This window comes from Myzus persicae, unplaced genomic scaffold, assembly GCF_001856785.1.
Source record: "Myzus persicae strain clone G006 unplaced genomic scaffold, MPER_G0061.0, whole genome shotgun sequence".
NCBI lineage: Eukaryota > Metazoa > Arthropoda > Insecta > Hemiptera > Aphididae > Myzus > Myzus persicae.
Genome location: NW_019103384.1, coordinates 1 through 61,325, shown reverse-complemented (window position 1 = coordinate 61,325; position 61,325 = coordinate 1). Strand labels below are relative to the sequence as shown.

The 61,325-nt window shown below is 28.7% G+C and overlaps 6 protein-coding genes across 8 annotated transcripts; 3 read left to right on the top strand and 3 right to left on the bottom strand.

Annotated features, from left to right (window-relative positions):
* Positions 1–8,076: 8,076 nt before the first annotated feature.
* Positions 8,077–11,262, bottom strand: LOC111034397. The gene is made up of 4 exons (XM_022315615.1): positions 11,179–11,262; positions 10,893–11,057; positions 8,930–8,992; positions 8,077–8,256 (listed from the first exon to the last, which is right to left on the bottom strand). Exons 1-4 carry the CDS (start codon positions 11,260–11,262, stop codon positions 8,077–8,079), a joined length of 492 nt encoding a protein of 163 aa, XP_022171307.1.
* A 12,282-nt stretch (positions 11,263–23,544) lies between these two features.
* LOC111034400 (long-chain-fatty-acid--CoA ligase 1) lies at positions 23,545–31,760 on the top strand. Of its 2 annotated transcripts, XM_022315620.1 has the most exons (12): positions 23,554–23,614; positions 23,708–23,818; positions 27,625–27,748; positions 27,833–28,102; positions 28,235–28,434; positions 28,755–28,955; positions 29,025–29,242; positions 29,318–29,468; positions 29,552–29,824; positions 29,968–30,111; positions 31,027–31,200; positions 31,359–31,760. In XM_022315620.1, the coding sequence occupies exons 2-12, from the start codon at positions 23,735–23,737 to the stop codon at positions 31,494–31,496; spliced, it is 1,977 nt and encodes a 658-aa protein (XP_022171312.1). In that variant the 5' UTR covers positions 23,554–23,614; positions 23,708–23,734; the 3' UTR covers positions 31,497–31,760. The 2 variants fall into 2 exon arrangements, with proteins under 2 accessions (XP_022171311.1, XP_022171312.1); XM_022315619.1 differs by having other exon boundaries at positions 23,545–23,818.
* A 320-nt stretch (positions 31,761–32,080) lies between these two features.
* On the bottom strand, positions 32,081–36,363 carry LOC111034401 (probable tubulin polyglutamylase TTLL1). The gene is made up of 5 exons (XM_022315621.1): positions 36,131–36,363; positions 34,949–35,248; positions 34,641–34,840; positions 33,255–33,587; positions 32,081–32,201 (listed from the first exon to the last, which is right to left on the bottom strand). The coding sequence occupies exons 1-5, from the start codon at positions 36,361–36,363 to the stop codon at positions 32,119–32,121; spliced, it is 1,149 nt and encodes a 382-aa protein (XP_022171313.1). The 3' UTR covers positions 32,081–32,118.
* A 7,218-nt stretch (positions 36,364–43,581) lies between these two features.
* Positions 43,582–46,439, top strand: LOC111034403. The gene is made up of 3 exons (XM_022315624.1): positions 43,582–43,954; positions 44,052–44,249; positions 46,213–46,439. Exons 2-3 carry the CDS (start codon positions 44,097–44,099, stop codon positions 46,426–46,428), a joined length of 369 nt encoding a protein of 122 aa, XP_022171316.1. The 5' UTR covers positions 43,582–43,954; positions 44,052–44,096; the 3' UTR covers positions 46,429–46,439.
* LOC111034402 (protein ANTAGONIST OF LIKE HETEROCHROMATIN PROTEIN 1-like) lies at positions 44,931–47,439 on the bottom strand. Its single transcript, XM_022315623.1, has 3 exons — positions 47,110–47,439; positions 46,481–46,793; positions 44,931–45,844 (listed from the first exon to the last, which is right to left on the bottom strand). The coding sequence occupies exons 1-3, from the start codon at positions 47,136–47,138 to the stop codon at positions 45,023–45,025; spliced, it is 1,164 nt and encodes a 387-aa protein (XP_022171315.1). The 5' UTR covers positions 47,139–47,439; the 3' UTR covers positions 44,931–45,022.
* Positions 47,440–49,860: 2,421 nt separating this feature from the next.
* Positions 49,861–54,391, top strand: LOC111034398 (WD repeat domain phosphoinositide-interacting protein 4-like). Of its 2 annotated transcripts, XM_022315616.1 has the most exons (8): positions 49,861–51,537; positions 52,561–52,734; positions 52,844–52,918; positions 53,010–53,193; positions 53,265–53,454; positions 53,517–53,734; positions 53,837–54,063; positions 54,226–54,391. In XM_022315616.1, the coding sequence occupies exons 2-8, from the start codon at positions 52,689–52,691 to the stop codon at positions 54,309–54,311; spliced, it is 1,026 nt and encodes a 341-aa protein (XP_022171308.1). In that variant the 5' UTR covers positions 49,861–51,537; positions 52,561–52,688; the 3' UTR covers positions 54,312–54,391. The 2 variants fall into 2 exon arrangements, with proteins under 2 accessions (XP_022171308.1, XP_022171309.1); XM_022315617.1 differs by lacking the exon at positions 49,861–51,537 and having other exon boundaries at positions 52,296–52,734.
* Positions 54,392–61,325: the final 6,934 nt, after the last annotated feature.

Below are 61,325 nucleotides of genomic sequence, written 5' to 3'. Positions count from 1 at the left end.
GGGGACGAGGTGACCGAGTGGTCTGACTCTTCCGCTGCGACGCAGCCGGTCGCGGTTCGATCCTCGGCCACCGGGCGGCATTTTTCTCCGGACAAGTCGCGGTGACCGGAGAGCAAGTGCTGCCATCCCCCACCCCCGGGGCATGGCAGAAACCTACGGGTGCCCCATTCGAAATTCTGCCAAAACAAACACACACGTGTTCCCCCTACCGTTCCAAAAACCTACAAAAACCATCAATACAAAAACCTACAGTACCTACTAATAGCTAATGGCCACAGTTGCCGGGCTCAGGATCAATTAAAAAAAAAAAAAATATAATAATTAGTCTTTAAGTTATCAAAAAAATAATAATACCAAGATCGTGATCTTCATAAATTTCTTCTACACGAATAATAACAATATGGTCAGGCCACATTCACGTTCAGATTTATGCAAGTCTATCAACTAGTCTTAGAAACAAATCCTGCTAAACAAAACTTAATGATGTACATTTTATATGCACTTTTTAAAAATATGGTTGTCAAAAATTATTAAATTATTTAAATGAATCCACAGTTAAATGTGATCCGTCAGATAAATATTTCTAAAGATATTCTGTTTGCTGTTAGTATTTATTTTTAACAAAAACAATTATTATTATAATATGATATTCCTGTTGTTAACATATAATAATAGTTAATACCAAAATGCAATTTTTAAATAGTTACAATACTGATAGGTATAAAATGGGGTCACCAGTCATTAAAATTTCTCTTATTGAAAAAAAGAATGACAAACATATTATTTCATTATAATAGAGTCTTTTATTTCCAATTTTTTTTTTACACTGATTTTATTTTAAAATGATACAAATAAAATCATCCCTCACACCACTGATATTTTTAAAATTAGGTACTTATTTTAATATGTAAACTTCAAATCATAGGTGATTCCCATGGCCGTGCAATGATGAACTCAGTAACTAAGCAACAAATTAGTTTATTATTTTTGGTTTTTAATTTACCTACAAATTTATATTTTCCATAAAAATATACTTTAGGAAAATTGTTGTCATTAAAAAGTGTTGTATCCAATCCCGATGATTTATAGACACCCTGTGAATATAAAATGATAATTATTATTTATTACCCATTTATTAATATTACAACAGCCACGCATGTAAATTATTTAATTATGTAAGTATATTGTATGTATTATTAATTATTATTACAGCTAAACAGAAGATTAATTTCTCTTTTTCGTATAAAAGTATAAGAATAATAGAGCTTGATTTTGGTTTCAAAGAAAGTTTTAATAATATAATATATTTTTCCATAGTTGTACCACTTCCGTATTAGTTATCTTTGATTAGATGATTCTACTACAACATTTTAAAATGCCTTATAGAAACGTATTAGAAAACATATGTCTACACACTTTGATACTTCCTTGTTCAAAATCGTGTTGTTAGAGATTATTAGTAAAATAATTATTCTTTGTCATGCAATAGACAATATTTTAGGAAATCTTTTATTGGAAAATGTCTAGTAGTTCTACTCGATTCCATCGAATTTTTATTTCGGAGGTCCGCCCACTATGCCACTAACTCACTTTTTTTTCTGAACGGATTTCTCGTTACAATACATTGTATGATTAAGTTTTACTTTTTAGAGTCTTGTTCATACTACTGTAATAAAGAAGTCACAATAAATTACTTTGTATTTAATCTGTAAAAATAAAATCGTTTTGATTTTTGTAGTTATGAACTCGATCCTGAACGCCACAAACGTATAAAACATACCTATTATCTATGAATCATTATTTTTCCACGCGTTAGAAAAAATATGTAACATGTTACATTCCCGTCTTGTTATGAAGTGGATTTTGTCTATTTAACTTGCCCCTATCATTTTTCATCAGACCAACGAAATTTATTTTTCATTAATATCATGAAAGTTATAATTGTGTCAGTGCATGACATTTTAACTGCTCCTAGTTTTTCGCTTAATATTTCTTTCTATTCTATCAGAAAATAGCTACCTACATCTGATTACTGCAGTACATAGGTAGCGTTCAATTGGGTTAATTTCAATTCATATTATTCAATTTATAATTTCATATAATTCAAATTGATCAGTGATCACGTCAGTCAAATAAAAACGTATTACATACAATTATATAGATACAATATATAAATATTAACTATTACCGCTGGTGCTGGGCAGCCTGTAGTTGGAAAATGGAATGCCTTTGCTAATGTTATCCATGCATTTCCAAGAACATCTTTCGATTTGGAACAGGCATTATTAGTTAAGTAAACAATAGAACTTGGTTTCCAACCACCAGTTAAGCCCCAAGAAGCGATGTTTACATCAAGCTAAGTACACAAAAAATTACTATTATATAAATGCGATAGCAAAAAGTTTCAAATTCCTGTTACGATTAATATTTTAGAATTACAACATAATCATTAAAATTGTAATTTATATTCTTTTAAATATTCATTTTCTTCAAATGTCTATGAAATAAAAGGTGCCTTGTATTTTAGATATTTTTATTATTCTCTCGTTAGACCAATTTATGTAAAACCTTGATTTACATTTTAAAGCTTTAACTATTAAATTTAAAATGCGGTTGTTGCATATTCAGCATTTATATTGTTCACTAATATACTATATAGTATATACGTTATGTTTATATCAACAACAACAATAATAATATCACATTACGATTATGATTATTAGTATTGATAATCGGTCATTAACGAGTAGGTATAGACAATTTTAATGTACTTCATCACGATTTACACAGTTCATAATAAAGGACAATAAACTAAGTTTATGTTATTAATACTTATTATTCATATTAATAATTCACAACAGCAGTGATACTTAATAAATATCATATATTTTGAAAAAAACACTTCCATTGCAAACTTAAATTTCATATTATTTTAAATATACTATTACTATATATGAATCGTCGAAAGGTGTGTTAAGTGTGAAATTCCCTCTCATTTCGCTAATATTGGATGACCTTTTACTCAAATATATATTGGAACTGATTGGTAGATCACTTATATTCTTACATTGATACATTGCTGTGATTATCAATCGATATTCTCCCTGTAATAATACAATTTACGTAACTGTTGATAGTTATGAAACAAATAATTAATAATTTAAAACATAAAACAGGTATGTCTTTTTTTAATAATTAGGTACATGAATTAATATACTTACCAAAGGCAAGTTAGGCATAAATTTTAATTGTGCTTTAAATACAGATAAGAAACTAACAAGCACGTATACTTTAAATAGAATCATGTTGATGGTATTCTATGATTTACTAACATAAAATTAACAACTGAAATACATTTTAATGATTGAAAATGAAAGCAAGGTTACCTATGGAAACATGACAAATTGCAGCTGCGTTTTAAATTTATATTTAGTATTGTATACATTTACATTGAAATTTGCTTTGTATGTAAAGTAAAATAATACAATAAGATTTTATACAATAATATGATAACTATAAACATTTTTTATTTAACTGTTGAAAATATATAATACAACATTTGTAACAGGAAACATTAACAAACAACATTTATATAATACGACAAGTGAATTATATTATGATACTGGATCATCATCAATTTGTTCTCTGTATTAAACTATGTATATATATAAATACATAGTACATATATGTATGTGGTATGTCATGTGTATATCTATATGTATCTATAATATGTATATCATAGTTGTTGTTATTTAAATGTATACCATATTATTCTAAACTTACATTTGTTTTGTACATTGTATATAGTTTTACAGGAACGACTTGTATTGAAATATTACACAATTTAGTGATTTAAATTAGTGATAAGTTAGAAATATTATACTTGTTTGAACTTGGATCCGGTTTGCTGCCACTACTTTTACCTAAAGGCGAAAACATGATATCTTCCCTCCCTATCATCTAGACCGACGTTTCTATCTTGCCGCAAAGTCGTGTCGCCGCCCGCCGGCTGTCTCTTGCTTTTTCGGCAGTTGAACGAAGCGTACGTCCGCGACCGTTCCCGCCGCCCTGTCGTGCATCAAGTGCCGATTCAGTGATTAAGGTGTTTTTTTTTGGTTTATATACCAAGCTCCCTTATTTATTGTCTATCGCCCACCAACTGGTTTGGCGTAATAATTCAAAATTGTGATAGTTGATTGACATCGCGACTGTGTTGCATCCGCAATCCGTCACCATACCGGACGGGCCGCCCTACAGTTTACACGTGGTTCCCGGAGATCCAGCTGGACCGCCGTTTTCACTTTGCCGAGCTTCAGTCTCTCCCGAATTCGGTTTTCACTCCTATTTCCGAGATTTGTCCGCCGTCGTAGTTCCGGCGAAGTACCGCTATCCGTAAGGACGTCATGGATACTGCCATACAGGTCGACATTTATACATACTTTTGTTAGTTGGTCAGTGGGTCAAACACACTATTTTCAGTGGGTTTGCTATATTATGTAATTATTTAGTCATTTGCAATGTATATGGTTTTCGTATGTCAATTATTATATTTTTAAGTTTTATAGTTTATTATTGTTGTAATTTCTACGCACTTATTGGCTATTTCCCCCCTATCCTCGACACAACGCGAGTCGGTGCAGCAAACTGCAAACATGCAAAAAAACGTAAGTGCTGCTTCGGCGTACAATACTAATAGCTGTAAAATGAACTGTCTTGGTCAATATCGTTCCACTTAGAATCTAAAAGCGATGACAAAATATTTTTTCAACTTGTGCAGTTGTGGCAAATAAAATTTTAAATTTTGAGGTGCTCAAATATTTCAATGTTACATTGACAAATAATTAAAATTATTAACACATTCAACGTAAGTAATGCGTCCACGCAACCTTTCTACAAGCTAGTTTCCTACTTTGTGCCGGTGACGTGTTTACGTGTCATGTACCATTGTACCAACCGACCACCGACGAGTTTACGCATTAATTTCTATCATATTTCGGTGTCATTCTGATTCTGAAATTTTAGGTAGACATTATAAATACACTTAAAATTAATATTGCATGCTTAATTACTGGAATTAATACATTTAATGTGTGTGTGTGAATCAAAATATGATACCTATACTTGATAGTCGACAGAATAATATGTATTCCGATTTATGATAGACATGATGAAATGGGCGTAATACGTTTCCACCAAAGATGGACCTTTCCCTTTTTCACTAATACCCGTTTCTACCAAATTAAATTCACCTAATTTAACCACATTTTTAGCAAAATATTTAGCTGATATTAAAACTTTTAATACAGTAATAAGTTTATTTAACATACTAATGCTGAGTTTAAAGAGTGATAAATAGTTATTGACTTATTGTATACTTTAGCTATGTATATTGTACTCATATATTATATAATTGGTTGTTTTTTTTTTTTAATTGTATAATACGGTAATAAATAATAATACCTATACTTTTTGAGTTTTTCGAATTGATGTAAAATGTATATGTATACAAATATAAACATATAATCAATGTATATTGTACCTTTATCGTATTTGATTATATGACATATTATGTTAAACCGTTATCGCAATTACCTTAAAAAAGTATTAATAAAAGTATTTCGAATAACCAAGATAATATCAAACAGAATAATATTTTATGAACAAGTGAAAATGTTTGCACAGTTTGGAGTGTGCATTATAACTGGATGTTTTAAATAAAACGTAATTTTAGATTCTGATTTATGTATTGATTTTACAATGATGTGCGTTTTTATATTTATTTATTTTTTATTTTTTTATTGTCTATCATCATGATTTCTCGCAGTAAAAGTGCTTCGATTTTCTTCAACATCAACTTTTCTGGTATGAAAGTAAATCTAGTTGGTGCATTCGGGAGGTCAACATTTAAAATTCCCAAAAGTTTTCAAAAAGCGAAAGAACCGCTCTAGTAACAGAAATTCAGACAGACGTGTACATCAAATTAAAAAGTTCTAACACATCAAATAATAAACAAGATCATCAAGAATTCACCAAAAGAAAAATGACCAAAGTATAACGAACTACAAAAATGAAAAGAAAATATCTGGTACGATTTTGTGAAAAGTATATCCTACAATTTAAAAAAAAAACATCAACTAATTATATAGGTATATATAGATACAATTTCCATAACTAAAATATACCCACCATAATAAATCGTTTTTTTCACATTTTTATATTTGACAATCTTTTTAAATAAAATTTAACATTTTCTAACACATGAAGTATATTAATATTATATAATACCTTTTCATTTATTGAATTAACAGTGAGCTAATGGAAATCCCATTATGCATGTAATCCAGCATGAGTGGTGAATATCTAATTTAGTGGAAGCAGATATTGGTGGATAGGGTAAAGGTACACTATTTTTGGAAAAGAGAAAGGTCCACTTTTGGTGGAAATGGGCATCGCCCGATGAAATATTGAGTGATTATAATCTCGACCTATTTTAATGACCTCAATACCCTCTTGATAGTAACTATTCAGGGTTCTTTCAGTACTACCTGAAGGGGATATTATGTAAGTTCTTACGAGATTTAACAACTTCGTTTTTACATTATGTTGATATCGTTATATCAACGACCACGATTCGGGAGAACACAACCGACAAATGATCTGGATCCGATCTCAGGTGGCCAACGGCTTAGCAGCTTTGCTAGGGCCTTCAACGTATATACTATTATCGCTATACTTTTATTTTGTATCAAAAATATAGTGTAATAATCATTCAAAATATATCTTCTTATTTCAACCGTACCTACAAATACATTGGCGCAGTCAGGAAAAAATGCAATCCATAGAGTACTAATTTTAATAAAAGTATTGTTACGTAAATTAAAGTAAATTAGCACATATTGGGGTAATGAACATACAATACCCTATTTTTTTAGAGTATGAAACATGATCGACCAACATGGCAAATAACTAGTACCTAATAACTTTTAATTATTAGTTTCCAATTTGTCATAAATTGTTATCATTTATTAAATATCTTGGTTTTAAATTAAAGGTTTTATTTAAATTTAAAGTAATACTTCGGCTTGTTCTCACCTGGCGTAGCCATGCCATATACCATGCAGTTTCAAGATATTTTACTAATTATTGTTATTATCGAGTATCAATGTTATTTTTATTTTTTTAAGATTTTGTACTTCCATGATATAAAACACAAAAATAAGATACTTAGATCATGTGCCTATTATCATAATATTATTATATTATATTATCTATGTATAAGATGCAACCTAGTAATGCATACAAATTCTAGGTCCACCTCCCCCCTCCTGTGTGCAAATGCCTAGTGACAACAATAAATCTTTTTTTTTATAAAGGTATACCGTAATTGGGCCACCACAATTTTACATTTATACCAGACCGTTGAGTGAGCCACTATATTAAACTATTTTTATTATTGATATTATTGACTTATGGTGTTGGATTGCCGATTTTATTTTTTCAGAAGGTATATTTGAAGGTTTGGTTGTTATATTTTTCTGTGAGTTTTTAGCAGGTGCATTTTTGTTTGTAGGTTTTATTTCCTCCCTTTAGAGGAGTTGGTGTTCATATTAGAACGTTTAACGGTCAAATAGTATTTATATTACCTGTAAAACGGAGGCCATACGAAGATGCTATCGGAAGCTTAATAAAAGCGCATTCGCGATACACACGTGTTAGACGTTCGAATTCTGAACACGTACTGTATAGATATTTTATTATATACTTGTACTACTAAAAGTATTTATTTTCGACAAAACCAAATTATTATTATATTATATTATTCCATATAATATAACTTGATGTTAATAGGTAACAACATACCGCTTTTTAATAGTTGTAATACCGTTAGATGACTATACAACTGGGATTATAATGATTAGGTATAATAATTTTAATATTTTGTTAAAAAACATATACCATCAAACTATAGTCATTTAAATTAATTTATTTTTGATTTACACCGTTTTTATTTTAAAATTATAAAATTACATATTTACTTAACTAAATAAAATCCTTCTTTATTTTAGTATAGAAGTTTCAATCCATGAGTGATTCCCATGGCCGTATAGCACTCATCTCAGCAACTATGCAGGCAAGTTGTTTATATTTTTTATCTTTTATCTTACCTATAAATTTATATTTTCCATAAAAATACTCTTTAGGAAAATTGTTGTCATTATAAAGTGATTTGTCAAATTCCGATGATTCATATGTACCCTGTAAATATCCAATAATAATTAATAATAAGTACATCATTATCACATTTAAGTTATTTAACTAGATATGTAACTTTTATCAAAAAAGATCGAGCAGAGTGACATCCACTTACCCCCTTTTTGTTTTTATAAGGATCACGAAAGTTATAATTGTGTCAATGTATGATATTATAACTGCTCCCAGTATATCTTTCTATTCTACTAGAAAAAATAGCTACCCAAATTTGATTACTGCAGCAGTACATGATATGTATGTTACCTACCTAATTAATATTTATACTATTATGTAATCGGTATCGACGACCGCGCGATACTGCGATAGCCGTTTCATATTATAATAAACAGTCTTAATTAAATCGTACCCGCTGTAAGTTGTCTTGTCGTCCGCTGCTCCCCGCGTGTCTGTCTAAATATGTGCAAACATAATAGTACATAGGCGATCAATTGGGTTCATTTCAATCGTGTTAATTTTATAATTTCATATAATTCAAAATGATCAGTGATCACATCAGTTATATCAAAACCTTATAAACAATATTATAAAGATATAAGTAAATATTAACTATGACCACGGGTAGTGGACAGTTTGTAGTTGAAAAATGGAAATCCTTTAGAATCGAATATCATGCATTTCCAAGGATATTTTTCAATTTAGTACAGGCATTATTAGTTACGTTAACAATAGAATTAGGTTTCCAACCACCAATTAAGCTCCAAGAAGCAAAGTTTGCATCAAGCTACAAAATAAAATCATATCCAATATTATAGTAAATAGTTTCAACTTTATTCAAGTCTGGGTAAGAAGATGATAATTTTTTAAATAAGTCGATTAAAAGATTATTAAGAGTTTAAAGTTCATAGTTATCCTAACTCAGTTAAGTTAAAATGTATATGAAAACTTACAATCAACTTTTTTTAAATGTATAAATAGCTAGTAATAATATTGTTTAAATAATAAAATGTAAATATTTATGTAATGTGCATCATCAATAATAATTGTATTATATTTATTATTTAATTGTTTGTTTAAACGTAACTTGGATTTGATCAAAAGTAACTCGTTATTTAAAAGTTTACATTAATAATATTCAGTTAAGTTAAAAATAGATTAAGATTTAAGTTAATTTGAAAATTAAAAAGATTAGCTAAAAAGTTAAAGTTAAAACTTTAACTAAAATAGTTCAACATTAATTTTCATTCGGAAATTCTTATTATAGATGGTTGCAGTGTTGTGAGTTATCTTGATAATTTAAAAAAAATACAGTTAAATGTGAAATACCTTTTATTATTATAAGACGATAAAAATTTGTATTTTGTAGCGAGATACGTAGATACTTCGAGTAATAAAATATATTACTATATTACTATATATATTTTATATCTACACAAGATAACATTTGCCATATACAACTGAATAATTAAAATTAACTTATATACGTATAAAAATTCTAATTGGTGGAATTTAGTAGTGTGCTTAACTACAAAACTTAATTAATTGTATTTTATATTAACTTTGTATTGAACAATTTTAAAAAACTTAATAATGATGTTATTAATATTATATATTTATAAACCTCCGTGGTATTACCTACCTATATTTGTATATTATTTTCATTTATAAGTTATAACTTGTTTACATGATTTTTATCTTTAATGATGAGGTTTATATTTTACAAAATCCTATATATATAATAAAGTACTTATTTTATATTTATATATAACTATGTGTTTTTTTAAAAATTTATTTAACTAACAATCGATTAAAAAATTATTGGCAATTATCAAAAACTTCACGTGTTTCATAGTAGGGGGTTACAAAAATAAAAAAACTGAAATTTGTGATAGCGGAAAAGGGAAATACCTATATGTTATTATTGCACTAACGGTAAAGAGAAAGGTTAATTTTTTCAGAAAAGAGGATCAACAATTATACAGCAGAGTGGTACCCAATTGCCTACTTTTGTCTTTTATTGAAGGAGGAAGAAATTTCTACCTTGTGGAGGAATGAGGTATTTTGTTTTTGTAGAAAAATTGAATCGCTCTTTATTAGTTTTATTGCGTTATAAAGCATATTTCCAATACATTTTTTTTTAGTTTTCTCTGATTATTTTTAAATTCCTATACAAATTAAAGCATTCAACTTTCTGAATTGTCTACTAGATCCAATTTGCTACCTGGGATCTATTGTTTTCCTCAAAAACATGATTTTTAAGAAAATTGTTTGTAGTTAAATATATATATATTTTTATTGTGATTAAACCACTGTTCCGTTTTAAGTTAGTATAAATATTTTGAAAATATCATTAGGTATGCATAAAGTAGTATAAGTAATGGCTAAATGTTTTTGATTAATACTTTTTGAATTATAGCATAATATCTAAAATCATTAGCAATTTTCATCCAAATAATCAATTTCGGCAAAATAAGGAATTCAAATATCTATAAAAAAAAAATGTATCCTAGGTATTTTATTTATTCTTATAGTTCTGTTAGATTAGCTTATACAGAACCTTGATTAAAATGTTCAAGCCTTAACGATTAAAGTAAAAACTGTCGATGAATTTTATGAAGGTATCCAAACATCATTAATTTTCTAATAATACCGACGTCCATTGTAAATTTAAATTACATACCTACTATTTTAAATATACTTCCTGTATATGAATCTTCAAAAGGTATATCCAATGAGAAATTCCCTCTCATTTCGGTACTATTAATTGATTTTTTACTCAAATATTCATTAATCTTGAACGGTAAATCTTTTGTTCGATAAATTGCCCTGAATATTATTCGATATTCACCCTGTAATAAATATAATACAATTTATGTTTAACAGTTGAAACTTATTTAACGAATTGGTAATAATGTAAAATATATAATAGGTATGTATTTTTTGAAATGAAATAAGCGTTTTATAATTTACCAAAGGCAAGTTGGGCATCAATTGTATTTGTGCCTTTAAGACGGATAAAAAACCAACAAAGACGTATACTTTAAATAGAATCATTTTGATGCTATTAAACTATTATATGATCTACGTACAAAAATATATAAAAAAAATAAATCAATATATTATACTATTGCTATAGACTATATTTTTAATAATCTGACGTAACCTATTTTTATTTAGTCACACATTTACATTGAAATTCGCATTGTACATTTTAAAAAATAATATAATTATTAGATTTTTTACTATGATAACTGTATTATTATTTTTATCACTCTGCTACGAAACACCATTCAGTATTTTTAGGAAGTACAGAACTATGTATAATACCTTTAATAAGTATTAATATTTATATTATTAATGATACAATCTGAAACTGGCTCTAATCATCACCCTTCCTTTCTCTACATATAAAAATGATTTTATTATAGTTATCATTATGTTAAAAGTAAACCAAATTTTAATATAATTGCAATTGGTCTGTACACTGTTTGTATATTTACAAGGCAACTTATAACTATTGAAATATTAAGTGATTTTATCACTGTGTAATAACTAATAACTAATAAATTACTGTACCAATAGGTTAATTATGACGCATTTATCTGAATTGTTTGACTTGTAGACAAATAATTGTATGTATTAAAAATGTCAAAAAGTAAGAATAAATATAAATTACGAATTATATCATTGACTCAATTACCTATATCAATGATCATTAATACGCGGTTGTGTTTTTAAAAAATGTTAGCCTCAAATAAGTATGATTTGTTGTACTGTTCATAATCATAAATAATATATCAAATTTACCGATATCAAAATAAAGAAAACTATATAGTTATTTATTAATTTTATTAATTTATTAGATTTTGACGCCACAAGGGTACATGAGACATGAGTACAGTATTAAATAAATATGTAAACAATGTATAAGAAAAGTAAATGGTACAGTAGCAGAAATTACATTAATTGAAAACATTATTAGTGAAATATGATAAAGAATAAAAAAAATATATCTGCATGAGGCTGTTATTTATAATACAAAAAATGGGATATTATATAATATTATAATGCCTAATTTAGTTATTATTGTTAAACTGTAGTTTTCAAGTCTTTGTATACAGCTTTGTGTAGTCTTAGGTTTAATTAAGTTAGTTAAAATTTGCTTTAAAATATTTTATATTACCAACACCTATAGCGAGATCATGTAAGATAAAATATTATAAAATAAAAATAATAGGTACCTACTATTGCATGCACCTATTATAATGATAGAACAATATTCATCGTTTTATGACCTTAAATTACAGGTAGACAGATTTAGTCATTTAGGTGCATATTAATATATTAAATATATATTTTATTATAATATACATATTTATTATAGGTACCTTGAAGTTCAATTTTTTACGAAGTTATCGATGTTTACCTGCAAATTAACTATTTCTTTTTAATATTTTGCTATAATTTTGCAAATTGCAGAGTTGTAACTATAGTTGAACCTAGTTTAATTATTCTTTTGTGCAGTACTCGTTAAGCATCACTAGATCGCCAAAAGGAGAACCTAAATAAACTCTTACGGAAAATACTTGTTTAAAGGTTTGGGTATCGGAAACCGAAAAACTATACGTCACACACGCCAAAACTTTGGGTAGTGTATACAACAATTCATAATATAAAACAATACGAAGAAGATAAACAACTAATTGTTTTTTAAGTTTATTACAACCATGAATATTTTATTCTAAGTAAAGTTATATTCATAAAAGAGTAAAATTTTGGAGAATAATATATATATATGATGTTACAGATAATAAAAGAATATTGGGATATATATATGTATAATCTAGATTAACGATTTTAATTATTTGCAGGTTGTATGTATGTTGAAGTATATTATTATATTATATACATACGATGAACATTTTCAAATGCAAAGTTTTCTGCAAAAATTAATTCAACCCTAGGTGTGTTGGTCGTTAAGGTAGAAGACTCTGTCGCCTTACCAGCATGGAACCAACGCCGCGACGTCCTTCGGAGCTTGCAAACCAGGTCCATAATTTATTATTTAAGTTGATTTATGTGGACAAACTCATATGTTGGCAGTTGTCATTATTAATTCATATTATTATTATATTATAATTGTAGCGCGTATATGGGAGCATACTACTTGCGTCCGAAATTATTATCAGTAGGCGAGTTGCGTCCCGCAAAAAAAAGATTCAAAAAGGTCATAGTGTATTTGCGTCCCGGTATACCTATGACCTAATTGCGTCCCGAAAATATCGATATAATCGATATAAAAACGTACATTGATGATACAAATTTAATTTATAATAATAACAACATAAAAATGGTTATAATAAATTATCAGTTCAATTCAATTGCAATATTACTAATAATAATAATAATATAAAAATTCATGTTATACATTTTGTCATCAAAATAATAATAATTGCAATAATAATAATATAAAAATTCGTGTTAAACATTTTGTCATAATAAATCATTACCGAATCATACTGAATTTACAATTTATGAACTTTCGGTTTTAGTGACACGATACTATCGATTTAAATGATTTCTGAAGATAATATCGATAATAATAATATGGCTGACTTGCGTCCCCCCAAACGGGACGCAACTTACCGGTCAAATTTACTACCTGAAAAATATATTTTTTTTTGGGACGCAAGTAACATGCAGACGCGTATATTGCCCGGGCATTTTATAATAATACTTATTATTGTCTTATTGTAAAATATATAAATTGCGCGCTGTACCCATTGAAAGTGCATATTATGTAAATTTGTATCAGGCCTTATATATAGCTGGGTAACCTCTTCCCGTCCCCAACATTCCGCAAGATTTAATCGCGATTCCAAAGCATTAAGCAGGAGCGGCTTTTACGCAGACAATAATAGTTATCTGTTATCTACACGAAGAAAAATAATCTAGAAGTTTTATCTTATTAATAAATAATATATTAATTTAACTTAATTTTCTAAAATGAAGTGGAAAAACCAACACACCTAGATATTAAAACAATTGTGTAATTGATCTTACTTAACTTATAAGCTAAATAAATATCATTTATACATTACATTATTTCTAAATAAATATATTATTTGCTATTTAAAAAGTCAGATTTTGATAATGCTTACAAAAAAATGTTTCATGGTTTTTTTTAACTCTAACTCAAACATTGAGCTTAAGTGCAAATTTTGAAAATACTATTAAAGTGGACATCATAATAACATGAAAATTAAAAATGGTTTATCAATTAGTAATTATCCATGCACATAACAACTTAATTAATATTATCGAGTGTATTTTGTTTGAATAAAATTACAAAATAGTGAGTGGAAATCAACTGAACAGTTTTTATAAATTATAATTAAATAAAGATGCTATACATCAATGCAATAAATATTTTCAAAACGCTGTAACAAACTAAAAATAAAAATAAAAATTTAACTTCAATAATAATAATTAATAATACAATAGCAACACAGTTTTCAATTGCTGGACTCCTTCATTCTTTTCGCGTAAGGCAGCTACCTAATACAACAAAAATATTATATTGTCAATATCAATTATAATTAAAATTCACCACCATTCGCACGCAGTACATTTCAATATAACGATATTAATAATACAAAGTTTATTTTATGAATGCAATTTAATTTACAATAATATGTAAATGTTAATCTAAAGGCCGGAGTGTTGATAATATTTGAAATATAACCATTAACCACGGTATGCAAATTCATATATCATACATACAAAAACAGGTATGTATAGGTAATATAGCTGCGGTGGAGTATTATGATTGTTTGACTTGGTACTCACAAAATGTTTCTGGTCGGATTCGTTCATTTTTCGTTTATCATCTACAGTGACAAATCGTTGAAAATTGCCACAATGAGGTCAATGTGATCCACCTAATCATTATATTGTAATATTGAGTTTAATTTTAAGTCGTAGTCATACTAATTCCTATTTTTTCTAAGTTATCTATCAATTGGTTGTTCTTAAAATTATAAACTTATTATATTATATTGCTCGGTTCATGATAAAATGATCATCATTTCCTAAATATTAGACACCTAATGATACTGGCTTAATAAAAATAAACAGTAAAACGATTGTACATCGCAGTCCACAAGTACCTTTTTAATTGCTTTGCGTTTCGGGTTGGTTATTACTTATTTCTATGTCAACAATTGGAATAATAATATGCTCTATGCCAATCATTTCATTCATCGGCCGCAAACTGTTAAATTCGACGGCGAAGATGTATTCGGTTCCAAATCTTTAGCAGTCTCCAAACTTTCCATCAGTTGGCATATCGTTGACGCGTTTGCGTTACTGCTTACTGACAACTTACTTGGAGATGGACATTTTCCCGAGGCGGCGACTGTCGGACCGTGGCCCATGTCAAACATTTCACTAACCGCCCAAAAACTGTTGACGGCGTCTTCGCACTCGGTTTCAAATCTCCAGTAGTCCCCAGCTTTTCCATCTGTCGGTGTACCGTTGGTGCATTAATCGCGGTGGAAATGGTAACTGATGGCTTACACGGCTGTGGATTTTTCCGAGCCAACTGCAGTCGAGTTATATACGGGCACTACGATGACAAGCCGTGCCGGCCAAACCACACTAAATATGTATTGCTCTTCTGGCTCTTTAGGTAGTATCTTCGTTAGTTCTTTCTTATTCGGTCAATTTAAGCTAATCCAGTGAAATGGCGAAACTCCACTTCCCTTTAATCTTTTATAGGTACATGGATATAACCACCGCGACTGGTCGTTTTGTGTTCGTCCGACGTTTAGACAGTGAAACCAATCTTTGTTGAAGGACTGGAGGTCTTGGTTTTCCATCTTCCATTTCGAGATATAAAACACATATTTTATTATGGTATAATAAACTCGAGAAAAAAAAATATTGAAAAGAAGTCACACTATTCTATGTTTTTTTGTAAAATTATTAACACCAAATATATTTTTTATGTACGTTTACGACACATTGTTTATTTTTGGTTTCTATGTTAGTCCGTTCAAAGGTAATAGATTTAATTTCAGCCGACGAACATAATTCTGTATTTTACAGTTAAAATATGCTTAAATTTATATTAATATAACGAGCTCGGAAATCACTGCACATATACATCGGTAGTTGTACAAAAAAATGTTAAGAGAAGCAAAACTGTATGGTTAAGATGACGTGATATTATTCTCGTTCAACATAGCAAATTTGATTTCAACATAATTAATTTTGTGTCGTTAGTTTTAATACTGAAGTATATTGACTTATTATCAAATATTTTAAAGGTAATGGATATTAACGGTATTCTCTGGTCGGGTTTTTAAGTTTTTTTATCTTAATTTAATTAAGTCATGCATTTCCAAAGTAATAAAAAAGCTTTTATATTTTTATCACTTATTTGTTTATGTGTGTAGATATTTAAATCTCAATAATTCAAATTAAAAGCTGATTGTTTAAAAAAAACCTTACTTCTATTTAGAAGTATAAAAGCAAATTTAAGAACAATTATATATTATTATTTGACAATTAATATGAAGAAAATTGTGTTATAATTATTTAAAAAGATACTTGCGAAGAGTTTGTGGTTTGATTTAAAAGTACCTATTCCTAATAATATTACGTCGATATGATCCTCATATTTTATGCGTAAGTATTTTATCTCAGGTTACAATTTGCAAAAGATTTATCAATAAAAGCATTAAGAAATTGTAGTTTTATCAAATAAACGTAACATCCAACATTTTATTAACCTTGGTGAATTAATGTAGTGATTTTATATAAGTACTTTATTTTAGTGCACAATGTTGTTTATCAGGTACTGTACTATACATTTCTGTTTAAGCGCGTATGTAATTAACTGTAATAATATACCAAAAATATATTAGTTAAAAAGTAATCTTATGTTTTTTTTTATTAAGCCGGTAGATATTGATCTTTATATATTAGATAGTATTAAAACCATACATAAAAGTAACAAATTAAAAAAATTAAATCAAAGTTTTTTAATAATATTTTCTTGGAAAATATTATTATAGTTGAATACTTGAATACTCAAACCTAATCATTACTACATAGTATTATTTATGAAACCTATGTTATAATATTCATTGGAAGGCTTTACTCAGTATTGGTTAAGTTTGAGTTTGTTTGATAAACAAAAAGTAATTTGTTTGGACACTGCCCAACTTAACGCAGAATAATTGATCATTATTATTTTTTTAATTTAAACAATGCAATTTTTTTTGAAACTAGTAAGGTTTCAGTGAAGTATGGTTTTATAATATTATATCTACCAAACATTTTCAATAAATCTATTAGGATGTAATAGTCATATTTTAAATACTCAAGATAACCAATAATATACCGATTTATGAATTACAAATTACATAGTTAATTACCATTTTTTTAAAAATTATTTGTACGATGTTATGTATTTGTTTGTTCAATTATTTATCATTTATTACTGAAGCAATTTTGACGACCTGTACATAATCAGTAGCTACCTAACTACAATATTATTATTTATGATTATAAATAAAAACTAAAAGCAACTGAGTCATTAATTAAATTATATGAAATCGTAAATCATAAATATAAAATATGTTGTTGGAATTAGAACAAATATCCCGATCGATAAGATCCAATGCAACGTGTGGTGCCAAGAGAATATTAACCAAGAGTGATTTAAAACTATTTACGTTTAATTGAATCTTTTCCAAATAGTCTTCAGAGGTATTTTTATAATCATTTATTTGCTTTTATTTGTATAAAAAAAAAATTATTAAAAAAAATTAAAAATTATTAAAAGTATATCATTTAAATGCGTCTCGGCAATTTTGGAAATTTCTTTAACATTTTACTAAAGTTTAAAAAAATGTTTAAAATAATTCATGATACCAATATTCAGTATTTGGTAAAATTATAATATGCATAATATATTCTGGACCCTTGAAGAAAACTGGGTGCCATTGTTTATTTGTAACTACTATTTCTACATCAAGGTTATGTAATATCTTTTATCGTAGGTAAGCACAACATAAATGATAAACATATATAAAATAAAGTTTCCCTAAATGACTAATGAGAATAGATATTAAAATGTTAAATTTCATTTTGAGTATCATAATGCTTAATCTAATAAGACTCCAATTATTGTGCAAATCGACATAATTATTAACGGTAGAATATGTATTAAAATATGGTACACAAACACAACATTAGTTATTCTAATAGCTTTTACCTATACGAAAAGACAAGCTAAAACAAGCTTAACATTTATATGAACAGTTTTTTATAGATCAATAATTTTAATTGCGTCAACATAATAATGATTGATGAGTTGAGAATGATTGACGATTATAATGTGCTACGTTTGACGTAATAAAACACGAATGCATTAAGGATTGCATTATTATTCTTAAAATAAAACTTTTTTTCAACTTTGCACCATTTGCCAGACCACATTAATCATGGAAATCCAAGCCAAACAAAAATATATTACAAGTTTCACTTTTTCCCCTACAATAATTGTCAAAAATTAGATAAGACAAAACGATCAGCAACTTCTAAACATGTAAACCGTTATAAGAATGAATTACTGTCGTCTGTGGAATTGTTAAGACTATTATGCAGTCTAGTCTTGATAATTTGAAAACATAATTATCTTGAATCTTTTTCTTGTCCTTTAAAAATGCCCATAGGATATAGGTATACTAAAAGCTGCAGTACAACTCAATGTAATATAACTTGAATTATGCATAAGTCGAATTTGTTTTGAAATTTGACTGTCGATACTTGACTGCTTATACTTTTATAGTTTTATATGTACGTTATGCATTTTGAGATTGATTAATAGATTGAAGTATAATTGTGTAAATATCGTTTATAATTAAAATGTTAAAAGCAATAGATAATAGGCATTTTTAGTTAATGTAGAGTTGTTAGGGTACTTACTAGGTGTACATTGCATAAAAATGTTTTTGGATGGAAACTAAATGATTGAAGACTGTTATATATTTAAGCTGGAACAAGCGAGTGTATAGCCACGTAGATTATATATTTTTGGAAATTGAAATATTTTAAATGCAAATAAAATATATACTAAAAGTATACTAGAAAATAAACAACTTTATTTTTATGGAAATTAAATCCACTCGCATGGAAATATTTATGATCTACAGTCCCGAAAGTACCACACTCCGTATACACAACAGTATAAAATATAAAATCTATAATTTATTTAATATATTTTATAAAAAATAAAAATAATAATAATAACAACTTCGAAGTTCCAAAAGTTTTTTTGTATTTTAAGATAGGTTAATAAAAACTTTTTAAGTCTTAGTTTGGTATTTAGTTTTCTGACAAATAAAAAAAAAACAATTGCATCAATTCATTATGGCATAAAAATATATAATATAGTTATCAATTATAATTTAAATAAATAAAAATATACAATTATTATATACTCATTCGAGGTAAGTATTTATTTTACTTATACTTAGGTAAGAATTTATTTTATGCCATACATAGTATATGAATGAAAGGATGAATATAGCCAAATGCATTTATTTTGATTACCAACTCTAAATCAAATTAAGGAAGTACCTACTTATCCTATAATTATTGACTAATATTTAATTTGGCATACATAAAATGTAAATCAAACGAAATATAATGTCATGTTATTGAAAAACAAAATTCATATTTTCAATCTAAATCACATAATACAGAAGATTCAAAACTAGTAATAATATATTCTTATGATAATATTGCAAATCGACAATATTTTCAGTTCTTAGCAATCTCGATCAATTTTCATTTTAACAAATGACTATAATTTCTCTACGACATTATTGTTTTTCATCAATAGACCTCCTATTTTGATAGGTCACACTATTTTCTATTTTTATTCTTTATAACAGCTTGGCGAACAATTGAAAAAAATCACCCACTACCTACTTATTTTGAGGGTTTTAAAAGTAAAAATACATTTCTCGCTTCTCTCAGATTATACAACGATGTACACCATAAAATCTATGTCTTCTTATATGCTACATATTATTTAAGTTACATCATAAACAGTAAATACTAAAACGTCTAAAACTCAGTTAGAGATTTATAATTCATTATCTAATAAAATGTTTAGTTTAATTTACAATAAGGCAGACCAGATATTTACATCGACTTTTTCATACAAAAATAAAAAAATTTACGTATATAATGGCGTTTGTCTTAGTTTTGTTCATCCAAATTATACCAGATGGGCAATACTGCTGTAATTTATAGTTCTCGTTTAGTGAAATAATAATAATTTTTAGTGCTTTAACTAAAATACTTTAATTACCTATATACCATCTAACAACTATACCTTGCCATAAATCTCATATAGTAAAAAGCTATTTATATAATAGTAATAACTTAAATTGGTAAATACTAAATCTGTCGACTAAGTGAAATATTTACATCATATTATACTTCACTTGGATCATCGATAGACAGAGGCGTATATACGTGTGTCCCGCTTGTAGGTCTGTGGAATTTTTCGACCTAAATAACCAAAACTCACTTAATTACCTACTGTTAAATATAATTGAATTATAATGTAGGTATGCCAAACAAATTATATTTAAATACTGCAACATAATTTCTTAAGAGTTAAAAAAAATATATATTAATAATTAATAACAAAATATTGGTATACATTGCAATACTTGCTAATTATTAATTCGGTAATAGTTAGAATATTAGGTGATTGGATACGTCGACATTTGGTCCTTTTAAATGAGTAATGACGAGTAAATTAAAAGGTCGATGCCAAATTGTTCAACTTTTCATCAGTTTGGCATTTGGCTTGGAATATTTGGAAGTATAGAAATACTTAAAGATTTTTTTCTCAAATACTTGCATAATATTGTGATTGGAGTAAAAGTATCTATGTCAATATTGCTATTCACTATTCAGTAAATATGATTGAGAATGTAAACATTATGACGAAAAAGTATTGTCCAAATCAATTGGGAAATTTTTTGTAATTTCTCTTTCTTGTGGTCAAAAAATTAAAAATAGATATTTTATTGGCTGTCCTACCACTCTACCAGCTATTGTATATTAAAATAAACATAACATATTTTGCAATAAAAGAAGACCCGAAAATGTGTATGATAAGTATAACTTCGTGTCCGAGTCAATACGCAAACCTACCCCTACCATCAATATTGAAGAACAAATGATTCCCTTAAACATTTTCCGTTGTTGGTAAGTATCTATTAAAGTGGCTGCATATAAATAAGTCACTACTGTAGACAGGTTAGTACTTAAGTATTTACCTACTGGCTACTATTGATATTGATTCGATTTGTTTCATTGTGATTATAAATCTCTGTTAAATCGGAAATGAATGTGTGCAGAGAAGAAAAAGTTAAAATATAATTTTCAGATGGTACGTGAGTATGATGTACACAATATATTTAAATATTATGTACCTACGATGTATCATTATCTGATCTGTAAATAAATAAAATAAAATATATTATTAAATTAATCGCTATAATAACAGTATTTAAAAACATTAAGTTTATAGAACATACCTAGTATAATCTAGCATGAAATAAAAATGGATTCTAATGTTTCCTATCGATGGTAGGTAAATTTCTGATCTGATTTTTACCGTAGATACTCTTACATGTGTACGAAATAAAAAAACCTGCAACACTTAAAGATTTTCTATACAATTATTTCGATAACAGACTTTTTGATAAGATACATTTTTAATTAATGTAGGTGGAGTAATATGAACACAATAGCCAATAGGCACAATTCGGGGGGAACTCGGAGGACTTAGTCGCTATGATACTAAAATTAGCCCCTCCAAAAATTTGTATTTTTATTGAAGTATTAAATCCTCCATTAGTTATGTAATCTATATACATCATAATTCAATCAACGTGGCTTGAAGAAATTATTTTTTAATTTCTAATTTTAGATCCACCCACAGAACATAATATAGTTTTAATAATAACATGACAAAATAGTAACTCCATACATATTACTGATCAGTGATAAGGATAACATTTCAATTTATTTAGAATATTGTCGATACTCAATACCATAGTATTTTTTTTTATAAATTTGCGATTTCGAATCAACAGTTAAAGTTATTATCAATTATAATATACAAGTAAGTAGGTACCTAAATAATTATGTGATTTGTTTTGATGAAAATATTTTTCATTTTAGTTATAGGTTGATGTATTATAATGTGTACCTACGTTAAATGTATTAAAGAGGGTTAAAAAAAATGATAAATATATTATGTTGTACATAAAGTAGTATATTATTTTAAAGGTATTTGAACACGACAGCAGAGCCCCCCCCTCTACGAGTCTTTTATATGTAAAGCCCCTCCAAGTCAAAAAATAAAATTGCACCTAATATATAATAGACACGTTATATAGTATAATATACCTATACATGACGAATACATACAAATTGGGCGGAAACTAAATTATTGAATACTATAATAATATATTTAAGCCAGAACAAGTGAATTCACAGTCGTGGTGTGGATGAAATATTTTTTTTTTTTAATTGGAATATTTTAATATTTTATATACTAATATTATACAAATCAATAAACAAATTTGATATTTATTTTTAAAATTTTGTTTTTTATATAAAACAAAATCCACTCCACGTGAAAATGAATACGGTCAGCGAATCCCAAAAGTAGGTTCCACACTACGTATACACAACAGTTTAAGAGTATAAATCCTTTGGAGTTAGTTTATATTTTAAAAAAAATCAATAATAATGACAACTTTGAAGTTTTGACGCGTAAATAAGCATATTATTTTAAGCCCGTCGATCCGCACAGACGTATTTATATCAAACAGCAGTGGCACATGCGTATTATATTTATTATTATTATTATTATTATTATTATTATCTTATACCTACATATAAATATGTATATATACAGGTGACGACGTTTCAATGAAAAATGTCCTATGCCTACAGCACATATATGCTTGCTACGCCACGGCCGCACGTCGATACGCATCCTCCGTGTGAGATTATTAAGACAAGTGTTGTACCTAACTATCTATATGTTATAATATTATCTTCTGTATTTTGGCATCGAACGGTGTTCGCCGATGAGTGTGTAACGTAATGGGCGATTCGTACGGTACACACACGAAGTTTGCCCGAGGGCTGGTTTTAAAAATAATTTATAACGTTCTTGAAGTCACGTTGTCATCTTTCGTTTCTCGGCCGCGGTCGCTTTTTTGGCAGTTCAATAACAGCCGCTGCCGCCGTCGCACTGCGCACTCGTCGTCGTGTCGCAGCCGTCAGCCGCCGCGTACGTTGTCATCATTGTTTTTGTTCCGATTTTTTTTTTTTTTTTTGTCATTTGTCCTACAACATTATGTTCTGATTTTGGATACGATGATAGTGCGCTGGTGTTTGTAGAACTCCAACGATGTCGTGTTACTGTCCGAACTGGATGAACGAGAGCCCGTTGCAAGTGCCCATCAACCTCGATCATCAATCGGATCTACTTAAGGTCCGTAATAAAAATAGCACGGACTTATAATTATATAGTAAAGTAGGTAGTGATAAGGTTTCGTAGCACGCTGAAGAACGAACCTATGAACACAATTTTACTAATAAATACCAATTACCTACACCCGAGAGGAAGACAAATTATTTGTCTGAGTAATCACGATAATAAAAATTGGCTTGTATATATTACTATATATCTTTATAAAATGATTAATATAATATAATAATTAACTAATGGCCATAGAAGGCGAGCTTAAAGATCAATAAGATAAAAAATAAATATTATAATTACTATACTGTATATGGTCAGTACCGACCATTACCACACTATACCACTGCATAAGTAAGAATTTATAAAAATTCCAATCCTAATAATGTTTTTGAAAATGTTTTTTTTTTTTTTATATTATGTTTTCGATTATGGTTAATTTTCATATTCAGGTCGTGAGTTTAAAAATACATCTAGACATTATGTGGACTTAATGACTACTAATAGTCGACAATATTGAGATCGAGATGGCTATTTCGGGAGAACGAGGAGCTTCTAGTCACCACGCGCTCGTTAAATTATGTTTACTTGTACACCTATGCCAAACAATAATTTTTTGATTCAACGTATACTACGTAGGTACTTACTGTGTGTATGAACACATCCTTCATCATCCACTGTAAAATAAATTCGTTATGTGGTTTAGACGGTTTAGCTTTATAATGCATAAAGGGTAATATAGTATTCGTTTAAGATGAAATATAATCGATCAAAATATGGTTTTGTAGATTTATAGATAGGTATTTTAATTAGTCTTTAAGTGATAATATAGTAAGAGTAGAGTAATAATATTGTGAAAACGTAAAAGTTTTGATAAATATTAAAATAGTATAAATGTTTAATTAGGCAATTGTACTTGTTTTAGTAGGTACTTTAAGTTAGGTACCTACCAAATAATTTATACACTTATTTTAGATAAAGAACAAATACAAATTCTTCAAAGTATTTAAATACAAATACTTATCTAAATTTTAAATACATTTTTTTCAATTTACTATCAATACTTTATTTTTTCAGTGGCTTAGCTAAGTCTCTACTATTACGATACAGTGTTAGCGACAGTGTACAAAGTACAAATTGTACATCGAAAAAATATCGTACCTATTATCTGGGTACTTACTACTTACCTAGGTACTTGTATATATTTGCAGAATTAAGTCTACCCCATTGCCGCTGTGTCCATGTAAAATATTATCATTAATTCATTTTTATATATCTTCCCCAAAATAGTATATAATATATATTTGACACATGAACTTACACACGCTATGTACACAAAACCTGTATTTATAAGTCGTGTTTTGTAATTTAAAATTCTGATCAAAATTTAGTTTATTATATAGACACTAATATAGGCTTTGACTAAAATAACCAACACCATTGATTCCCTTTCGCTTTTACTTTAGGAGGCTATGTCAAATATAAAATTACAAAATTTCAAAGATTTTACTTCTGACTTAGAAAAAAGTAATATTGATGATTTATTGAAACATATAGACAATAAAGTATTTAATTTTTAGATGCAAATGTATACAAGGTAGTATTTAAAATACCTACTTTAAAAATAACCCATATAAATACATTTATTAAAATACTTTATAAGACTGCATCTATGACTTTATCTCGAAAATATCTGAGTAAAAATATTATACATAAGCACAGGTATATTTTTTTAATGAAGTAAATAAATAAAACTTGGTTCTTGTTTTCTCTTAAAATGTTCAATAATTATTACAGTTATAACTATGAAAAAACAAACAAAAAAGATCACCTTTTTTTTAATAATTACTTTATGTAGACATCGCTATTATCTTCAAAGGTACATTAATTGTCCCTGCAGCTTCAGACTGTGGAACAGCACGATGTTTATATGCCACGACTATGTCTCGGACAGATGTTAACTCATGACGTCGCGTCTAGAAGCTACAGGGAAAACGTACCTCTGCATATGACATTATATGATTAATATATACAACAATTATTTATTACCTCCAACGAATAAGGAAATTTTTTTTAAAATTCAATCCGATTTTACCTAATAGTTAATACGAACACTGCAAGGATAACCAAAAATTAGTGATGATATAATAATAAAGTATGTACCAACTAACTATTAATATAAAACAATAAAAAGATTTTGAAACTTTTCCCCGAGGTGAACTGTGAACACAAATGTCTGGAAATATTTTTATATTTTTAAATGTACCTACTTTTAACGTGCACTACGAATCAAACACAATTTAATTAAAATGAGTCTGAATATCTCAAATTATTTTATTGAACAAACAAACAAATTATTATGCACATTATATTTAGGTATAACAAAAAATATAGGAATAGCTATTATTAAGGTGTTTACAAATGTAATAATTATTATCTATTTGTCAATATAAAACATTTTAAATACTCTTGTATTATATCATAAGTAGTAGGTAATAAAGAAAACAATCACTGATAGTTAATAAGTAATGATAAATGTTCGTAAGAATAATGTATTTTTTAAAAAACCTATTTCTAATTAAAAAAAAAATTATTTTATAATAGTTTAAAAATTGCATAGATACTTCATGAAATTTTCAAACACTCATTATAGCTACCTATAACTTTTGTTTAGTTCTGCCTTACAATTATATATTTTTTTATAGATATTTATCAGTTATAACAATTTTAAAATTAATTTGTCGAATAAAACATTTTGATCATGCTAATCTTATGTCAATTTAACAGTTGATTGATTTATTAAGTAGGTATACCTATATCTTGTTATTTATAACAGCGATTAAAACAAAAGTTTACATTTTACATTTTTAAAAATCACTAAGATATTATAATTTACAATCCCATAATTTATACTGTCCATTCTTTCGGTCAAAACTCTTAATTCTTATAATAATTAAGTACGTTTAGGGACTTCTTGCATTTGCATATTTTTCAGAGGAGGTCATATACAATATTTTCATATACAATATTTTAGCTAATATATACATTTACCTATTTTATGAAATTATATAGGTATACCGTTTTATTAAACATACTTGGTTATATTAAATAAATAAAATGCATGTTTAACGAATTAAACAATTTTCACAATAATTATCAATATAATATTATTGGGGCACGTTTCATATGCATATTGTTTTCATCAGTTTTTTTCTGAATTTAAGCTATGTATTTAAGAGCATTTTTTAGTACTTAATGTTAATTGTTTATTCTGAACAACTCTAATGCAATGAATCCTATAGAACACTAATTAAAATTAACCTGTACATACATTAACATTTTGTAATAATATTATTTCTACATTTTCAAAAAAACCATTTTTTCTACATCTTGAAACTAAAATCGTTTAAAATTTAACAAATATTAGAGGAGAATACAATTTATAAATGTTAAAATAATTTAAAACTCATATGGGATTGTAAATTTTAAGTGGTTAAAAAATATCTAAATAAATTTTGATATAAACAATAATAGTTTATAGATTACGTCAAAAATAAACTAAATTTGACAGTAATGTTGTAATGTTATTAATCAAAAAGTTTGCCAAGAAATCATAAACAAGTCTTAATAGGGCAATCGAATTAAAAATGGACACTCACAGGCTATTCACAGCGCCATATCCTACTTATTTTTTTTATTTTTTTAAGTTTTTGTAGCAAAATAATCAGCCTTTTAGCTATTATTGATTCGAATATTTACCAAATACCAACTCTCAACCAATTGTGTAACCTTATAAATATATATACATTTATTTTTAGGGCCCAGAAATTGTGCATGTTTCAAAGTTTTATAAAGAAGGCATAGAAGGAAAATTTCTAAGCAATATAGCACCAGATGCTAGGACCTTGTACGAGACGTTTCGGAAAGGCGCAAAAGTTTCGAGTAATATATTATAATTTTGTCCATATTTCGCAATGTATTATGAACTACACCTAATACAATTAATGATTTCTCATATATTTTTAGACAATGGGAAGTGCCTAGGTTGGCGTGAAAATATCAGTAAACCATTTCAATGGATTCATTATAATGAGACATTACTTCGCGCTCGAAATTTCGGTTCAGGTCTATTAGGTCTTGGTTTTCCGAAAGCTAACCAGATTTTCATCGGAATTTTTAGTCAAAACTGTCCCGAATGGATTTTAACAGAGCAAGCGGCTTATTGCTTTTCCATGGTGGTTGTACCACTTTACGATACATTGGGTCCAGAAGCTTGTTCGTTCATTATAAACCAAGGTATTGTTAGTATTATTATGTATTTCGTGTGGAATAAATTATGTGAACACAGTGAGTCAATTACCGTTAAGATGGATATCAGGGGGAGGGGTGCTTATGGTTAATCGTCTGACGTGGTATGTGATAACTTAGCGGAAATATCAGCGGTGGTGGTCGACACGGACGAGAAATGCAACCAGCTATTGGACAGATCACCCAAGTGTCTTCGACGGATAATTGTCATCCGCGGTGCTCGACCATCGACTAGTCAGAAAGCTAAGAACCGTGGTGTAGAATTATTGACTTTCGAAGAAGTGGAGAAAGCTGGAGCATCTAAAACGTATCCAGAACAGGTAGTCATTTAAATTTATTTAACTTAAACACACGACCACTCATGACCAGTTTTTTTTATTTATCTGTGGATTCGAATTTAAAATCAAGAATATATTTGTTGTTCATTTTTTTCAAATTAAAAATATTATATTTATAAAAAAACACTAACGTACACGTATTGGTCATCAACTCAATAGTCAATAACACGTATTTAAAATCTATTTTATCTGCAATTATAAATTATAACAACGGCGTTTAATCATAAATCATAATTAATATATTGGAACTGATATTTTGACCCGAATAAGTCTGAACTCATAATTTACTTGTCTGTAAACAGCCCCCAAAACCTACTGATTTGTGCACGATATGCTACACTTCGGGCACCACGGGATTACCCAAAGGAGTGATGCTGACCCACGGCAACGTAGTGGCAGCTGTTAGTGCCGTTCTAGTGCAACTTTCCCAATACAGGCCGAGCGTGGGTGACGTGATGATCTCGTACTTGCCTTTAGCACACATGTTGGAAAGGTGTTGTGAAGTAGGTATACAATGAATACTTGAACGACTCGCACGTTCCATCTAACGTCGATAATGTCCGTGCCCACAGAACGGCATGTATTTGGTCGGCGGTTCGGTCGGTTTTTACAGTGGAAACATCAAATTTCTGTTTGAAGACATGAAGGTGCTGAAGCCGACGATTATGCCCAGTGTCCCTCGTCTGCTCAACAGAATCTACGAGACGGAAATGGCGAACATTGTTCCACAGTTTTTCAAACGCGTCATGTTCAACATGGCGCTCCGGTCGAAAGAAAACGAAATTAAAAAGTTTGGTTTGTCTCCTAATTTTATTATCGTTCAAATGACTTAGTCGCTTTACTCTGTGCTTGTTTTTTTATTTAGAGGCATCGTCCGGAAGAACAGCATCTGGGACCGGTTAGTGTTCGGCACTTTGCAGAAAAACATGGGCGGACGCCTGAGGCTGATGATCACGGGCTCAGCCCCGTTGGCCGGTAACGTTTTGACTTTCATGAGATGTGCCCTCGGATGTATAGTGAGTTAAGCCGACTAAAAAATATATTCATGAGGCACATGTTGTATTAGCGATTAGCGAACCTACATTATTGTGTTCATCAGGTGGTAGAAGGATACGGCCAAACCGAGTGTACGGCGCCGATTACGCTTTCGATCCAAGGAGATATGCATACAGAGCACGTAGGACCACCAATAGCTTGTAACTTGGTTAAACTGGCCGACGTACCGGAAATGGAATACTACGCGACGTCTAACCAAGGAGAAATTTGCGTAAAAGGGTCTAACATTTTTCAAGGGTACTTTAAAGATCCCGATGCTGTTTCGTTCGATGATCACGGGTGGCATCATACCGGAGACATTGGAATGTGGCTTTCAGTGAGTATCAAAAACACATTAAGTTCATACATTATTTATCTTTCCATTGTACATGTATTTATTTATGCAAATTTTGTAATAACAAATAATTATAATATCTATTATTTATTTAAAAGTAAAAAGTAGTATTTTTTTGTTTTTAGAACGGCACACTTAAAATAATTGATCGCAAGAGACATATATTTAAACTCTCTCAAGGTGAATATATTGTTCCAGAAAAAATAGAAACAATTTATCATAAAAGCCAATATGTGAAACAAGTATTTGTCCACGGAGAATCGTTAAAGGTAATGTATATTAGATGTTATCATGTTAACCATTATTTAAATGTTTCTCGAGAGCAAATTAGAACTTACAACCAAAATAAAATTCACTTTTGATATTAACTAAAGATATTTTCTTGTATAGCTTATTTTTCAATTATAAGAAACATACCTATACAATATACATATACTATTTACAGAAGCTGTAAAATTAAATTGAATCTGTTTTTATTACTTCATTTTAACTATGTCTTGGGCGCCACAGTAGCAATCTTAATAGATTTTTAAAAGTTGAATTATTCGTATGAATAGGTGACCTAAAATTATTATGTTTATTATGTAGTACAAATTATATGTTAAAATACAAATATTTAGGTTTAATTCATCATATAGTTGGCCATCTTCCAACTCGGTAAAATGTAAATCTTTATACATACAACATACTATAGTGTTTAAGTCTTAAGACTATTTAAACTTTTAAGTGTAAATAATAACATAATAATTGTCTTTCATGAAGCTTAGATATCTTTCAAGAATTAAAACATTGCTAAGTCTATATGAGTTCAACTAACTGACATTTTATCAAATAGCTGTTTAAATTAATTAAAAATATGAAATGTTTAAAGACAAAAATTGAAATTAACTATAAAAAAGTGGGCAGTAATTCAAAAATAATCGTCTGGATATTTTTAGGTCTTTTTTAAATTATTATTTATTTTTACATTTCAGTCATTTTAATTAGGTGGCCAATATTTTTACACGATGTTAATTAATGAGTTTATCCTTCACAATATTGTATAACAGTATATATTTATAGTAATAACACAACTTTCTATAGGTATTAATGAAAAATGTCTCGTCCAAGAGTAAGACATTGAAATAATTTTATATCTGAGTGTACGGATACTTTACGTTATTTTTATGTTTTTACTGTTGTAGTCGTGTATCATAGCCATCGTGGTTCCCATGGTGGACGTCATTAAATCTTGGGCGCAAGAGAATGGCATATCCGGTACGCTGTCAGTGTTGTGCGCGAACCCCGAGGTCAAAAAGCTCATTATGGATGACATGACGGCTTGGGGAAAAGATGGTGGTCTTAAGTCATTCGAACAAGTACTAACCTACTATTTTATTCGTTATCATTATGAGTAATATCAATGAATTATTTTATTTATTATTCTTAAAACGTTTGATTATTAGTGTGTAATGTGTACCTAGACGTAAATTAGTCTAAGCAACCTATTAATCGTACACGCATTATTTTATTGAAGGTGAAAGACATCTATCTGCATCCGGATCCTTTTTCTGTGCAAAACGGACTGTTGACGCCTACGTTCAAAATGAAACGTCCCCAGGTTAGGTCGTACTTTGCGCCGCAGATCGAAGATATGTACATGAAGTTGAAATGAAAGTATACATAATATAATTTATACATTATACATACAATATGAATGACGATGTCAAATGCAATAATATGTACTTGCCTGTTATATTGGATGCAATATTCTTATCTATATCTGTTGTACGCGTATTTAATGATAATATCAGTATTATAATAGGTATATAATAATAATATAGGTATTGATTATACGATTTCTTTTGGCAATAATAATAATTTGTTAAACATTATAATTCTGTAAAACGTGTAATAAAAACTTTGCTGAAGACCAAAACGTATTGTTATTTTCTATCATAGACACTTTAAAATGTAGGTACAGACGTACTTATTATATTATATTTAATTTGTACACCAATTTTATTTCGCAATTTATTCCGCATTAACTCTTTGTAAGATAATTATATTTTCGTCCGATCATATATAGCATAGTAATAATTATTTTTATCATTCAGTAAAAACTCAAAATAAATTTATTATATATACGAGTATGTACAAATATAATAAAATAAAAAAAACTTACACTATCAGTTTATTTATGTAGAATAATGATTATAGATTTGTATTTAGGTAGGTAGATACTTATTTATGGTTTATATACAATATAAATACACAAAAGACTTTTAATTTACTATTTACAGCTTTTCCTCGATCAAAACGTCAAAGTTTATTAGTGATTCTGGTGATGGACTTTTATTCCATCGACAGTTTGGGATTCCTATAAAAATTATTATTACATTATAATATCACTAGATTAATAGGTAGTTATGGCTTAAAATCGAACGATTGTAAACTAGGCCCGTGTTTTTTTCAGGTAAAAATTATTTAGGTGTTAACTCGGCCCGGATAAAATGTTTTTATATAATTTTCTTATAATATTTTTAAGAACCATTTAGCATTACCCAGAAGACAATAGGAAGAGGCGATTCTCATTATCCTCCAAAAATTATTTTCATTTTCGTATTATTATTCATAGTATGAAAATCGTTACATAACTGTAAAATGTATTTATGTAAATTTGTAATTGTAAAAAGTGTAAAAATATAATGTATAAATCTATTTTTTAAGTAAAAAGCTATGTGTTTAACGTATTCACTTACTGATATTTCCTTATTTTTAAATTTTGTAAGTGGTCTTTCTAAGAGTTCTCTTTTTTTTTTTTTAGTTTTCATATCCTGAAATTGGAATGGTGCATCTAGGCTGTTGATTTTAATGTACGTTTCTGTTTATATATATTGGGGTGAGTGGAATTGAAATTTGAATTAAAATGCGCATGAAACGATTCACATGCATTAGTTGTTAAACACGTATCAACTGATGCACAGGCCCACAAATTAGGTGGAAACATAGCATCTTCTCCTACGTAAATATTATCGGGCCGAGATTACAACCGACTTTTTTTATTACGTGAAATTTCCGGGCCGAGTTTACAACAAAAAAGGTAATCGTGGGCCCAGTTTACATTTGCCCTTAAAATCGTAGAGTGTGTAACCTCTAAAAAGGTTTAATATTAATATAAAAAATGTCTATATAGTATATATAGGTGGTATATCATAAACCCTATATACCTTATATGTATAGTATATATAGACATATAGTCATATAGTCTAATATGGTTTATAATTATCGAGTGTTATAATAGGCATAATGAATACTTAATAATATAATACTTATGAATTAAAAATATAAAAGGGGATACAAAAATATATTGTTTTTTTTTTTAATAGTATTTTCATTGGAACTTTTTATTTGTTAACATTTTGGTACTGACCTGATGGTGGTAAAACAACGGAAACGATGCTGTCGATAAGTTTTGATTTCAGTATGTGATCACTGGAAGTTGTACACGTGAGCGATGGTGACGAGTTCACTTCAATCAACCAAGGTTTGAGGTATTCGTCCACAATAATATCATAACCATAGCATTCGAAACAATGTGTATCGTGAGACATGACGCTACAAACAGCCTTCAAAGAGTGTACAATTATCGATGATATATCATCGAATAGTTTTAGAGTACGTTTTTCACCTCGTGTACTGGTCAAATACAATTTTAGATTTTCAGTGGACCATTTACCTCCATGAATATTATTATAATCGTCGCCTAAAGTTATTTAAATATGATACAAAATAGTTGATTATATTATAATGTATAGCTTATAGGTAGTATCAACACATCATAAAATATATATATATATGTATGCTAGTATGCATAGGTGGGAATCAATGGAAAGTGGGCTTAGACTCATGAAATGTCTTTCAGCTCCCCTATAAACAAATTAAAAAATGATTGTTCCCAAAATATCTTATTAGTAGATAAATAAAATAATAGTAGGTATACTAAATGTATTGACTGAAAAAACTTCTGATTGTCATATTTTAATAGTATTTTGCATTTTACTGTATGGTTGCTTTGAAACTTAAATCCAATAAATTCAATAAATCATTGTAGGTATACAAAAAAAAAAACAAATCTGAGCGAAGAAGATAAGCAATTTAAACTAAAATGCTCATTAAATAAAATTGTGCTCATGTCTTTTCAATTTATTTAATTGCTATAGGAATAACTTCGGAGGCACATCGTATCGCATTTCCAAATCTTAGGGATTTAAATTCGAAATGTTATGAAGTTTTAAACACAAAATAATATCCATATGCATTTTTGAGATTTTGAATAGAATATTAAATTATTATTATTCTGTATTTTTGTATACAAGATACCTATACTTATTTAAAAAAAAAAACAACTTAATAGTTTTGTAACGTTATCTACTGTGATATTTTAATGTATTCGAGAAATCAACGAGAAAAAAATTGAACTGTATTTTAAGTAGTTAGTCCCCTCCCCCCAATAATGGTGCACGATTTCAGCCTATGGTATGCACATAACGATTTTCTCAGCTCTTCATGCGATGAGACCTACAACTGTAATCGCATATAATATTATTATAAAGTAGACCTGATAGTATACCCTTTTCAATTTTTACCTATTTCATTGTAAGCCCAAGTGCGTCTGAAGTCTTATCCACAAATTATATTAAAATATTTTAAATATATACACATACCTAACATAAGTTGTTAACCTAAATTAATTTTAAAATTACCATGTACGTCGATTAGTATTATTAAAATGTATATAATACATCGTATTCACTACCTTCTTTTTGTACTGAAACGTTCGTCAAATGAGCAAATAAACAATTTATGTCCATCAAGTGTGCGTTATATTTTACACTACAGAAACGACAAAAACCAAATTTAAACAAATATGCTTTTAATGGATGAAATGTTGTAACCAAAACGTAAAGACGTAAATCAAACTTTTTTCCACTTATCAACAAAGGGTTTTCAATGTATCTGGTCCAAGACAAATATTAAAAATGTTAATTAAATATAATGACCTTATACAACATATAGGTAAGTAGGTAATTACCTATACAAAACAATATCAACAAAAATATATACCTCGATATTATATAAGTTTCTTTTTTAATTGATGAATTCTTAGGATATTTTTTTTCCTTGGACCATTTCTTTAACTGAGACAATTTGTCTATTAGAAATATCCCTGTGCCTCGTGATTTTCCACATGGTTTTACAATCCAAGTACTTGGATGTTTGCGATATTCTTCTAAGAATAAATGATAATCAACGGGTAGTACGTAAGTTGTAGGAATAAAATCCAAGTACAAAAATGAACCACTATCGCATTTTGTAATAGTGGTGCCACTTTTTAGCAATTCACGATGATAACGTCTAATATTTCTGTGAAACGTAAAAGAATAAATTATGTAAATGGGTGTGTGTGTGTGCATACATATGTATTAAATATACAAATACCATAATTTAAAAAAGATTAAAATACAATAGAGAACAATTTCAACAAAAAAACTGTCATAGAATTATAAATACTCGCCGATATCCAAACGATTTTTACATGGGATTTTTAAATTATTTTAAATTATTATGGTTAAGTCAGTGTACCTAAACACATGACCTTATATAGAAACATTGAGCTTATAAATGTATAATTATTAAAATTTGAATTAAATACATATTTATTCTTTATTAAAATATTAAATTTGCCCAAATTAACAGACGAGTTGAGATGTATTAGTAATAAATAAAATGCTTAACTACAAATACTATGGATACACATATATTATGAAGTTATTTTTTTTCAATATTTGTCAATAATTTTTATCCATGTTTAAAAAATTTAGAATATAATCAAAAAGCTACCTTCCTAAAGTATAATAGGTACCTACTATAACTATGTACATTTCCAATTAGAACTCCTACAGCTACTAACAAAAAAAGTCAACAAATAATTAATGAAGCTTAGACAGAGCTTACAATTTATTTTTTGTAACCTTAAAAAAACTACTTAAAATATTTACATTAGTTTCTTAGAATAAGCATATTATTCTTCATCGTTTTTTTTTCTATTCTTCTTTAGTTTTGATCATAATAAAATATGAACACCTAGTTACCCATGCTTAAATATCTAAAATTAAAATAAAACTAGACTACCTAGCAACAAATGATTAAGTACTTACATCTTAACACACTAATGTATGCTATGAATTTATGATATAATGTATAATACTGTATTCGTCTATTCATAATATATAAATACGACATTACCTTATGAGTAAATCTTTTCTGCCGAGTTCATAGTGATTTGGGAAATGATTTACTATCTGATAGTCTTTCAATCTATAGTTTTTGTCTGCATTAAACAAACAACGACAAGTTTGTAGACTAGTCCAATAGAAATTCCATTCGTCTTCAGGGCCTACATGTATCCATCCTCGTTTTTCGAAGTTACTTAGTAACACAGAACGATCTATGTCGACGCAATACTTCATTTTAATCATATCTATTTTTTTTTTTTTACATTACATAAGACATAGGCATGAATTATAATTACTGACAGTTACGCGAGTAATTTGGACTCTCTCCTTAACAACCGAATATCAAGGAAAAGATGCATTAAATTTGTATAGCTTAAATAAACAAAATAAACGTACTAGAAGCTGAGAGCAATGACAATAGCCAACCAAAAACTTTAAATTATAAATGTTTAGTGACATATTATTTTGTTCATGTAATCTTAAAACCAGGACGAGTGTCTGCTCCAATGTTTTTTATCACAATATTTTAACATTTTTAAGCCCGCAGTTTTACCAGCAGCCAAATCAACTTTATTTGTTCAAATAATAAGTAATGACTAGGGCTGGGATTTCGATGCACTTGGCATTGTTTTCTCAAGCTTACTGTGCGAAGCTCGTCTAGTCACAAATTTATTTTATGTACTTTTGAATGAGAATAAAAAAGTTCATTTAGCATTTTTTGGAATTTTGTAAGATTTTTAGTTTTTAGGTTATTTTTGACATTTTTTAGAGCATTTTAGGGGCTTTTAAATAATTGTTGATGTTTTTGAATTTAAAATTAAAGATTATAGATTATAAATTTACAATATAAAATATTTATATGCTAACAATATATGAAAACCCAAATGACCTATTTCTTATCTACAGTACTTACATATTAAATTTATATTATATAAAATATATATATTCTTAACCAGCATAGCGATCTACTAGAGCTAATTAGAAACTTCTGGATTATCTTTGATTGAATCCATTATCGTTGTTGATAAAATTAAAGATGAAATTCAAAAAGTGCCAAATAAAATTGGAAAAATCGTTTATCAAAAGCTTACTGCGGTTTTAAATAAAAATGAAGGATTCAAAATTATTTCCAATATAATATCTGATATTTTAAACGGACAAGAAGGTATACATAATTAATTTCCGGGTGATCTTCAGCGAGTGATCTGACGTACTTTATATACTCACCTATAACTTCAGTAGATGTAGAAAAGAGCTTTTCTATCTACAAAAACTTATTGGCGGACAACAGGAGGGCATTTCTATTTGAATATCTGAAGCACGCTATCGTGATTCAGTGTAACAATGAAGAATATTTTTTTATTTATTAACATATGAAGACATGAAGTAAAATAAAACATTTATGTACATTTAATGTAATTTTTTTTAATTTCAAGCCATTTTCAATAAATTTTAAAGACATTTTTTGAGTTTTTAAAGTCATTTTTGCATTTTTTTTTAAGGTAATTTTTCGAATTTTTTAAAGACATTAAAAACCCCAGCCCTAGTAATAACTATATTAATATTTAATGGATTGTTGTAGAGCTTTTTTTTCTGAAAATTGTATTTTGTTTAACTAAAATGTGTACGTTTCTAATATTATATTATTCAATTATTATTATTTATTTTGTTTCTTATTATGAAACTTTTTTACCTGGTTATTTCGGGTAAAATTTACGGTCGTGTAAAATCTGCCACAACAACAGAGTACCGACGATTGCACTCGTTTTACCTATTTGGCAACAGAATAACAAAGAACATTATTTTGCCTATTGAAGGCCGTTCGATTGGGTATGAATTAGGTGCGATGTTGCCAAATTTTCTAAAATTAATTTCAGTTAATATATTTCAGTTATTTTTAAAATTTAAATATAGATATAAATACTTTCCAAGAATTTTATAACAGAAAAAAAATGTTATTATACCGCTAATAGTTCATAAGTTCAAACTCTGCAGTCTACATCATAACGATTAAAAGACGATAAAGTTATTATTTTAAAAATATATTCATTAAAAAAATATCGTTAAATATGTAGAAATAACACAAAATTTTAAATTTTAAAAAGTGGATGAATTACATTTAATATTTTTAAATTAGATTTTAAAGATCCAATACATATTTCCAACTATGACCAAATATTTAAATACATTTTTGGCGCTTTATTTTTTACATACTCTTTCTGTTGCTTATTTAAATTTTGTATAATAAACAAACAGGTTCACTTTACGTCTCAAAAATATAAATCATAAAATATATCAATTATCAACAGTATGGATATATAACGTGCATCTATATATTTGGCAACGTTGCTACTTGCTTTGAAGTCAAAATAATATAGAGCTTACAATCGCAAAGAGCCCATTCAAACTACTATCGAATTCAAAAAACTTTTGCTTTCGGAACTCAAAACGATCTTTCTATACAAATTGTAAAACTTATTTAAGTCAATTATTAGGAATAAATATATTTAATTAAATACTACAATAAATTAGATATAATATTTTATATTGTAATATTACTAATATTTTGTAACATACTTTCTGTTTATTGAATTCTACAATTATCTTCATGACTTGTTAGTTGTTTTATTTTATATGATTTGAATATAAAATATTTGACCTCGTTAGAACAGATCATTGTATTAATTGATGAACTGTGTATTCGGATATCTTTTAATATTCATTATTAATATCATTGTGCTATAATATTGTACTTTTCTTTTTTAGGCGAATAGGTGGTCGAATGATAAATTAATCATTTAATCATATATGATCATCATTAATACTCATTATATTATATTATTTATAACAACAAATCCAACTTATAACGTTTAAATAAATATGCGTATAATAATATATAATATTTTAATACTGAATATTATGTTTCGTGAAAATGAATTTATTTCCGCCGCTAATATCAAAACAAGGAATAACATTAAAACATTCGTGTGAGAGTACATCAAAGGACCAAGTATAATTTATTTATTTTTATTATTATTACTTTATTGTAATATTCTAAAATCATTTAAAATCTATACAGTATAATAAGTGTGTAATGATTACATTTAATAGTAATGGCTAGTGACAGGATGATATTAGCATTTATGGACAGACACTCAGCAATGCCACTCGAAACTAGAGTATAATTTATAAGTTATATGTAACTTCTTAAAATATTTTATAACGTAATAATGTGTTTATAGTTTATAAACATATATAATATTATGTATTAAAAACTTTTCTCTATACTATACTGCATACAGAATAAACACGATCGCAAAATATAAATAATTACGAGTGTCACTCAGTATTCTTGTTTTCGTGTTATAGTACCCCCTGTATATTTTATATCTCCGATCTTTTCTACAAATTATAATGGTTCTACCACAGAATAGATATTCTACTAACAAGCAGACAGATAATATGTAGTAAAAAAAAAAATTAATAAAACACATAATATTAAATTGTATTTATATGTTACTGTGTTAGTGTTACCTGGCGTCTGGATTCTTTATCGACTGTAGGTGGGAGGTGGGACACAGCATTCTTTGTAGGTACGCATCACCTATATTATACGATTATGTACACTACACAAAAATACCAGTTTTTAATCCATCCTAAAAAGTTAAGTGTCGTAACAAGTTAAAGGTCAACAATCAGTGGTGTTATACATAGTAACAATAATATATGATGATAAGTTCTTATATTATTAAGAAATATGATAATATTTATTTATGATTGATATGAAATCAACATATCATAGTACTTAATATTATTATTATTTTATAGGACTCTAGTGTTAGGTGACGTCGATAATATCCACTAAACTTACTGTGGTGTGTAGCCAATGCATCATGAAAGCTTTTATAGAATTTTAAACAGTCAGATTATGCGAGAATTTTTTATATTTAATGATTATTTAGCAATAGTGATATTAATAACGAAAGAGGAAAGACAATGATATAAGTATATATAACACTGTAAGTGTAGGTAAAAGTATTTAAGTATAAGGTTATATATCTATAATATATAGTTAGGTTATACATAACAATAAAATTAACAACTAACAAGCTGTAATTTGTCTCTATTACAGTAAGTTTTAAAACCAACGCCCCATGTTGATAAGTTTTTTTAATTACAACTTACTAGATTTATAAATAATATAAAACGGTGAAAATAAACAAAATACTTAAATACGTTTTAACTTTTATAGGCTCCGGCGATGTTTCCGAAGTTGCTGTGGTTGTCAAGTGGCGTGAATGTGCCGTGAACGAAAAAAGGTTGAGAACCACTGCTATTGAGTATACATATTGTATTGCGTACGACGCCGCCGCCGCAGACGGCCGTGACAGGTGATCGTTTTATTGTTATGCTACGGCCTACGGACAGACGGCATTCCATGGAATTATGTAAATATTTTTTTTCTTATAATAAATTCATCGAAACACTAAGTGTGTGTAGGACGTACGTGCTGGATATAATACTATGGAGAACGACCGTAATATTTTGTCCGTGCCACTCGTTCCCCCTACAATATACCGAACAATTTCGGTCGAAGCCGGTCGGCCACAGGCGTCGTTGTTTTTCGTGTATACGCTGTATACGTAGTGGTAGCAATCACAATGATTTCACTATTTGTTTTTGAACAAACGTTTAAGTTACAATGTATTTTTTACACGATTTAAGTGGCTGGGCTATCAGAATACCTATCGTTATAGACAAATTCTTATGTTTCTTGTGTGTTTTAAGGTTTTAACATACTATTGATATTTTTTCTTTTTCTTTTTTTTACGTAGTTTTCGAAATTCTATAAGCATTGGATAAACCGTGCGAGTAAATAATATATTATTTTGTCATCTGTGACGGTCGGTATCCTTCAGTACGAAAACGTTTTATGTAGGGTTTCCCTACATGTATTAACAATTCAATAGAAGTGGACGGGAAGCAAGACTATTGAACGCTAATGTGTGGTGGATTGTGGAATTGTGGATGTGTCAACATGCGTGTGTGTGTGTGTGTGTGTGTGTGTGTGTGTGTGTGTGTGTGTGTGTGTGTGTGTGTGTTATAGTACCTCAATTAGAATAAATGTCAACACAAATTTACGATATGAAAATAAAATGATATAATAATATAATATATGCTTCAATAATTATCTTTCAAAATAATACACNAAACGTTTTATGTAGGGTTTCCCTACATGTATTAACAATTCAATAGAAGTGGACGGGAAGCAAGACTATTGAACGCTAATGTGTGGTGGATTGTGGGTGTGTGTGTGTGTGTGTGTGTGTGTGTGTGTGTGTGTGTGTGTGTGTGTGTGTGTGTGTGTGTGTGTGTGTGTGTGTGTGTGTGTGTACTTTTATTAGAATAAATGTCAACACAAATTTACGATATGAAAATAAAATGATATAATAATATAATATATGCTTCAATAATTATCTTTCAAAATAATACACAATATATAAATGCATGGCCTTTTTGGCCCAACAAGTAAAAGTTATTGGTCGTCTGACTCTATAAATTGTTCAATATATAATAAATAATAATATTGCAAGCTATTTGAGCTGCTAGAGAATAATAATATGTGGCCTAACAATATAATAGTACAAGGCAGCTATTTGAGCTGTAATATAAAAATAAAATATATAATAATAATAAATTACTCACAGTACGTCGGTGCTCTGCTGGACAGCCGCTACGTATACCAACAATAAATAGGTAATAAAAAGAGTGGCGTTCAGCGCACCCACACAGTAATGCAATAATAAATTTGGCGATTCGCTACTGCAAAAATGAAATAATATCGTATGATGGCGATTTGCGCACTACAATAATTACTCCGCGTTAGCTATACGGAACGTAAACTAAAAGAAAAAATAATTAAAAGAACTAAAAGAAAACTAAAAACTAAAAGACACTGCTGCACAGCGGCGGCCTATGCTGACCGGTGCTCCGTCGCGGCATTATCTACATAATAATATTATATAATTATTCACAAGATAACGTCATAATACAATACAAAAATAAAAACAATATAGCTCACGGATATGTCTGCTTTTGACTGTGTGTGTCGGCAGGTGGTGGTTGATGTATTAATAATAATATTGTTGTTTTTCGGGCGGCAACAATATTTTTATTTTATATACATTTAAAATAATTTCATATTGTACGTCATCTCATCTGTACTATTATTGTATTATAGCGCGTTGTTAATAACTATCGTCTTGAAAACAATTATAATTTATTGATTTTGTTTTTATTTTGTATAGTTGATCCCGTGCACTTCATTGTCCGTTAAAAATACTAACTCTATATGATTCAAAATGTGTGTTAAACTTGTTATTTAATACCTGTTGTAGTCCTGTTCAAAACTTCGAGCTGTTTTTACCCCATTTTTATCTTCAGTTAAAACGTTTAACATAGTTGTTTAACCCTTAATGCAGGTCTATTCAATTATAATACCTTATACTTCTATATACTTTTATTTGAATAGGTGAAACAATTTTTTGAACTCTGAACCTAATTACCAATTGCTATTTTCTTATTCATCTATATTAAATTCTGTGACCAGTAATACTTCATAAAAATATCTATATATTATTATAATTTCTAAAAAAAATCCTTAAAGCAGTAAAAAAATTAAAGGCAACTTATCTTGATTAAATCAATTTAGATCCTTGGGATTTTGTAGCTTTCTGATGTTAAAAAAAAATTGCATCGGGTAAGTAGTTCCAGAGATTGCCACAATTAAAAGAACAATTTTTCTTCTTTACATACTACTAAAGATAACATACAACTTTTATTTACTGAGTAATATTTACGTGTAGGTAAACCCTTATACGTTAGTAATGTGTTAGTTTAACACGGAAAAAAGATACTTCAGATTATTACTGCCATTTATTACTATTATTACACTGTAAAAACGATAGTAATCAAGACCGTGCACAAGATCCTTCGCAAACACTGCTGTTTAAACAGTCTAAAAAATAATGGTTAAATGTACACTCGCTCACACACAATTATTTTTGTAGTGATATTGATTCTACAAAAAAAATAAGTACATATTAGTCGTGTATCGTCGCATTTATGGTAAATGAATATGAGTATTATTCAAAATAATTTTGGTACTTCTGTTTACTAAGTACCTAATTTTCTTTTACTTACTTTTTAATCACTTTATGAACCTTACTACTATGTATTCATTAAATAGTACTATACATAATACTACTATATAGTATTTAGTACTTAACTACTAACTTGTAATTATGTACCTATTATAGTATTATTGTACATTTTATTATAACTACATTTACGGTTTTTGTGTACGCAATCAATTTTCACATTAAAACTCTTTAAGATTAAATAAATTATATTTTTTTTCAAAAACTAATATTAAGAAATCTAATAAAACTGTTTTTTTTTTATTAACTTTTATAAAAAAATTTTGCTCAAATAAAACTGTTATATTTATATTTTAACTTGCAAGACTATGGTGGACCCATCAATTAAATCCATCTACCAATCACAGATTAATTATGCCATCAATTTCACATCATATTTACTATCATACACAAAATTAAATAAAACGTGCGGAATCGTATTCCTAACATGGCAACGTCACATTTGAATACAATACGGAGTTGGGTGAAAAAAAAAGGTTAACTCAAACAATGAACGTAAGGTTGAACGTATGAAGGTATGAAGCATATCCACAAATTTGGAACTCACGCCATCCGGATCATAAAAATAGGAACATAGTTCACGATGCGTGGAAAGAAATAGAAAACAAATTAAGGTTAGTTTTTTTTTTAAGATTAATTTTTGATTTTTTATAATAATTTTGAAATAAAATATGTTTTTAAATATTGATTTTTGTATTTTTGTAATTTTAGTGTCAAAACTGATGTAACAGAAATAAAAAATAAAAAGATTCTCTTATGGCTACTTATAGGAAACTTTTAAACAAAGTTAATAAAAGTAAGGGTACTGGAAGTGGTGCCAAAGACGTTATTCAGCCCGACTGGTTCGCCTATAATGCAATGTCATTTCTGCATGGGATTTACGTTGCAAAAAAAACAATTTCAACAGAGGTAAGTTTAATTAGTTATATTTTGTTTAATTATATTTTATTATTTGAGTACAATACGACTTTATCATACATTTTGTATGCTGCAGTAGCCAAAGGTACTCATATTATTTAACTAATATATATATATTTATTATTTTTTATACTTTTGCTATGATATATTTCAATAATTATATTTTCCTAAATACGGCCCTGTGCATGTAATTATGACTTAATATGTTAAAAATGCCAATGGCCAATGCAGGAAATATAAATATAAATATAGTAATCATTTACGTTGCTCTAGTCGCCGGTTTAGACAAGTAGTAACCGGTGTCGACATGTATTCTACCAACCATAAACCAAATGTTAATTTATTGTAGTTGTTCATAGTCTCTATATTGTTATTTTTGTTCATATAGGTATTTATGGTTTTAAATATTTTACGATATAGCTGTAAAAATAAATATGAATGACCCGAAATAAACTTCTATATCGTCTATATAATTTTAAAAGCACCATCTAAAAATTAAAGAGAAATGAATAAAAATTTAACCAATAAAATAGTTTCAATGAAATAATTATTTATGTATTTATCATAAATATTTTTAAGTTTTAGTTTGATTTAAAAAATGAATACTTCTTTCAACTTAATATGTTAAATTTATTTTATTAATGCTGTTTTTATTAGTGTATATAATAATGATAATAATAAATAAAAAACGTAAATATAAATACGTAAATACGTTAATTACAAATATGTTACATATTAAGCAATAATAATTTTATTTTAATTTATTATTTGGCGTTTTCTTGCCATTCCACTGTTCCGCTTGTCATAAAATATTCAGCTAACTGATCTCTAACCATTTTTGCTTCAAGGCCAGATTTTCTCGGTACTCTTTGTAATGGAAGCATAGATTTGGTACAATTTTGTTCGGACCTCCAAGAGCCTGGAATTACAATTCCATCATTATTTTCAGTATCGAAAATTCCAGGTGGTGTGTATATAGAATTCGATGATCTGCTTCTTCTTAAGAAATTATGCAACAATACACAAGTCATTGTTACATCTCTAACTTTTTCTGGCTCTAAAAGTATAGGTCCTCTAAATACACGGAATACTGAGGCCATAATTCCAAACACGTTCTCAACTACTCGGCGTGTTCGAGAAAGCCGGTAATTGAAAATTCTTTTGCAATTTCCATTTTCATATACTTCTGAGTAAGGTTTCATTATGTTCTTACTTAGGGCAAAAGCTTCATCTGTCACAAATAAATATGGTAATGAAACATTTGTATTAGGTAGTATTCCTTCTTGTGGTATTAATAATTCATTTGTCTCCAGTTTTTTAAAAAACGACTTGTTCCGAAGAACGCCACCATCGCTGATTCTGCCTTGACAGCCGATATCCACATAAGTAAAACCATAATTCGAGTTCACGACAGCCATAAGTACAATACTGAAAGTTCCCTTATAATTATAGTATTCAGATCCACTATTTGCAGGGCATTGGATCACTATATGTTTTCCGTCAATAGCCCCGAGGCAGTTGGGGAAATTCCATTTTTCATAAAAATCTGCTGCTATATTTTTCCAATCACTTTCATTGTTTGGCAACTGAAAAAACAATGATTGATTTTCATTATATGTTGCGTTTTTTATTTTAAAATTTTATGTAAACTGTTTTTATTATAACCATAATTAATGATCATCCCCTATACTCCTATGATCAAATCACTAATAGTTAAATTAACATATAAATGCAACTGAGTTTAATTATTCATATATGTTGACAATGTACATATAGGTATTTATATTTATATACTATTTGTAAAATGAAGAGTATACAATATATACATATATTAATCATTTTAAATATAAATACAATTAATTTACTACCTATTGATCTTTAGTAGAGTATTGTAATTTATCATTTAAATAATCAAACAAACTTAACAAACCATATATTTCATTATTTTTATCAGTTTGAAAATTTGGAGGATGACGACTACATTATTGAAAATTGTCAGTTGCACGACACAACTGAAATCTATGATCCTCAGACTCCGGATTGCAATTTTAAGAGCCCATCTCCATCATCCAGTAAAGTCAGTAAAAAAAGAAAATCAAATGATAAAGTGGAAGTGATTTCAAATTTGATTTTATTAATTATTTGTTTTTTTTTTTTAAATATTATTTAATTAAAAGGTATTATTCTAAAAAAAGATATGTTTTAAAATATAAATACTTTACCATGATTTCATTTTTCAACTCCTGATTTAACGCCCTACAAACATCTTGAATACACCGGGAAACAGTTTGACTTGAAAACTTAAACAAGTATGATAAGCTCTTAAAGCTATCTCCTGTGGCTAAGAACCTTAAGGTAACAGCTAGCCTTTCCTGAACCGGAATACACTTTCTCATATTTGTATCAGTTTTGCATATAGTTGGACCAATTTTTTGAATTAGATATTCAAAGTCTATGGCAGACATTCTACAGAAGTTTTCAAACTTGTTAGATGGCCCTCGTTTTAAATCTTCTAACAGATCCGTTGCATTGTACCTATTGTAGTATAATATATTATTAATAATATTAAGTATTATACAACTATAGTATAATATTATTTTATTTTTTTAATTTAGTATTTTCTATCAAAAACTTGTTAACTATAAGTTTAAAAATAAAAAAACTAGCTTATAAGAAATTATAAACTGTTATGTTCTTGTATGTACATTTAAAGTTACTTGTATATATATTTAAAGTTTAACTGTTAAAAAAAGATGGTCAGAAAAAACTTAACACTAAATATAAATAAATTAAACTAAAATTAAATTTAAAAAACTTAAAATTAAATATTAATTTACATAAGCAAACTTACCTCGCACAGCTTTTGTAAATGTCATGCATCCAATATCTTCTTTCCTTGCAGGATTTCGTTTTTTTTTTTTCGACTTATTTTTCTTTTAAATACTCACCGCCTACAATTACAATATACGCTGCTGCACAAGCAGCAATTTGCGTGTTATCAAAAGAACGACTCATTTCGAACTGAGACTTTTGACGTCTAAAATAATTTTGAGGTAACTCTGATCGGCTCGGATAAGCTCGTGGCTCGCCAAGTCACGCGCCGTGGGAATGCTGTTGACATTGTAGGCTCGTGATATGCCGAGCATACATGTGGGCTCGGTACAACCACCGCGCTGCGCGAAGTTCGCCGAGCCACGCGCCGTGGGAACCCGCCTTTAGTCTTGAGTCCGGTTATCTCAATCAGAGGACCCATTAACAAAATTGTTAATATGCCTATGATCTCAATACTTCATACACGTATACAGCATACCTATAGGCTATTACACAATATTAACAGGCTGACTGGAATTTGTGCGTGTGTGTGTATGTGTGTGTGTGTGTGTGTGTGTGAATTGTGGGATCAGCAGTGGACGGGGTAGCCGAGAAAATACTGATGAGCTACGTGTGATTGGAGTGTGTGAGTGTGTATATATTATATTTGTATATGAAGTGTGATGTGTACTTAAAGTTAAAACTATTAAATAAAATGGTAACGCGGATTACTTTTATGCTAAGGTATTGGTGTATAATTTAGGTAAACTTAAATAATAGGTACAAACTTAAATAAAATCCGGCTCTTCTGGCTCAACAAGTAAACTATAATTAATAATATAAATATATGCTGCTATGTGGCACAACCAATATTGCATATTTATATAAGAATAATCATAATAATAACAAATACAAATAAAGACTCACAGTTTTAAGGTGCACTGCTGACTAGGTCGTACCTGTATCTAAAGAATAACTATGTGATTTTCACACACGCACACAAAATTATGCAAAAAGGTTTGCGAGTTATACGATTTTAATAAAATGGCAATTCGTGCCTGCGACGTATACAATAATAATTGTAATAATGTGGTAATTTAGGCCAGTGAATTAAACACAAAAAATTGATTTTTGCAGTTACAAAAAATAATAGCCGTGCGGCGAATTACGGACGCTTCAATAATTTAAAACGTACAAACTTGCGACGCTGCGATGCATCTGTGTGCTGCGAAAACAAAGGACGTTATAACGTAATAACGAAAAATAAACAAGAAGACTGCACGTCTGCACGTAACACGAGACGGCGTTCGACAAGTATAAAATTAACATATTATATAATTCATAAATTCACAATAATTATTAATTAATGGTACAATGTGTTAGTTTAAATTTGTGTGTGTATGATGTCGTAGGGCTGCGCAGGCGCGCAGCCCGCGAATCCGGTTTACCTTAGATAACGCGAGTATCGGTGGCTACGCAAACAGTCATTATCCGTCTATATTCGGAGCACAGAATGTTCGAGTTAACTATAGATTTTTTTTCGAGTTGGTAATTGAGGTTTTAGCAAGAGAACAGCATTTTTTTCTACTTATCAAGGTTTTCGTCTTATCGAGGGTCCACCGTAAGTACCACGATTGGAAATTCGAATATGTTATACGACATTTCTGACTCCTTGCCGTACCATAATAAATTAATAGTGTAACCATCCATGATCCATATCGATTATCGAGTATACCAGTGTTGTAAGGAATACTTTTATCTTGTATTCAGAATAGATACACAAATTAATGAAAATTAATGTGTTCAGAACACGTATCGTATAGGACCTATACTTATTGATTATTAATTATTACTTATAACTTCTAAGTTATAACTAGTGGAAATAAAATATCATAGTCGTTGTCACAGTTGCAGATGCATGCACCCGGGCATCCATTTATCTCGTGTTGTGACGACTGGCGAGGGTATGCGGCAGGCAATTTATATTCTCCAAACTCTCTCCCGCATATGACTACTGTATAAAAAATACGAGTAGTCGCCGAGTCAATGACACTGTCTATGATACACGTGCCGCATTACCGTGTTAATAATTGGATATTATAATGTCATGATGTCTTCAATAAATAAATTTACAAGAAACGAATGAATAAATAAACAAGGATAACTATTATTGTTATATATTCATGAATTAATATTTTATATTTTAGTTAAAATATGTAAAGTTATCTCCCGAATGTGTAGAAAATCGAATATGATTATAATCCGAACTCTAACAGTTGACATAATTTGAATTTCAGTCAAAATAATTTATGACCACACTATACGCGTTTTTAATTGAAAAATAAATAAACTGCCTATTTGAGTGTCACATTTAATGTTACTGTCCAGATGATTATTATTTTCCCAGTTCTAGCGTTGTACATTCTACATTTCAAATAAACTAGACAACTATAATGGTTTTCGTAGAAATGGGTCACATTACGCACATCTGCTGCCGGTCGGGACATCAGACACAAACATGCCAGTCACTATCGTTGTGTTGTGTTATCTGTCTTTAAATTAATGACACATTAACAACATTGGGTATTATCTAATCAAATTTTAGTCAAACCGAAAATACAAATAATTTAGAACATTTCTGCACAAGAATATAAATAATTAATTCAAATGTCGGAGAAAAAATTGTTTCTGTATCGGATCAGATAATAGATTAATAAAATGTTGAATTCTCAATTATTTATTTGTTTATTGCAGCTAATGAAAAATATATTTAATGTTTACTGTCATTGTATTAGTCGTAAATCAACTTTGAAGCGTTATCTACTTTTATAATCAATGTTTTAATTGTAATATTTTTTTAACGAATTTCTTCGAGATGTGTTGTTTTATCTAAATATTTAGTTAATGTTTTTCATGGATTTTTTTCGAAAAGTACCTTGTGGCTTAACCTACCAACCAAGAATTTGGAAAGCTTTTATTTTCATTTATCGTTAAAAATACACAGCATGTATTATAAATTATAAAAAAATTTCTACCTTAGGGTTTTAACTGTTTAACGTATGACTGCGATAGCATGTGAAACACGATTGCGCCCTCCATATATTTTTACATGCAAAAAACGCAACACCGTAGAACTCAAAGTTAAAATTAGAAGTTTGAGTGACACAGTGATACTAAATAAATAATAATATGAACTATAACCAACAGTCAACTACAGCTCTAATATAAAATCCGACTATAGTCTGTAACAGTATCGCTTGACGCGCATACCTACTGATATCTACGGATAAGATAAATTAACAATAAAATATTATCTCGATGAATGGAGTGCTTGCTGCTTGTATACGTATAATATAATAATAATGACTAAAATATCCAGTTTTCATTTAGCTTATGCCTTGTAGGGCGTTATAGGATATCGATCTTGAAAGTTGTATGTCTTTATGTTATAGAGGCGGTATACCTACGTCCTCCACAGATATTGGAAAAATACGTTTATCAAAAAAAAAATATGATAAATGTTTATAATACTGTGTAAATGTGTAATAAATATGGATCGAAACTAGGACTTTCAGCTTCAACTTTGAATTGACCACTTCGACTGTATTTTTAAATAAATATTTCATTGGAAAACTGTTAGAATTGATTCGCATTGTATTTTTTCATGTATAATGGTAGGACGGACGCTATCGTGTTACGGCCGCTGCGGCAGGGGATCGTTTATTGTCGTTTATTGTCATACTAGTATGCTGTGACCAACGGACAGAGGGTAAGAGGGGAGTCAATGGAATTTCCTTGGTATTTTCTTTTTGTATAATACATCCGTCGCACAACACTTATACGCGCATGCGTAAAAGGACTTATGTACAGGATAATATAATATTTTAGAGAACGATCTTAAAACTCGTCTGTCGATACGCATCGGTCCCCCTTTTATACACCAAACCATACCGGTCGGTAGCCGGTCGACCACAATCAGCGATAGGCCGACTGTACAGTAACTGTATAGCATATACTGTATACGTAGTGGTAGCAATCACAAAGATTTCAGTATTTGTTTTTGAACTGACGTTTACGTTAAAACGTATATTTTGACGAGCACTTTTGCATATTATCTATAATTATTTGTATAACATACAATATGGCTAAAGATATGGGTACTACAACCACAATATAACCAACGTGGTGACACAATGCATTTTCCAATTGCCATGTGTTTTTGGAAGACGCTGTATACGCGCCACCGAGTGGTGGGAATTGAACCATGAAGGGAAAAATCCAGCTAGTGGCACTCTCGAGTCGCGACCGTCTGGCGTCAGTGTCGATGTGCTCGTATATTGCTGACATACCTGTTGGCTTTGTCTCGGATTACGGTCGTTCTGTCGTTGGCGTGTGAGTACAGTAAAATATTGTGTATTTTCTGGCTACACCTGCCGCCGAAGTCTAGCAGAAAGACGTCCTTTTTAAGGTACTAAATATTTTTTTGGCGTTATTGATGTTATTGCTGTTATAATAATTATTATTATTATTAATATTGTTATTATTATTCGATACTGTGCAGTAAAATGTCAATATTTTTACTATAACTATAGTTAGTGGATGCAATAGACTTTTAGCATGTTCTCAGTACCACAGATGTAGGCTTACATTAGGCCTACCATGCAGGCTCGCGATTTATGATAGCTGCCTACTTAGAATATACATTATGATTCACCAAGCATGCTCACCCCCATTTTTCCTTAAATAATGAATTTATTCAAATTCCGGTATTTTGAGTTTTTAAATAGACTAAAAGACCATATTTTCAAATTTTTGAATTATTTGTTCTACTTAATGAGTGTCATGTGGTGATACAAACTTCTGTTTTTAAAATGAGAACACCTCTTTTACTATAAATTAAGAAGTGGATCATTTTTTTGAAAATTTTGATATACCACATTTAAAACTCCAATGAGTAGTTTCTTGGTTATTAAAATGTTTAAGTCCTTAAAACTGATTTTACATGAACATAAAATAGACTCAACATTTTAAATAGTATTTATTATATTTGGGAAACTTTTATAAATTATTAATATCGATAAATAAATATAAATGACTAAAATTTTCAAATCACCATAGACTAAATATCTTATAAACTCATTACTATGGAACTTATATCCTTAGAACACAAAGTTAAATAATTAAAAAGCTACTAGAACAAATTTTGATTTTGATATGTCGACATTTTCAAAAAATTATCTGCTGTTCAATTGATTGTTTACTAGGGATATTCTCATTTGAAAAAAACAGAAGTGAAGTTTGTATCTTCGCGGGACACTCCTTAAGAAGTACAAAAAATCTTAAGAATTTAAAACTATGGTCTTAAGCTAAAATTAAATATCAAAAATCAGATTTTTCAATAACTGCATTATTGAAAAAAAGGAGGTGAGCATATTTGGTGAATAACCCTGTATGTAAACCTATCGTTATTGACAACTTTTTTTGTTTCCAGTGCATTATAACATATTTTTCTTCTTTTTTACGAAGTTTTCGAAATTCAGTTTGGATTGGTTACCTCTGCGATTAAAGAATATAATATATTCTGTTCCGTGACTGTAGGTGGTTGAAAATTATATAAAAATGAATAGTGTAAACATTATCAGTTTGAGTTTCAACAACGATCTTAGTGAGTACACAAATAAAAAATATCATGGCTAAGTAACGTTGTGTTGTAGATAGTATCGCTGGAGTGCTGAATGTACTACAAAGATCTTCAAACTTTTGTCGTGTTTCAGCTCGTTTTTCGTGTTGTACTACAACTGGTGTTCGAGTATTCCAACTTGAACCTTTGAAGGCGCGAGAGAGGATTAGTAAGTTGATGTTAAATAACGCAAAAGGAGGTGGTGATTTTTTAGGCACTACATTTATGATCGAAACCATATAATTGTTTGTAACATACAGATAGAGGTGGTGCATTGAGTTGCAAGATTATGAAATTTCAATGTTTGTTCGCCATAGTTCATAGTTCAAAGTACTCAGATTACTCTGAGAAAACTGTCATGATATTCAATAATATGAAAAAAGATTTTGAGAAGACGATTGAGTATAAATCAGTCGTAAAATCTGTGCGAACGAGCCGTAACAAGTTAGTATAAACCTTAATCATTTTTATTTTAACGTAATATTCAATAGTATTCTTTTAAATTTATTACTTAGAATCATAGTTGTAACTTTGAACGAAATATTTGTGTATACGTTTCCTGTAATCCTCAACAACATTCGTAAGTTATTGACGTTGGGTACATGCCCAAACCCGATGGGACTGTGTGAAGTCACTCCTTTAGAAACTTCTACACAACAAATCATTGCATATCCTGGGTCTTATATTGGAACCATTGATATTTTGGTAATTCCAGATAATATTATATTGTACAAAGTTGTGTACAAAAAAAACTACTTTTATTTTAGGATATTTCATGTCTTAAACGAAGGGGACATGTGAATAGTGGAAGAATAGACACAATATACGGTGCTTACATTGGAGAGATTTCTGGTTTGGCTATTAATAAACTCGGTACACTTATAGCTAGTGCAGCTTCTGAGGAAATGTATATCAAAATTTGGGATACTTGTCGTAAAATCAAAGTTGCAGAAGTAAGACGGGCAGATATAGCAACAATATATTGGTATATAATTTCTTGTTTATACTTTTTTAAGTTTGATAAAATAAAAATGTAATAATATGGTTCATTTATAATCAAATGTTTAATTTCCTTGTATTTTCACAGCATAAACTTCAGTCCAAATTCAGAATTTATATGCTGCTCAGGTGTCGAGGGTACAATTGAAATATTTGCAGTGATAAAATTTGATATAAATACTCATGTTAGTCCAGAACCATACTCAGCATATGTTGTAAGTGAACACTGTCAAATACCGAAATCTATCGCCATTTTCAGTATACCTTCAAAAGTAGGATGTATTTGCACTTTTTTGACTCTAAATACTGTTGCAGGTAAGAATAAAATTAGTTTTTAATAACATTGTTTAGCATATGTAACTGGCCATTTGTCGATATTTTGTAATCAATAAACTATTGTTGTTGACAGTTTGCTTATATATTAATATTATGATGCGTATTTTATTTTAATGAAGTTGCATTGATTCTATGTTACAGTAATTGGCCTTGATGGTGTGTATTACAAGTTTGAATACTCCGATGATGGTTACGGCAGGATAAAGGAGACCCAAATGTTAATGTAAAAATGATGATGAAATTTAAATGTATTTGATGACCAAAACTTTTAAATAATATTTATTTATTGTAAGTTAATCCTAATAAATTTATAACTAAATTTAAGTGACAATCTTGTAAAAATAAAGATTTTATTATATTATGATAAACGTATAATAGATTTATAGTTTTTGAATTATATAACTATGTAAGGCAATTGTCAAGTTTTTTTATTGTTTTCAAATTTTGATTTAGTTCAAATAATAAATTATTTTCAAGATAATATTTTTCATTATAAACATACACATATTATTGAATAATGGAAGCCTGAAGTACAAAACTTTTTACGTTAGGATTGATCTTTGTTTAGTATTTAATTTTAATGATACGCTGTATTGAACAAATTTTCTTTTGTTACATGCAAATATATTTTTATTTTACATATATTTAAAAAATGTTCATATTGTACATAAAAGATTTTTAATATAGTCATGGAAAATACAGGTCTGAAATGATATTTAATAATAATATCTATAATTATTTATTTGGATGTATATATTATATTAATGTGGGTGAAACAATTTGTAAGATCTGTACTTAATAACCAATTAATAATTTCTTATTCGTCTATACTAAATTTTATAACCAATAGCAACCCTATAATAAACGAAAATATATTATTTAAAAAAAATTCTTAAATTTTGAATTAAAAAAAATTGAAGGCCACTCATTGAAGTCATATATTGTCTTAGATCCTTGGGATTGTGTAGCTTTCTGATGGTAAAAAAGTTTTAAATGTATTAAGTACTACAATCAAAGAAACAATTGTCAACTTTTCTTCTTTATATATTAGTACATATTGAAATTGTTGTTTACTGGGTAAGTAAATTATTATCATAATTCTATAGACAACAAAGCTCGCTTTCTGTTGTATGAAGGCTTTTGGTTTTATACTGTTAAAAAGAAAATGTCTTTAAACTGAAGGATTAAAATGGTTTAAAAAAAAAAAAATTAAAGAGTCATTTATAATTACAAATAATTTGCATCATTATGTTATATAATATAAATTGTATTACTGCCATATTTATAATATTATATGTATATATATTGTACTTGGATCTTGTGATTCGTTGAAATTTAAAATTATAAAAAAAAATAAAAAATCGAATTTACATAGTTTATTACTATACGTTTAGCACAAAAATAAACTTGGATACAAGAAGTTGGACAGAAGTGAAATAAGTCGTGTTATTGTTGAAAAGGGATTGACTGTGCGGGCTCGTAATATTTAATGCTGGACATTAACGCATTAATACGTTTAAGTTAATTTTTTTTATTATTATTAACTTAAGGAGTACAAAAAATTAACTTTGAGATAACTGGATTTAAACAAGACCATGTTCTAAAAACGCTACAAAAAGCGTCCGTTTAAAGTTTATCAGCCGATAGGACTTCCTCTTCTTTTTTTAAGTCGGCAAAAGTACAGGTGGATTTTTGCGCCCTGGGTCAGCCATAATTTTCCAACCCCCCCTCCCCCCCCCTTACCAAAATATAGATCCTTTTTTTTCTTTACATATTTTTAGTAATAATTCATTATTTCTAAGTTCACCTGGGTCTACAAATTCTTTTCAAAAAAAAAATATTTATTGATACAATACTGCACCGGGTTACAGCGGTGCCCCACGCATAAGTCTAAATAGATCAATATTTGGCCGCCCATTGCAAATGTCCCCATTCCCCCCCCCCCCTAAATACGGTCCTACACTGGAGAGTTTACACATTTCCTTCAGGTAAACATCATACTGACCCTGGAGAGTTACCCATTTGGAGAGTTTACTAGTTTTTAAATCGAGATAGCTTACCAACACCCCCCAAAAAAAAGAAAAGAAAAAAGGTAGGTATTTATTATTATTTATTATATTTCGACTATAAATTAAATGACAACGATGCCTCTTTAATCTCTATTGAGCTAATATTCAGATTTCAGATGTACCTACTCATCTTTTCAAATATATTTTTTATCAATTGTTTTGAAATCAATTAAATTTCAAAAATGGCCATACAGTTTTCCTCCTTATTTAAAGTATTTATTTTTTCCATTTTTTTCATTTTATTTTAGTGTGAATTAATTACAACATAAAATAGTTTTTTTGTTGGAATTTTTAATAAATTTTAAGTTTTATGAAAAGTATCTAGTATTATCTAATTTTTATTCATATTTGACATTTTTTCATGCATATTTTACAATTTTTTATTTTTATTTTCCCTTTTATAGCTCCTGTAACTTCCGAGCATTGCATACTATACAAGTTCGAGATAATGACGTATCATCGTATCACAAAATAATAATAATTAGTTTCGGTAAACTATTTCGCAAATCGCTGCACAGTCTCGATCAGTAAACATTGTAGTAATTTATTGTTTGTATTATTGAGCATCGCTCCTTTTTGAAATAACTATTTATGAGTATCAAAACATAATTAAACATCCCCGCTGTTCAAATAATTTATAATATTGATAATAATTAAAGACCGTAAAATATTTAGTTGTACACTTGTACCTATTATCTTATATAATATTTAGTACTCTACTTAATAGTATATGCTTCGAAATTCTAACCACGTTCACAGTTTACAACTTCATGTATTTATATAAATTATACCTATTGTTGATAAAATACCGAAGTTCATAATATGATTTAATCATTATTAAATGGTGGATGTTTATGCTACAAAAAACGACATTATATGCCTAAAAAAAATGTAAGCAAATGCTCAAAAACATTATTAAACTCCTAAAAAATGTGAAAATATGCTCAAAAAAACATCATATCTGCAAATGAAATAGTAAAAAACATTTATTTAGACTGTTAAGATTAAGAACTTAAAATTAAATGGATGAATAATATAACATTTTTTAATTAAATGATTATTATTTTTTAATGAATGTAAAATGTATTTCGTTTTATTTACTGAAATAATGTGCAGTGCATCTTTTTGTTTCGTTCGCTAATTGCATCATTTTATGAATAATATGTGAAGCTATAGCACAAATTGTTCTTTTTGAAAATACATAAACAATAGTAGTAGAGCTAGTTTTACACTGAGGAACATTAAAATTGAGAAAACTTAATAGTTCTGGACAGTCAATATAACCATCTACAAGTTCAAATAAAAATGTTAATCCAACATTTTTTCTTCTTTCTAATAAACTAAGTACTAACAATATGAAACATATTTAATAATAGCTGGTAAAGAGAATGTGGCTCACGAGTAATATTACATTTGAAGGCTAAAACATGTTAAGAAACGATTTTTTACGTTTTACCTATAGGCTATATTATCTAAGCAGTGAATTTGATATTTTATGTGAAGGGAAAAAAAACAGAATTATTATTCATTAATATTTAAATAATACTGGGAAGTCCTATATTACAATAAACGTTATGCACCTAATAATAAACATTACACACGTAGGTTGTATGTACCTACTGGATATATACGATTAAATACTATACAAATACAATGATTTAAAAGGTTTAATCTCAGTTCTATATACTGGTAATCAATGAAATTTAATAATGTAAGTGGCAAGATAGGCCACAAAATGCTTTAAAATATTTTACCTATTTATTTACTCATTGTTTTACCATACATTTTATATAGTATATTAGTATGTGGTATGACAAGTACCTACTAACTTCAGTACTCAGTGCCACATTTAGACATTTTGCGCCTTGGTGAAAAAAAAATTGATACCACAAAATCCCTCATGACATTTTTAGATTTTGAGCAAATAAAAGAATCTATGAGTCCTACAATAATGTGTGGTTTTTTAGAAATATTCAATGATAAAATGAACCCCCTTTCTCTTTGCAGAAGTTAAAATTGAGCGTATGCCACTCGAGATCTACTTATCATTCATCATATAAGTTTTTTTTATACTTATTTAGGTACTTCATGGCCCATGGATCATATTAATTTTATTACGAAGAAAATAAATATAAATGTAATACAATTATATTATAAACTTATTATGTTATATTTTTCAATAAACATATAACTTTTAATAAAAACAATTTAAAAATTCTTTTGTTAAATCTATATTATATATTATCCATGCTGATATTATAAAGTAGAAAAATTGTTCGTTTATTTGCTTGTTCAGGATAATCTTTGGAACAACTCTACCGATTTTTAAAAAAAAATTAAAATTGGAAAATTACAGTTTCTGAAAGATTTATATGCTATATTTTAACGATAAATGGCCCTAATTTTTTTTGTTTCAAATCTTTTATAAAACACAGACAAATTATAAAGTTTTGTTTATTATAGAGTTTCTGTAGGTTACAACAAATACAATAGTAACTATTATTGTGATTAAATATGATTTTAGACCTATATTTTATATTTGATGAGAACCATCTAAATTACTTAATTAAAATTGTTTAATGGTGATTAAGATTGTATGCGTTCGCGCCGGGAATGCTACAATAATAGAGTGTGTTGCCCGGTCGCCAGAATACTTCACATGCACACCGACCGACCTGTGTTAATGTGTGTATAATAAGTGTTATAGTTCAACTAGAATTGGTTGGGTTCGCTGCGCAAATACTAGTGAGCTATGTGGTGTGGTGGTGTGTAAGGTGTTTATATATGTTGGTGTGTAAATTTAAACGGCAAATGACAGTAAGGTAATGTAAAAAATGGTAACTCTATTTAATAATGGATAACACGATTGCTGGTAAATAACTAGTTGCTGTATAATACAAATCTAAATAATAATAACATAAATATATAAAAAATCACAGCAACACAGTAGGTATAAAAAAATATGATAGTATAATAAATAGGTAGTGCACGCTCTTAGCCAAGTGGTATGAATATTACCATAAATAGTAGGTAATAATGCACGACCCTTAAGACCGAACAGAATATTATTAAAGTATAATTTAGCCCTTCTGGCTCAACAGCGTAAGTATATATAATTTAAGCAAATAAGATAATGTATGCAAAATGATGTGCAGCCCTTATAACCCAACAAAAAAAAAAATAATAATTATACGGCCCTTATGGCACGCAAAATAATAATAATAATATAATAACAAAAACTCACAGTTTGTGGAGCACGGCTGGCCAGCTGCTACTGTACCTATGCTATAATAATACAAATTTACACATACGACAACAAACAATAATACATAAATTTAACAAATAATAATATATAAAAAACTCCGGCGATTAGCGCCTACGATATAATATAAAAAATGTATATATATATATGGGCTATCTGAGACTGCGATGGTACAAAAAACAATATAATAACAACAATTTACTATTTAAATCTGTACAATTATTATAGTATTAAACACGCACTCGTTAATACTTCTGCGGCTGCAGCGTTCGGTACAAGACAAGAGTCACGGCGGCCGTGTTAAATAATAATAATCGAGCAGACGGCACGGCGGCGATGATCACCTACATATTACATAATAACTCACAATCACGTTATTAATACAAAAATAAAAACAATACAATAATACATAGGACAAACAGGTAACAGCGATATGAAGTGCGTGTGTGTGTGTGTGCCGGTCGGCGGAATATACTACGAGTGGCGGTGACGGCGGCGCGAACAGTATGAATCAGTATAATTGACGGGGAAGTGGTTTATTTCAATAAACTATAATTGCACGTGTCCGGACCGGCTCACTGACTGATAAATGTAGGGACTAAACAATAAAAGCTCCAGGTTTGCAATTTCCACAGTACCTTCAAAATTTGTATTACCATGGTTAATTCATTTGTAGCGGAAAATTAGAAATTAAAAAGCACTACTGTGCCTCAAAAAATAGAAATACTATTTAACTACCGATCATATTCATTCTTGTGACCTTATTAAATATAAATTTTTCATTTTGTTCCAGATTTAGGATAGCATTATGATATACTCAAAAATAATGTAATCAACTTAAGAGTTTTAAAAAATTCTACTAAAAATCAAAGATTGTGGCTTTATGCTAATAATCTAAAAACCCAATCCACTTGATAAAAAATTAAATGATATATTCAAGTAAAGCCAAGTTATACGCACAAACCATTTTCAGAAAAATAACAATTTAAGGAAAGATTACTTACTATAAAATATACTGTTCAATTAATAATGTAATATTAAGTTCCCTTTGTATCAACATATTAATCAGTAAATGACAACTGGATCAATACGATAAAGATAAAATGTTGAAAACAAAATTAATAATTTGATACGGGTGTTATTGTTGATATTAACATTCAGACTTAATATTTTTGTAACAAATCTAACATATTAATTTATATTATAAGCTAACAAATTAAGAATGAATCATGTAATCCATCTATTACATTATATTCAAGTGGGAATTGTAATTTTTTTGAAATGAACACATAGTGGTTACATGAAAATTGGTTTGTTCAGCGAGTCCCAGCAGCCTACACGTTACTCGAAGAAACAGTCATGACCACCATGGCCACCAAATCGGTTGAGGGGGAGGGGGGCCTCGGTGAGCGCTCTGCCATCGTCCGTCGGTCTGCAAAAAAATAATGTCGAAATGTAGGACTGTATATAATGTATTTAGTAATAACAAATACAATAGTCAAATACAACTTCTTATCTATAAACCAATAAATTAATAAACAAACATAATTACATATACAATTAACCAATATTCAATATAAGTTATTTGACAACACATTTTTTGGGACATAAATAATACATTTTGTTCAGGTTCATACAAATGTATTCAATTAATAAAGATAAAGTCGTTACAATTTGTGAAACCACTTACCACTGTACTAGAAAATTATGTGCTTTTTATACAATATTAAATGAAAACGAAGAGACTATAATTAATAATTGCAATACAATTAGTAATACTAAATACATTTGAAAGCTAACTTATAGTTGATTTTAATTAAAAATAAATTTAAAAATGATTAGGCATTGATAACTTTTAAAGTAAACACTGATATTTTCAGATTTTGTTGAAAATATTGAATTAAATACAA

What these genes read in the sequence shown, in the direction of transcription:
- LOC111034402 (XM_022315623.1), bottom strand. Translation starts at nt 47,138, where the DNA reads ATGCATGACATTTACAAAAGCTGTGCGAG. An exon ending in ATTTACAAAAGCTGTGCGAG is followed by an intron (nt 46,794 to 47,109) that starts GTAAGTTTGCTT and finishes ATACTACAATAG; the next exon opens with GTACAATGCAACGGATCTGT. An exon ending in AGTTGAAAAATGAAATCATG is followed by an intron (nt 45,845 to 46,480) that starts GTAAAGTATTTA and finishes TTGTTTTTTCAG; the next exon opens with TTGCCAAACAATGAAAGTGA.
- LOC111034401 (XM_022315621.1), bottom strand. Translation starts at nt 36,363, where the DNA reads ATGATTAAAATGAAGTATTGCGTCGACATAGATCGTTCTGTGTTACTA. An exon ending in AGAAAAGATTTACTCATAAG is followed by an intron (nt 35,249 to 36,130) that starts GTAATGTCGTAT and finishes TACGTTTCACAG; the next exon opens with AAATATTAGACGTTATCATC. An exon ending in CGTTGTTTTACCACCATCAG is followed by an intron (nt 32,202 to 33,254) that starts GTCAGTACCAAA and finishes TAATTTTTATAG; the next exon opens with GAATCCCAAACTGTCGATGG.
- LOC111034400 (XM_022315619.1), top strand. Translation starts at nt 23,735, where the DNA reads ATGTCGTGTTACTGTCCGAACTGGATGAACGAGAGCCCGTTGCAAGTG. An exon ending in TGTTGGAAAGGTGTTGTGAA is followed by an intron (nt 28,956 to 29,024) that starts GTAGGTATACAA and finishes CCGTGCCCACAG; the next exon opens with AACGGCATGTATTTGGTCGG. An exon ending in AAAGAAAACGAAATTAAAAA is followed by an intron (nt 29,243 to 29,317) that starts GTTTGGTTTGTC and finishes TTTTTTATTTAG; the next exon opens with AGGCATCGTCCGGAAGAACA.
- LOC111034398 (XM_022315616.1), top strand. Translation starts at nt 52,689, where the DNA reads ATGAATAGTGTAAACATTATCAGTTTGAGTTTCAACAACGATCTTA. An exon ending in GAAGGCGCGAGAGAGGATTA is followed by an intron (nt 52,919 to 53,009) that starts GTAAGTTGATGT and finishes TGTAACATACAG; the next exon opens with ATAGAGGTGGTGCATTGAGT. An exon ending in GTGCGAACGAGCCGTAACAA is followed by an intron (nt 53,194 to 53,264) that starts GTTAGTATAAAC and finishes TTTATTACTTAG; the next exon opens with AATCATAGTTGTAACTTTGA.
- LOC111034403 (XM_022315624.1), top strand. Translation starts at nt 44,097, where the DNA reads ATGGCTACTTATAGGAAACTTTTAAACAAAGTTAATAAAAGTAAGGGT. An exon ending in AAAAAACAATTTCAACAGAG is followed by an intron (nt 44,250 to 46,212) that starts GTAAGTTTAATT and finishes TATTTTTATCAG; the next exon opens with TTTGAAAATTTGGAGGATGA.
- LOC111034397 (XM_022315615.1), bottom strand. Translation starts at nt 11,262, where the DNA reads ATGATTCTATTTAAAGTATACGTCTTTGTTGGTTTTTTATCCGTCTTA. An exon ending in TGATGCCCAACTTGCCTTTG is followed by an intron (nt 11,058 to 11,178) that starts GTAAATTATAAA and finishes TATTTATTACAG; the next exon opens with GGTGAATATCGAATAATATT. An exon ending in AACCTAATTCTATTGTTAAC is followed by an intron (nt 8,257 to 8,929) that starts GTAACTAATAAT and finishes GGATATTTACAG; the next exon opens with GGTACATATGAATCATCGGA.